The 71,535-nt window shown below is 49.5% G+C and overlaps 2 protein-coding genes across 2 annotated transcripts in view; both read right to left on the reverse strand.

Annotated features, from left to right (window-relative positions):
- The window catches only part of selenos (selenoprotein S), a 38,758-nt gene extending 30,836 nt beyond the window's left edge, over positions 1-7,922 (reverse strand). The window contains exons 1-2 of the mRNA XM_085968933.1: positions 7,820-7,922; positions 5,382-5,525 (exon numbers count right to left, since the gene is read on the reverse strand). Coding sequence (XP_085825059.1) covers positions 5,382-5,525; positions 7,820-7,847 — 172 coding nt within the window. The 5' untranslated portion in view covers positions 7,848-7,922. The remainder of the gene's footprint in view (positions 1-5,381; positions 5,526-7,819) is intronic.
- Positions 7,923-16,953: 9,031 nt separating this feature from the next.
- snrpa1 (small nuclear ribonucleoprotein polypeptide A') lies at positions 16,954-58,602 on the reverse strand. The gene is made up of 9 exons (XM_085968934.1): positions 58,443-58,602; positions 53,505-53,652; positions 51,749-51,827; positions 45,927-45,973; positions 44,664-44,766; positions 41,481-41,560; positions 41,047-41,122; positions 31,196-31,289; positions 16,954-17,390 (listed from the first exon to the last, which is right to left on the reverse strand). The coding sequence occupies exons 1-9, from the start codon at positions 58,522-58,524 to the stop codon at positions 17,329-17,331; spliced, it is 771 nt and encodes a 256-aa protein (XP_085825060.1). The 5' UTR covers positions 58,525-58,602; the 3' UTR covers positions 16,954-17,328.
- Between the last annotated feature and the right edge of the window lie 12,933 nt (positions 58,603-71,535).

A 71,535-nucleotide genomic window follows, 5' to 3' on the forward strand; every position in this document is an offset into this window, starting at 1 on the left:
CCTGGAGTTTCTCGGCATCCTCCTCACAGCACACACGCCCACCCGGCTTTGTGTCGTCTGCAAATTTGGAGATATTACATCTAGTTCCCTTGTCTAGATCATTAATATATATTGTGAAGAGCTGGGGTCCAAGGACCGATCCCTGCGGTACCCCACTAGTCACTGCCTATCACTCGGAAAAAGACCCGTTTATTCCAACTCTTTGCTTTCTGTCTGCCAACCAGTTCTCTATCCAAGTCAATACCTTGCCCCCAATCCCATGTGCATTAACTTTACACACTAATCTCTTATGCGGGACCTTATCGAAAGCCTTCTGAAAGTCCAAAAACACCACACCCACTGGTTCTCCCTAATCTATTTTACCAGTTACATCCTCAAAAAATTCCAGTAGATTAGTCAAGCACAATTTACCTTTTGTAAATCCATGTTGACTTTGTCCGATCCTGTCACTGTTTTCCAAGTGCTCTGCTATTACATCTTTTATAATGGACTCTAGCATTTTCCCCACTACCGATGTCAGGCTTGTAATTACCTGTTTTCTCTCTACCACCTTTTTTGAATAGTGGGGTAACATTAGCTACCCTCCAATCCATGGGTACTGTTCCAGATTCCATCGAATGTTGGAAGATGATCAGCAATGCATCTACTATTTCGAGGGCCACTTCCTTAAGTACCCTAGGATGTAGATTATCAGGCCCTGGGGATTTATTGGCCTTCAATCCCATCAATTTCCCTAACACCATTTCCCTACAAATACTGATTTCTTTCAGTTCCTCCCTTTCATCAGACCCTATGTTCCCCGACATCTCTGGGAGGTTATTTGTATCCTCCTTTGTGAAGACAGAACCAAAATATTTATTTAATTGGTCTGCCATTTCTTTTTTCCCCCATTATAAATTCCCCTGATTCTGACTGCAAGGGACTTACGCTTGACTTCACCAATCTTTTTCTCTTCACATATCTATAAAAGCTTTTACAGTCAGTCAGTTTTTATGTTCCCTGCAAGCTTACTCTCATATTCTATTTTCCCTTTCTTAATTAATCCCTTTGTCCTCCTTTGTTGAATCCTAAACTGCTCCCAATCCTCAGGTTTACTGCTTTTTCTGGCCAATTTATATGTCCTCTCCTTGGATCTTATGCTATCCCTAATTTCCCTTGTTAGCCACGGTTGAGTCACCTTCTTTGTTTTATTTTTATGCCAAACTGGGATGAACAAATTCTGTAGTTCATCCATGCAGTCTTTGAATGTTTGCCATTGCCTATCCACTGTCAACCCTTTGAGTGACATTCCCCAATCAATCCTACCCAACTCGCGCCTCAGACCATCATAGTTTCCTTTATTTAAATTTAGGACCCTAGTCTCATTCTCCATCTTAATGAAGAATTCAATCATATTATGATCGCTCGACCCAAAGGGCCTCGTACAACAAGATTGCTAATTAATCCTTTCTCATTACATAATACCCAGTCTGAGATGGCCTGATCTCTGGTTGGTTCCTCGACATATTGGTCCAGGAAACCATCCCATAAACACTCCAGGAATTCCTCCTCCACAGTATTGTTACTAATTTGGTTAGCCCAATCTATATGTAGATTAAAGTCAACCTTTAATGATGACGGCTGTGCCCTTATTGCACGCTTCTCTAATTTCCCTTTTAATGCCATCCCCAACCTCCGCATTACAGTTTGGAGGTCTATATACCACTCCCACTAACGTTTTCTGCCGCTTGGTATTTCTCAATTCTAACCATACAGATTCCACATCATCAGAGCTAATATCCTTCCTTACAATTGTGTTAATCCCTTCTTTAACCAGCAATGCTACCCCATCTCCCTTTCCTTTTTGCCCATCTTTCCTGAATACCCCTGGATGTTGAGTTCCCAGCCTTGGCCACCCTGGAGCCATGTTTCTGTAATCATATTTGTTTACCTCTATTTGCGCAGCTAATTCATCCACCTTATTACGAATGCTCCTCGCATTAAGACACAAAGCCTTCAGGCTTGTTTTTTTAACGCTCTTAGAATTATTATTTACTGTGGCCATGTTTGATTTAAACCATTGATTTCTCTGACTGCCAGTTTTGTTTTTCTCCTTCCTATCTTTTGCTTTTATCCTTGTTTCCCTTTCCTCTGTCCCCCTGCTCAGGTTCCCAACCCCCTGCCATTTTAGTTTAAACCCTCCCCCAGAGCACTAGCAAACACTCCCCCTAGGACATCGGTCCCGGCCCTGCCCAGGTGCAAACTGTCCAGTTTGAACTGGTCCCACCTCCCCCAGAACCGGTTCCAATGTCCCAGGAATTTGAATCCCTCCCCCTTGTACCATTCCTCTAGCCACGTATTCATCTGAAATATCCTTGCATTTCTACTCTGACTAGCACGTGGCACTGGTAGCAATCCTGAGATTGAGGTCCTATTTTTTAATTTACCTCCTAACTCCTTATATTCAGCTTTTAGGACCTCATCCGCTTTTTACCTATATATCGTTGGTACCTATATGCACCTATATCATCTTTCGATTAGGCACTTTACAGCGTTCCAGACTCAACGACCTAGACCTGGGTGTAGGGAGCAGCATTATAAAGTTGCAGATGATACGAAACTTAGCAAAGTAGTAGTGACGAGGGTAGTTGTCGACTTCAGGATGGTGAAATGGGCAGAAGTATGGCAGATGGAGTTCAATGTGGAGAAGTGTGAAGTGATGCACTTTGGAAGGACTAATATGGAAAGACAGTGGACAATAAATGGCACGATTTTGAAAAGTGCAGATGAGCAGATGGACCTTGGTGTCCAGATACACAAATTCTTAAAGATGGCAGGACAAGTTGTGGCTAAAAAAGCCTATAGGTTAGTTGGGTTTATAACTAGAGGAATAGAATATAAAAGCAAAGATCATGCTGGAACTTTATAAATCACTGGTTAGGCCTCAGCTGGAGTATTGTGGACAATTCTGGGCCCCACACTTCAGGAAAGATGTAAAGGCCTTAGAAAGGGGACAGAGGAGGTTTACCAGGATGTGACCAGGGATGAGGAGAGGTTAGAAAAGTTCAGACTGTTCCCCTTGGAACAGAGAAGGCTAAGAGGTGACCGAATGGAGGTTTTCAAGATGATGAGAGGTTTTGATAGAGTAGAGAGAGAAAAACTATTCCCTCTGGTGAGTGGGTCAATAACCAGAGGCCATCGATTCAAGATCGCGAGGGGCGATGAGGAGAATGTTTTCAGAGGGTTCTGGGGATCGGGAACGCTCGACCTGTAAAGGCGGTGGGAGCTGATCCCATCAATAATTTTAAAGGGAGTTGGACGGTTCTGGAGGGTGAGAAACTGACAGGGTCACGGACAAAAAGCGGGGGTGTGGGACTGAGCACAACTGCTCTTTCAATGGGCCAGCACAGGCACGACGGGCCGACTGGCCTCCTGCTGTGCTGTAAGTTTCTATGATTCTATGAACATTGAGTTCAATAATTTCAGATTATAACCACTGCTCCTATTTTTTCCCCAGACAGCAGGTCCTGATAATGATCCTGCTGTTGCCACTTACAGCTCCTCTAGACCCATCTTTTGTTACTTTACTTGTCCCATTACCACCCCCTTTCACCTCACACCGTCATCCTTTTTGTCATTTAATCACTCCCGCCTTCCACCCCATCACAGACCTTCCCTCCCACCTTTCTCTGGCTCTGTATTTGCTTATAAATTGTTAAATCTCTAACATCTTCCAGTTCTGCTGAAAGATCATTGACCTGAAACATTAGCTCTGTTTCTCTCCCCACAGATGCTGAGTATTTCTAACATTTACTGTTTCTTTTTCAGATTTCCAGCACCTACAGTATTTTGCTACTGTTTATTTTCCTAATCTATTTGCCCCTATACCAATTTATTATTTCTAATAATAAAAGCAATTTTACAAAGCAGGGAGTGACTTCCAGCAGGAGCACAGGTCGGAGATCTGGGCAGGGAGTCACAGGGGAGCAATTTCCTGACACGAGAGGCTACACCACCCCCAGCAGTGGATTTAGTAAAATCAGCCCGAACACGGCAATAAATACAAGCTAAAACACCAGCTCAGTCACGCTCCAAACGTTATACCACCAGTTGGGTCCTTGGTGGGTTCTGAAGGAGGTGGAGCGGTTTAGGGAGGGAATTCCAGAACACAGGGTCTCGATGGTTGCAGTCTTGGCCACCAATGGTGGGGTGAAGGGAGGGGGTAATGCACAAGAGTCACACAGACAGGGGGAGAGGGGGGTTTGTAGGGCTGGAGGAGGTTATGGAGGTAGGGAGGGGTGAGGCCATAAAGGGATTTGAACAGAAGGATGAAAAATATTAATGGGGGCATTGGGGGCTGTGAGCCAATGTAGGTCAGTAAGTAGAGGGGTGTTGGGTGAATGGGACTTGGTGTGGGATAGTTTTGGATGAGCTGAAGTTTTTGGAGGGTGGAAGATGACAGGCCAGCCTGGAGAGCGTTGGAATGATTGAGTCTAGAGATAACAAAGGCATGAATGAGGGTTTCAGCAGAAGATGAGCTGAGGCAGGGCAGAGACGGGCGATGTTATGGCATTGTAAGTAGGCGGTCTTAGTAATGGAGAGGTTATGCAGTTCAGGGTAAAACAGTCTGCGTCAGCCTGGATCTAATTTTAAGGGTATGACCCCTTTTTCTGGACTCTCCCAACAGAGGAAATAGTTTCTCTCTATCTACCATATCAAATCCTTTAATCATCTTAAACACCTCAATTAGATCACCCCATAATCTTCTATATTCAAGGGAATACAAACCTAGCCTTCTGGACTCAACATCGAGTTCAACTATTTCAGACCATAACCTCGGCCCCTATTTTTTTTCACATGGCAGCTGTTGATGATTCTGCCACTGCCGTTTACACCTCGTCTAGACTCATCTTTTGTTTCTTAACTTGTCCCACTACCATCATGCCCTTTGTCTCGTAATCTTCCATCCTATCACAGACCTTCCCTTTTGTTCTTTCTCCCCCCTCTCCCTGCCCTTACACTAGTTTAAAAACCTGTTCCATCTCCAACTTTTTCCAGTTCTGACGAAGGGTCATCGACCTGAAACGTTAACTCTGTTTCTCTCTCCACAGATGCTGCCTGACCTGCTGAGTATTTCCAGCATTTTCTGTTTTTATTTCAGATTTCCAGCATCCACAGTATTTTGCTTTGTATTAGCTTTCAAGACTCATTGGAATATTTTTTTAAATTCTACTCATTCAGATTTGAAGGTTACAAATTCATAAAATAATTCAAATGTGCCCAACCTCGAAGTTTAGAATTGGTTAGTTCACTGGATTAAAGGCAAGTTCATAAAACATTCAGAAAAACGAGCTGACGGAAGCAAAGCTCACTCGGCAATGTAAATAAGACAAAGTTTGTACCGAGCTGGGCCTCTGAAGCCTGCGTCCACTTGCGACTCCTCGCCTGCAGCATGCCACTGATTCTCTGCAGTACCAAGTAGCCGGCAATGCCGCTGAAGAGGATGTACCAGCCATATTCAGACAGAATGTGCAGCACCTGCGTCACTGAAAGGAAAACAGAAACAACCGCTGACACTATACCCACCTGTGAAAATAATAAATACAAATAGCCGAGCTTGGGCCCGGTCATTACTGGCTTCATGTCCCTGTCAGTTGGTTAAGATCTAACACCACGGGTTATTGTGCTGTGTCCCTGGGGCAGGTGGAGGAGGGGGACCAGCCGGGGTTCCTGCTTCTGATCCCAACCAGTCACCCCTGCTGCATTTAGGATGAGAACGGGCTCAGTCTCCCTTCGACGGGCAAAGTGCTAGACAACTGGCAAACCAGGAGGAGCAGAACCGGGGCCAAATCCCCAACTATACACCAGTCCAGAAACCTCAATCAATGCAGAGTCAAAGAACCCATCACCAATTAGAGTGACCCTGCTCCCACTCTCAGGTGATTCCGTGTTTGAACCCCTGGGGCTCGACTCATCCACAACCTTTCAGCATCTTTCCATCGTCTGTTCACCCCCATTCCCTTTCAATGATCCAGGTTAACCTCCATCTGCCCCCTGAACAACCCAGTAACCCCGGAGTCCCTCCCGTACCCGCCGCATCCAAAACCTCCCACACTGGCGGCATCAGCAAAACCAGCCCCTCGCCCCAGGACACGGCCCCCCCCCTCGCCCTGTCGCCCCAGGACACAACACTACGCCCCCCTCCCTCCCTCCGCCGGGACACAGCGCTCCCCCCCACTCGCCCCGGGACACAACTCCCCCCCACCCTCCCTCCGGGACACGGCCCCCTCCCTCCGGGACACGGCTCCCCCCCCACCCTCCCTCCGGGACACGGGGGGGCCCCCACCCTCCCGCCGGGACACGGGGCCCCGCCCCTCCCTCCGGGACACGGGGGCCCCCCCCTCCCTCCGGGACACGGGGGGGCCCCCTCCGGGACACGGGGGGCCCCCCTCCCTCCCTCCCTCCGGGACACGGGGGGCCCCCCCTCCCTCCCTCCCTCCGGGACACGGGGGGCCTCCCTCCCTCCCTCCGGGACACGGGGGGGCCCCCTCCCTCCCTCCGGGACACGGGGGGCCCCCCTCCCTCCCTCCGGGACACGGGGGGCCCCCCTCCCTCCCTCCGGGACACGGGGGGCCCCCCTCCCTCCCTCCGGGACACGGGGGGCCCCCCTCCCTCCCACTTCCTCCCTCCGGGACACGGCCTCCCCCCTCCCGCCCTCCGGGACACAGCCTCCCCCCTCCCTCCCTCCCTCCCTCCGGGACACGGCCTCCCCCCTCCCTCCCTCCCTCCGGGACACGGCCTCCCCCCTCCCTCCGGGACACGGCCTCCCCCCCCCCCCCTCCCTCCGGGACACGGGCCCCCCCCCTCCCCCTCCCTCCGGGACACGGGCCCCCCCCTCCCCCTCCCTCCGGGACACGGGCCCCCCCCCTCCCCCTCCCTCCGGGACACGGCCCCCCCCCCTCCCTCTCCCTCCGGGACACGGGCCCCCCCCTCCCCCCTCCCTCCGGGACACGGGCCCCCTCTCCCCCTCCCTCCGGGACACGGGCCCCCTCTCCCCCTCCCTCCGGGACACGGGCCCCTCCCCCTCTCTCTCCCTCCGGGACACGGGCCTCTCCCCCTCTCTCCCTCCGGGACACGGGCCTCTCCCCCTCTCTCCCTCCGGGACACGGGCCTCTCCCCCTCTCTCCCTCCGGGACACGGGCCCCCTCCCTCCGGGACACGGGCCTCTCCCCCTCTCTCCCTCCGGGACACGGGCCCCTCCCCCTCTCTCTCCCCCTCCGGGACACGGGCCTCTCCCCCTCTCTCTCCCCCTCTCTCCCCCTCTCTCCCTCCGGGACACGGGCCTCTCCCCCTCTCCCCCTCTCTCCCTCCGGGACACGGGCCCCTCCCCCTCTCTCCCCCTCTCTCCCTCCGGGACACGGGCCCCCTCCCTCCGGGACACGGGCCTCTCCCCCTCTCTCCCTCCGGGACACGGGCCCCTCCCCCTCTCTCTCCCCCTCCGGGACACGGGCCTCTCCCCCTCCCTCCCTCCGGGACACGGGCCCCTCCCCCTCTCTCTCCCCCTCCGGGACACGGGCCTCTCCCCCTCCCTCCCTCCGGGACACGGGCCCCTCCCCCTCTCTCTCCCCCTCCGGGACACGGGCCTCTCCCCCTCTCTCCCTCCGGGACACGGGCCCCCTCCCTCCGGGACACGGCCACCCTCGCACCGAGAGGCCCAGCGGAAGCCCCGGCCACCCCACCCCATCCAGACGGGGACCCGCTCCGGCCACAATCATAGGCCTCGGTTCCCGGGCCCTCCGGTGCCCCTCTCCCGGTCCCCGGGCCTCGGTCTCTCGCCCACCTGCCGCCGGCACCACGCGCGCCTCCATTGCGGCTCCACCAATCAGAGCCCGCGCTGACGTGGACAAACCAGGACCAAGAGTTCGCCGTTTTAAAGCGGCAACACCGCCCCAGAGTGAGGGCCCCACCGCCCCAGAGTGTGGACCCCACCGCCCCAGAGTGAGGACCCCACCGCCCCAGAGTGAGGGCCCCACCGCCCCAGAGTGAGGACCCCACCGCCCCAGAGTGTGGACCCCAATGCCCCAGAGCGAGGGCCCCACCGCCCCAGAGTGAGGACCCCACCGCCCCAGAGTGTGGACCCCAATGCCCCAGAGCGAGGGCCCCACCGCCCCAGAGTGAGGACCCCACCGCCCCAGAGTGTGGACCCCAATGCCCCAGAGCGAGGGCCCCACCGCCCCAGAGTGAGGGCCCCACCGCCCCAGAGTGAGGGCCCCACCGCCCCAGAGTGAGGGCCCCACCGCCCCAGAGTGAGAGCAACACCACCGCAGAGTGAGGGCATCACTGGAGCCCCAGAGCGAGGGCCCCACCGGAGCCTCATCGCCCCAGAGGGCCACGCTGTCCCAGAGTGAGAGCCCCACCGCCCCTCAGCCTGCCATGGCCTCTCTCTGCACCCGAGGTGGGGATAGCTCAAAAAAGACTTCCTGTGTTACAAGTAATCATAGAATGGTTACAGCTCAGAAGGAGGTCATTCGGCCCATCGAGCCCGTGCCGGCTCTCTGCAAGAGCACTTCAGCTAGTCCCACTCCCCCGCCCTTTCCCCGTAGCCCTGCAAATTTTTTTCCCTTTCGGTACTTATCCAACTCCCTTTTGAAAGCCACGATTGAATCTGCCTCCACCACCCTTTCAAGCAGTGCATTCCAGATCATAACTCACTGCGTAAAAAGTTTTTTCTTATGACGCCTTTGGCTCTTTTGCCAATCACCTTAAATCTGTGTCCTCTGCTTCTTGACAGTTCTGCCAATGGGAACAGTTTCTCTCTATCTACTCTGTTCAGATTCCTCATGATTTTGAACACCTCTATCAAATCTCCTCTCAATCTTCTCTGCTCTAAGGAGAACAACCCCAGCTTCTCCAGTCTATCAACGTAACTGAAGTCCCTCATCCCTGGAATCATTCTCGTAAATCTTTTCTGCACCCTCACTAAGGCCTTCACATCCTTCCTAAAGTGTGGTGCCCAGAATTGGACACAATACTCCAGTTGAGGCCGAACCAGTGTTTTATAAAGGTTCATCATAATTTTCACGCTTTTGTACTCTGTGCCTCTATATATGAAGCCCAGGGTCCCGTAAGCTTTTTTTAAACTGCTTTCTCAACCTGCCCTGGCACCTTCAATGATTCATGTACACATACCCCCAGGTCTCTCTGTTCATGCACCCCCTTTAGGATTCTACCCTTTAGTTTATATTGCCGCCTCCTCATTCAACCAAAATGCATCACTTCGCACTTTTCTGTGTTAAATTTCATCTGCCACGTGTCCACCCATTTCACCAGCCTGTTTATGTCCTCTTGAAGTCTATCACTATCCTCCTCACTGTTCACTATACTTCCAAGTTTTGTCTCATCTGCAAATTTTGAAATTGTGCCCTGTACACCCACATCCAAGTCATTAATATATATCAAGAAAAGCAGTGGTACTGGAGCCGACCCCTGGGGGACACCACTGTATACCTTCCTCCAGTCCGAAAAACAACCGTTCACCACTACTCTCTGTTTCCTGTCACTTAGCCAATTTCATATCCATGCTGCCACTGTCCCCTTTAATCCATGGGTTTCAGCTTTGCTGGCAAGCCTATTACATGGCACTTTGTCAAACGCCTTTTGGAAATCCATGTACACATCAACCACATTACCCTCATCAACCCTCTCTGTTACCTCATCAAAAAACTCAATCAAGTTGGTTAAACACGATTTGCCTTTAACAAATCCGTGCTGGCTTTCCTTAATTAATCCACACTTGTCCAAGTGACTTAACTTTGTCCCTGATTATCGTTTCTAAAGGCTTCCCCACTACCGAGGTTAAACTGGCTGGTCTGTAGTTGCTGGGTTTATCTTTACACCACTTTTTGAACAAGAGTGTAACATTTGCAATTCTCCAGTCCTCTGACACCACCCCCATTTCCAAGGAGGATTGGAATATTATGGCCAGTACCTCCGCAATTTCTTCCTTCACAGCCAGCCTTTATCAATTTTTATCCCATCCAGTATCTCCTCTACCTCCTCCTTCACTATGTCTATGGCAGCATCTTCTTCCTTGGTGAAGACAGATGCAAAGTACTCATTTAGTACCTCAGCCATACCCTCTACCTCCATGCGTAGGTCTCCTTTTTGGTCCCTAATCGGCCCCACCCCTCCTCTTATTACCCTTTTACTATTTATATGCCTATAGAAGACTTCTGGATTACCTTTTATGTTAGCTCCCAATCTATTCTCATACTCTCTCTTTGCCCCTCTTATTTCCTTTTTCATTTTCCCTCTGAACTTTCTATATTCAGCCTGGTTCTCAGGTGTATTCTCGACCTGACATCTGTCATACGCGCTCTTTTTCTGCTTCATCTTACTCTCTATCTCTTTCGTCATCCAGGGAGCTCTGACTTTAGTTGCCCTACCTTTCCCCCTAGTGGGAATGTACCTCAACTGTACCTGAACTATTTCCTCTTTAAATATTGTTCCATTAGTTTTGCCTGCCAATTTTTGATTCCAATTTTTCCAGGCCAGATCCATTCCAAACCCACTGAAAATTAAGTATTTTTACTCTAGATTGCTCCCTGTCCTTTTCCATAGCCAACCTAAACCTTATGATACTATGATCACTGTTCACTAAATGTTCCCCTACTGAAACTTGCTCCACTTGACCTACCTCATTCCTCAGAACCAGCAATGCCTCCTTCCTTGTTGGGCCGGAAACATACTGATCAAGAAAGTTCTCCTGAACACACTTCAGAAATTCTTCCCCCTCTCTGCCCTTTACACTATTACTATCCCAGTCTATATTAGGATAAATGTAGGAAGTCACACAACACCAACAACTCTCGCCCCGAACTAGACAATTTCATTCACTTTTCCTCCAATTTCCACCCTTCCCTCACCTTCGCATGGTCCATCTCTGACTCTTCCCTTCCCTTCCTCGACTTCTCCATCTCTGGGGATAGGTTATCGACCAATATTCACTACAAGCCCACTGACTCCCACAGCTACCTGGACTACACTTCCTCCCACCCCGCCTCCTGTAAGGACTCTATTCCATTCTCCCAGTTTCTCCGTCTCCGCCGTATCTGCTCCGACGATGCCACCTTCCACACCAGTGCTTCTGGCATGTCTTCCTTTTTCCACAACCGAGGATTCCCCTCTACCGTGGTTGACACGGCCCTCGACCGTGTCCGTTCTATCTCCCGCACTTCTGCCCTCACCCCTGCCCCTCCCTCCCGGAACCACGATAGGGTTCCCCTTGTCCTCACCTTTCACCTCACCAGCCTCCACATTCAACGGATCATCCGCTGCCATTTCCACTACCTCCAAAGTGATCCCACCACCAAACGCATCTTCCCCTCCCCTCCCCTTTCAGCATTCCGTAGGGATCGCTCCCTCCGAAACACCCTAGTCCACTCCTCTATCACCCCCAACAGGCGCAGGAGATGTAACACCTGCCCCTATACCTCCCCCCTTCCCACTGTCCAGGGCCCCAAACACCCCTTCCAGGTGAAACAGCGATTTACTTGTACTTCTCGCAATCTAGTATACTGTATTCGCTGCTCACGATGCGGTCTCCTCTACATTGGGGAGACCAAACGCAGATTGGGGGACCGCTTTGCGGAACACCTCCGTTCAGTCCGTAAGGGTGACCCCGAGCTTCCGGTCGCCTGTCATTTTAATTCACCGCTCCATTCCCACTCGGACCTCACCGTCCTTGGCCTCTTGCATTGTTCCACGGAAGCTCAGCGCAAACTCAAGGAACAGCACCTCATCTTCCAATTAGGCACTTTGCAGCCTTCCGGACTCAATATCGAGTTCACCAATTTCAGATCATAACCTCGGCCCCTATTACATTTTTACTTATATTTCTTTCCACCCCTTTGTTTTGGGTCTTCCCCTCTCTTCCTTTCCTTCCCCACCCCCCCCCTTCCTTTTTTTTCTCTCTCCCACATGGCAGCTGTTTCTCATCCTGCCAGTACACTTCACACCTAATCTCAGCCGTCTTTTGTCTCCACTTGTCCTATTACCATCTCATCTGGTTTTGAATACCTCAATGTCTCTTTCACTTCTTTTGTTCTATCGCAGCCCTGCCTTCGATCTATTTTATTTCCTTTCCAGTTTTGAAAAAAGGATTTCGACCCGAAACGTCAGCTCTGATTTCTCTCCACGGATGTTGCCTGGCCTGCTGAGTTTTTCCAGCATCTGCAGTATTTTGCTATCGACCAAGTTATAGTCAAACAGCTTTATTTGAGATCACAAGCTTTCGGAGCGCTGCTCCTTCGTCAGGTGAAGCTGTTGGACTGTAACTTGGTGTTGTGTGACTTCCTACATTTGTCCACCCCAGTCCAACACCGGCATCTCCAAATCATGTATATTAGGATAGTTGAAGTCCCCCATTATCACTACTCTATAGTTCCTGCATCTCTCTGCAAATTTGCTCCTCCATATTTTTCCCACTAGTTGGTGGCCTATAGACTACACCTAGTAGTGTAATGGCACCTATATTATTTCTTAACTCTAGCCATGTAGATTCTGTCCTTGACATCCTTGCTGTCCAGCACCGTAACATTCTCCTTAACCAATACTGCCACACCACCTCTCATCTTTCCTTCCCTATCTTTCCTGAACACTTTATAACAAGGAATATTTAATACCCAATCCTGCCCTTTTTTGAGCCAGGTCTCCGCTACTGCCACGACATCATATTCCCATGTGGCTATTTGCACCTGCAGCTCACCAACCTTATTTACTATGCTTTGTGCGTTCACATACATACACTGTAAACCTATCTTAGACCATCCTGTGTTCTCTCTTAGTCTGACCCCACTGAATACCTTACGATTACTCTAGTGTAATCCATCTCTCCCAATCCTTTGTGCCCTTTGTTTCTCCTTTCTAATGCTGCATCCTGGTGCCCAACCCCTGCCAACTTAGTTTAATCACTCCCCAATAGCACTAGCAAACCTCCCTGCAAGGATATTGGTATCAGCTCTGTTGAGGTGCAACCCATCCGGCCTGTACAGATCCCAACTCTCCCAGAATCAGCCCCAATGCCCCAGGTATCTGAAGCCCTCCCTCCTGCACCATCTCTCCAGCCAAACATTCATCTGCTCTATCCTCCTATTTCTATGCGTGGCACCAGGAGTAATCCAGATTACTACCTTTGAGTTCCGCTTTTTAATCTCTTTCCAAGCTCCCTGAAATCTGCCTGCAGGACCTCATCCCTCTATTGCTTTTCCCACTCTTCTTCCCCCCCCGCCCCCCACTGTATAACTGAGCCACCCGTGGTGCCATGGACTTGGCTCTGACTGTACTCCCCAGAGGAACCATTGCCCTCACCAGAACCGAATACTGGTTGGAGAGTGAGATGCACTCAGGGGACTCCTGCACTACCTGCCTGCTACTCCTCTTCTGTCTGGTAAACACTCATTCCCTCTCTGCCTACACACTCCTTAGCCGCAGTGACGCCAGCTGCTGCTGAAGCTCCAAAACCCGGAGCTCGAGCTCCTCCAGCTGATGACACTTCCTGCACATGTGGTTGTCCAGGACATGGGAAAAATAGAAACATAGAAGATAGGAGCAAGAGTAGGCCATTCGGCCCTTCGAGCCTGCTCCGCCATTCAATGTGATCATGGCTGATCATCCAAATTCAGTACCCTGTCCCTGCCTTTTCCCCATATCCCTTGATCCCTTTAGCCTCAAGAAATATATCCAACTCTTTCTTGAATATATTTAATGAACTAGCCGCCACCGCCCTCTGTGGCAGAGAATTCCACAGGTTCACCACTCTCTGGGTGAAGAAATTCCTCCTCATTTGAGTCCTAAATGGCTTACCCCTTATCCTTAGACTATGACCCCTGGTTCTAGACTCCCCGGCCATCAGAAACATCCTTCCTGCAACTAGTCTGTCCAGACCTGACAGAATTTTATAAGTTTCGATGAGATCCCCTCTCAATCTTCTAAACTCCAATCGACACAATCTCTCCTCATACGTCATTCCTGCCATCCCAGGTATCAGCCTGGTGAATCTTCGCTGCACTCCCTCCATGGCAAGAACGTCCTTCCTCAGGTAAGGTGACCAAAACTGCACACAATACTCAAGGTGCGGTCTCACCAAGGCCCTGTACAACTGTAGCAAGACATCCTTGTTCCTGTACTCGAACCCTCTTGCTACGAAGGCCAACATACCATTTGCCTTCTTAACCGCCTGCTGCACCTGCATGCTTACCTTCAGCGACTGGTGCACAAGGACACCCAGGTCTCTTTGCACTTCCCCTTCTCCCAATCTATTGCCATTCAAATAATAATCTGCCTTCCTGTTTTTGCCACCAAAGTGGATAACCTCACATTTATCCACATTATAGTGCATTTGCCATGTTTCTGCCCAATCACCCAACCTGTCCAAATCATACTGGAGTTTCCCGACATCCTCCTCGCAGCTTACCCTCCCGCCCAGCTTTGTGTCGTCTGCAAATTTGGAGATATTACATCCAATTCCCTCGTCCAGATCATTAATATATATTGTGAACAGCTGGGGTCCTGGGACCGATCCTTGCGGTACCCCACTAGTCACTGCCTGCCACTCGGAAAACGACCCGTTTATTCCAACTCTTTGCTTTCTGTCCACCAACCAGTTCTCTATCCAAGTCAATACCTTGCCCCCAATCCCATGTGCCTTAATTTTGCACGCTAATCTCGTGTGGGACCTTATTGAAAGCCTTCTGAAAGTCCAAATACACCACATCCACTGGTTCTCCCTTATCTAGCATCCTGGATTTCCTACATGGCACAGGATGTGCATTCCGCAGGGCTGAGCTGCCCTGCCATGCCTTTATTTATTCGACTATTAACTAACTTTACAGAAACTTAAGACTAAGATGTACCTAATTCAAGTTAATATAGTGTCAGCTGTGGCTCAGTTGCTAGCACCCTCACCTGAGTCAGAAGGTTGTGGGTTCAAGTCCCACTCCAGGCACAAAAATCTAGGCTGACACTCCAGTGCAGTGCTGAGGGAGTGCTGCACTGTTGGAGGTGCCGTCTTTCGGGTGAGATGTTAAACAGAGGTCCCGTCTGCCCTCTCAGGTGGACGTAAAAGATCCCATGGCACTATTTCAAATAGGAGTAGGGGAGTTATCCAAGGTGTCCATGCCCATATTTATCCCTCAACCAACATAACAAAAACAGATCATCTGGTCATTATCACATTGCTGTTTGTGGGAGCTTGCTGAGCGCAAATTGGCTGCTGTGTTTCTCACATTACAACAGTGACAACACTTCAAGAGTACTTCATTGGCTGTAAAGCGCTTTGAGACGTCCGGTGGTTGTGAATGGCACTATATAAATGCAAGTCTTTCTTTCTTTATAATATATTAACAGTTACTAATTTAATGTAGTATTAACAGTTACTAATCTCCAAGCTCCTGCTTTATCCCATACCAGCTATTTAACCCCGGCCCCTAACTTGAAGAGCCCTTCTCCGAGAGCAGAACTTAGCAGAAATAAACTTAAAACTTAAAAAAACTCACCAGCTACTCACCAATCAGCTCCTTCCTTTGTGCTGACGTCACTTTAGGTTTTTTACTCCGACGTCACTCTTGCAAATTCTGCCCGTGTGAGATGCTCCGCTCTCACCCCACTCAGCTCTCGATCCACTCCCGCTCAGGTCTGCTCCTTCTGTAAATCTCTCTATCTCTCACACCCGGTGTAAATCTCTCTCTAACCCACATTCCCTTTGATAATCTATTGACAACATGCCAAGAATATTTGGAGATGGCACACAGTACAAGGAAACTGACCCAAACTAAAGGGCTTAACAACCAAAGTTCTGATATTCGTTTGGGGGAGGCCACAATTGCAAACACAGAGGAAATACTTTCCTGCTTTAATGTCTGGTTCTTCACTCGCACACAGGCATACACACAACCATCACATGCAGCTAGTATTTTGTAACACGAGCTCGGTTTGAAGGTGTTTTGTAGCCAAGAGTCTAACATTTGTCCCTTTTCGGTCACTGAGAGCAGCTGGCCAGCAGTGGAAGTGACCCAGAACATGACATGATAATTCAACAGATCATCCTCTGCCATTACTGCCACCTCCAGTGTGATGCCACCACCAAACACATCTTCCCCTCCCCTTTCAGCATTCCGAAGGGGCCGTTCCCTCCACGACACCCTGGTCCACTCTTCCATCACCCCCAACATCCCCTCCCCACGGACCTTCCCATGCAAGTGCAGGAGATGTAACCCCTGTCCTTTTACCTTCTCCCTTCCCACCGTCCAGGGCCCCAAACACTCCTTCCAGGTGAAATAGCGATTTACTTGTACTTTCAATTTAGTATCTGTATTCACTGCTCTACACTGGGGAGATCAAACTCAGATTTGGTGATTGTTTTGCTGAACACCTTCGTTCAGTTCACAAGAGTAATCCTGAGCTACCGGTTGCGTGTCATTTTAATGCTCCGCTCCACTCCCACCTCCTACACTGCTCTAATGAAGCTCAACGGAAGCTTGAGGAACAGCACATCATTTTTTGATAAGGCACTTTACAGCCTTCCGGCCTCAATATTGAGTTCAACAATTTCAGACCACAACCACCGCATTTTTTCGGACAGCAGCTGGTGGTAACGATTCTGCTGTTGCCATTTACAGCTCTTCTAGACCCATCTTTTGCTTTTTTACTTGTCCTATTATCACCCCCTTTTGCCTTACACCATCATCCCTTTTGTCATTTAATCTCTCCCGCCTTCCACCCTATCACAGCCCTTCCCTTTTGTTCTTTCCTCCCCCTTTCCCTACCCCTGTACTTGCTTAAAACCGGTTTTCAATTCAGACGAAAGGTCATCAACCTGAAACGTCAACACTCTCTCTCCACAGATGCTGACTGACCTGCTGAGTATTTCCAGCATTTTCTGTTTTTATTTTAAATACAGTCAGACTGACAATAGACTATCGGAATTTTAAAAATGTTTATTATCAAAACTCTCTGGCAAACAAACATTTACACTTTACAGTCTGAACATGATAATGAAGACAGTTGCTGAAGTGAAGTTACCGCTTGGTTAGGGTGTAAATGCAAACACAAACCAATATTTACTGCAGTGAATACTGACTGGTGCGGGCAGTGGGCACAGGAGTCTGTACCGTTACCAGCCGGACAGGAACCAGATGCAGAAACTCAAACAGGCTCCAGTTGAGACCAGAGTGCACCCACTGACCAATCACCACAGACAACAAAGCTCAATACTCAGCACTTCACTAAAACTCTGAGGTGTTCTCTCCAAACTGGAGCCCGTGAAACAAGGAACTTTAACAGAGGGAAACGTTAGTTGCCATTGGTAACCGGATCCTCCTCCATTTCTTCCTCCTCAACATCATCTGTAGGACCTGGAAAATCACAATGGAACAAACCATTTATCTAAAGTATTTCACTTGCTGCTGTTTATATTCATTCAAAGATTAAAACTACTCAATTCAAACATTTATCCATTTTTATTAATCACTTTTGTTTGGACAAGTTTCTTAAATCAGACTTAACATTTGCACCAGAACAATGAGTTGACGTGGGCCAGTCAGAGCAGGATGCAAATTCCACCTCAAAGAGCAGAGAAAAGAACCCGGCGAATGGAAGTTAAAAGTTGATTTAATATAGTCAAAGTTCCTGACTCGGGGGCAGCTTGACCCAGCTCGGTTTAGATCAATCCTTCAAAGACAGAGCCCAATCGGGACAACCTTAGTTCAATTAATCAGGCAAAACTTGCTGGTTGCCATGGTGAGGAAAAGGCAGACACATCATCGGTATTGGCTGCCCGATCGGCGGGACAGGGTGCTGCTCATCCTCCGTTCACTTGGAAATCACATGTTGGGAGTGACTGCGGCGGGAGGCAAGGGACGCCGTGGGGCCTCCAGCTCTTGCTTTGCTTCAACAGAAAACCTGGGAACACGAAAATTGGCGGAGTGGTAAATAGCGAGGAGGAAAGCCTCAGGCTACAGGACGATATAAACAGGTTGGTCAGATGGGCGGAAAAGTGGCAAATGGAATTTAACCCTGAAAAGTGCGAGGTGATGCATTTTGGACGGACAAATAAGGCAAGGGAATACACAATGAGTGGTAGGACCCTAGGAAGTACAGAGGGTCAGAGGGACCTTGGTGTACATGTACATAGATCCCTGAAGGCAGCGGATCAGGTAGATAAGGTGGTTAAAAAGGCATATGGGATACTTGCCTTCATTAGCCGAGGCATAGAATATAAGAGCAGGGAGGTTATGATGGAGCTGTACAAAACGCTGGTGAGGCCACAGCTGGAGTACTGTGTGCAGTTCTGGTCGCCACACTATAGGAAGGATGTGATTGCTTTGGAGAGGGTGCAGAGAAGATTCACCAGGATGTTACCTGGGATGGAGCGCCTCAGCTATGAAGAAAGACTAAACAGGCTGGGGTTGTTTTCCTTGGAGCAAAGAAGGCTGAGGGGGGACCTGATTGAGGTGTACAAAATGATGAGGGGCATAGATAGGGTAGATAAAGAGGAACTTTTCCCCTTAGTAGGGGGGTCAATAACAAGGGGGCATAGATTCAGGGTAAGTGGCAGGAGATTTAGAGGGGATTTGAGGAGGAACTTTTTCCACCCAGAGGGTGGTTGGAATCTGGAACTCACTGCCAGAAAGGGTGGTAGAGGCAGGAACCCTCACAGCATTCAAGAAGCATTTGGATGAGCACTTGAAATGCCACTGCATACAAGGCTATGGACCAAATGCTGGAAAATGGGATTAGACTGGACAGGGATGGATGGGCGGCGCAGACACGATGGGCCGAAGGGCCTCTTTCTGTGCTGTAAAACTCTATGACTATCATGACTCCCCAAGATCATAGAAATACAGCACAGGAGGCCATTCAGTCCATCGTGCCTGTGCCAGCTCTTTGAAAGACCTATCCAATTAGTCCCACTCCCCTGCTCTTTTCAATAGCCCTGCAAATTTTTCCCCTTGAAGTATTTATCCAATCCCCCTTTGAAAGTTACTATTGAATCTGCTTCCACCACCCTGTCAGGCAGCGCATTCCAGATGATAACAACTGTTTCATAGAATGACAGAATGGTTACAGCACGGAAAAAGGCATTTCGGCCCGTCCCGACTCTCAGCTAGTCCCACTCCCCGGCCCTTTCCCCGTAGCCCTGCAAATTTCTTTCCATCAGATACTTATCCAACTCCCTTTTGAAAGATAAGATTGAGTCTGCCTCTACCACCCTTTCAGGAAGTGCATTCCAGATTTTTTCCACTCACTGCGACAGGCCAGTGTTGAGAGCGGTGAGAGCAGAGGTTCAGTGAGTATTTAAACTCACTTTCGCGGGCTTTTTTACACAGGCTTACCAATCTTCCAGACTGGCGGCGGTGTTCCAGAGCCACGTCATGATTCAAAAACGTGACGCGGGCAGGAGGAAGCAGCTGATTAGTATAAGTACTCACCCACTCTATAGATGACAGTTAAGGTTCATAGTTTATAAAGTTTAGAAGGTCTTAATTTTGTGGTTATAGTTTCTATGGTCTCTGTTGTGTAGCGCTAGGAAACAAGGGCCCTTGAGTATATCATTTAATTGTAGTATAATTGGTGGTATTGATTTAATTTAATTAAAGGGTAAGTCATGGCAACAAAGCTCAGCCCTGTGGCATGCTCCTCCTGCACTATGTGGGAAATCAGGGACACTTCCTGTGTCCCTGACGACCATGTGTGCAGGAAGTGTATCCAGCTGCAGCTACTGGCAGACCGCATTGCGGCGCCGGAGCTGCGAATGGATAAATACTGGAGCATTCGCGATGCTGAGGACGTCGTGGATATCACGTTTAATCAGTTGGTCACACCGCAGGTAAAGGCTGCACAGGCAGGAAGGGAATGGGTGACCGCCAGGCAGAGTAGTAGGCGCAGGCAGGTAGTGCAGGGGTGCCCTGTGGCCATCCCCCTCTCAAACAGATATACCGCTTTGGATATTGTTGGGGAGGATGGCTTATCGGGGGAAGGCAGCAGCAACCAACTTCCTGGCACCATGGGTGGTTCTGCTGCACGGGACGGGAGGAAAAAGAGCGGGAGCGCTATAGTGATAGGGGATTCTATTGTAAGGGGAATAGATAGGCATTTCTGCGGCTGCAAACGAGACTCCAGGATGGGGTGTTGCCTCCCTGGTGCTAGGGTGAAGGATGTCTCGGAGTGGCTGCAGGGCATTCTGGAGGGGGAGGGTGAACAGCCAGTTGTCGTGGTGCATATAGGTACCAACGATATAGGTAAAAAACAGGATGAGGTCCTAAAAGCTGAATATAGGGAGTTAGGAGGTAAATTAAAAAATAGGACCTCAAAGGTAGTAATCTCAGGATTGCTACCAGTGCCACGTGCTAGTCAGAGTAGAAATAGAAGGATATTTCAGATGAATATGTGGCTAGAGGAATGGTGCAAGGGGGAGGGATTCAAATTCCTGGGACATTGGAAGCGGTTCTGGGGGAGGTGGGACCAGTACAAACTGGATGGTTTGCACCTGGGCATGACCGGGACTGATGTCCTAGGGGGAGTGTTTGCTAGTGCTGTTGGGGAGGGTTTAAACTAAAATGGCAGGGGGTTGGGAACCTGTGCAGGGAGACAGAGGAAAGGGAAGCAAGGATAGAAGCAAAAGACAGGAAGGAGAAAAGCAAAAGTGGAAGTCAGAGAAATCAAGGGTGTAAATCAAACACGGCCGCAGTAAACAGTAATTCCAAAAGGTCTAAGTGTTAAAAAAACAAGCCTGAAGGCTTTGTGTCTTAATGCGAGGAGCATTCGTAATAAGGTGGATGAATTAGCTGCGCAAATAGATGTAAACGGATATGATATAATTGGGATTACAGAGACATGGCTCCAGGGTGACCAAGGTTGGGAATTCAACATCCAGGGGTATTCAATATTCAGGAAGGACAAGTAAAAAGGAAAAGGCGGTGGGGGTAGCATTGCTGGTTAAAGAGGAGATTAACACAATAGTAAGGAAGGATATTGGCTCTGATGATGTGGAATCTGTATGGGTAGAGCTGAGAAATACCATGAGGCAGACCCCCAAACAGAAATGCTGAGGTTGGGGATGATTAAACGGGAAATTAGAGATGCGTGCAATAAGGGCACAGCAGTTATCATGGGTGACTTTAATCTACATATAGATTGGGCTAACCAAATTAGTAACAATGCTGTGGAAGAAGAATTCCTAGAGTGTATACGGGATGGTTTCCTGGACCAATATGTCGAGGAACCAACTAGAGACCAGGCCATCTTAGACGGGTATTATGTAATGAGAAAGGGTTAATTAGCAATCTTGTTGTGTGAGGCCCCTTGGGGAGGAGCGATCACAATTTGATAGAATTCTTCATTAAGATGGAGAGTGAAGTAGCTGATTCAGAGACTTGGGTACCGAATTTAAATAAAGGAAACTACGATGGTATGAGGCGCGAGTTGGCTAGGATGGATTGGGGAATGTTGCTTAAAGGGTTGACGGCGAATAGGCAATGGCAAACATTTAAAGATCACATGGATGAACTACAGAATTTGTTCATCCCTGTTTGGCATAAAAATAAAACAAAAAGGGTGACTCAACATTGGCTAACAAGGGAAATTAGGGATAGTAGAAGATCCAAGGAGAGGACATATAAATTGGCCAGAAAAAGCAGCACACCTGAGGATTGGGAGCAGTTTAGGATTCAGCAAAGGAGGACAAAGGGATTAATTAAGAGGGGGAAAATAGAGTATGAGAGTAAGCTTGCAGTGAACATAAAAACTGACTGCAAAAGCTTCTATAGATCTGTGAAGAGAAAAAGATTGGTAAAGTCAAGCGTAGGTCCCTTGCAGTCAGAATCAGGGGAATTTATAATGGGGAACAAAGACATGGCAGACCAATTAAATACATAGTTTGGTCCTGTCTTCACAAAGGAGGACACAAATAAACTCCGAGATGTTGGGGAATATAGGGTCTAATGAGAGGGAGGAACTGAATGAAATCAGTATTTGTAAGGAAATGGTGTTAGGGAAATTGACGGGATTGAAGGCCGATAAATCCCGAGGGCCTGATAATCTACATCCTAGGATACTTAAGGAAGTGGCCCTAGAAATAGTAGATACATTGCTGGTCATCTTCCAAAATTCGATAGACTCTGGAACAGTTCCCATGGATTGGAGGGTAGCTAATGTGACCCCACTATTTAAAAAAGGTGGTAGAGAAAAAACAGGGAATTATAGACCAGTAAGCCGGACATCGGTAGTGGGGAAAATGCTAGAGTCCATTATAAAAGATGTAATAGCAGAGCACTTGGAAAACAGTGACAGGATCGGATAAAGTCAACCTGGACTTACAAAAGGTAAATCATGCTTGACTAATCTACTGGAATTTTTTGATAAGGGAGAACCAGTGGATGTGGTGTATTTGGACTTTCAGAAGGCTTTCGTTAAGGCCCCACATAAGAGACTAGCGTGCAAAGTTAAAGCACATGGGATTGGGGGTAAGGTACTGACTTGGATAGAAAACTGGTTGGCAGACAGGAAGCAAAGAGTTGGGATAAATGGGTCTTTTTCCGAGTGGAAGGCAGTGACTAGTGGGGTACCGCAGGGATCGGTGCTAGGACCCCAGTTATTCACAATATATATTAATGATCTAGACGAGGGAACTAGATGTAATATCTCCAATTTTGCAGACGACACAAAGCTGGGTGGGCGTGTGTACTGTGAGGAGGATGCCGAGAAACTCCAGTACGATTTGGACAGGTTGGGCGATTATACTGCAGCTGCCATGCATCTGCCCAATGTGGAGAAATGCGAGGTTATCCACTTTGGTGGCAAAAACAGGAAGGCAGGTTATTATCTGAACAGCAATAGATTGGGAAAAGGGGAAGTGCCACGAGACCTGGGTGTCCTTGTGCAGCAGTCGCTGAAGGTAAGCATGCAGGTGCAGTAGGCGGTTAAGGCGGCAAATGGTATGCTGGCCTTCATAGCGAGAGGATTCGAGTACAGGAACAAGGATGTCTTGCTGCAGTTGTACAGGGCCTTGGTGAGACCACACCTCAAGTATTGTGTGCAGTTTTGGTCGTTTTATCTGAGGAAGGATGTTCTTACCATGGAGGGAGTGCAGCGAAGATTCACCAGACTGATACCTGGGATGGCAGGTATGACGTATGGAGAGAGATTGGGTCGATTGGTCTTATATTCGCTGGAGTTTAGAAGAATGATAGGGGATCTCATTGAAACTTTTAAAATTCTAACAGAACTAGACAGACTAGATGCAGGAAGGCTGCTCCCGATGGCAGGGGAGTCCAGAACCAGGGGTCACAATCTAAGGATAAGGGGTAAGCCATTTAGGACTGAGATGAGGAGGAATTTCTTCACCCAGAGAGTGGTGAACCTGTGGAATTCTCTACCACAGAAGACAGTTGAGGCCAATTCATTAAATATGTTCAAGAAGGAGTTAGATATATTTCTTAAGGCTAAAGGGATCAAGGGATATGGGGAGAAGGCAGGGACCGGGTACTGAGTTTGGATGATCAGCCATGATCTCATTGAATGGCAGAGCAGGCTCGAGGGGCCGAATGGCCTACTCCTATCCTCTATGTTTCTGTGGGGGAAAAAAGTTTTTTTTTTTTTTTTTTTTTTTTTTTTAACACGTCGCCTTTGGTTCTTTTGCGAATCACCTTAAATCTGTGTCCTCTGATTCTCGACCCTTCTGCCAATGGGAACAGTTTCCCTCTATCTATCTGTCCAGACCCCTCATGATTTTAAACACCTCTATCAAATCTCCTCCCAATCTTCTCTGCTCTAAGGAGAACAACCCCAGCTTCTCCAGTCTATCAACATAACTGAAGTCCCTCATCCCTGGAATCATTCTCATAAATCTTTTCTGCACTCTCTCTAAGGCCTTTACATCCTTCCTAAAGTGTGGTGCCCAGAATTGGACACAATACTCCAGTTGGGGCTGAACCAGTGTTTTATACAGGTTCATCATAATTTCCACACTTTTGTACTCTATACCTCTATTTATGAAGCCCAGGATCCCGTATGCCTTTTAACTGCTTTCTCAACCTGCCCTGCCACCTTCAACGATTTGCGCACACGTACCCCCAGGTCTCTCGGTTTGTGCACCCCCTTTAGGATTGTACCATTTAGTTTATATGTCCTCGCCTCATTTTGTCTACCAAAACGTATCACTTCACACTTTTCTGCATTAAATTTCATCTGCCACATTATCGCCCATTTCACCAGCCTGTCTATGTCGTCCTGAAGTCCTATCACTCTCCTCCTCACTGTTCACTATACTTCCAAGTTTAGTGTCATCTGCAAATTGTGTCCCATACACCCACGTCCAAGTCATTAATATATATCAAGAAAAGCAGTGGTCCTAGAACTGACCCCTGGGGAACACCACTGTATACTTTCCTCCAGTCTGAAAAACAGCCGTTCACCACTACTCTCTCTTTCCTGTCACCTAGCCAATTTCGTATCCATGCTGCCACGGTCCCTTTTATTCCATGGGTTTCAACTTTGCTGGCACTTTATCAAATGCCTTTTGGAAATCCATGTACACTACATCAAACACATTACCCTCATCAACCCTCTCTGTTACCTCATCAAAAAACTCGATCGAGTTGGTTAAACACGATTTGCCTTTAACAAATCCGTGCTGGCTTTCCTTAATTATTCCACACTTGTCCAAGTGACCATTAATTTTGTCCCTGATTCTAGTTTCTAAAAGCTTCCCCACTACCGACATTAAACTGACTGGCCTGTAGTTGCTGGGTTTATCTTTACACCCTTTTTTGAACAAGGGTGTAACATTTGCAATTCTCCAGTCCTCTGGCACCACCCCCGTATCTATGGAGGATTGGAAGATTATGGCCAGTACCTCCGCGATTTCCACCCTCAATTCCCTCAGCATCCGCTCCTGGTAATTTATCTACTTTAAGTACAGCCAGTGTTTCTAATACCTCTATCAATTTTTATCCCATCAAGTGTCTCCACTACCTCCTCCTTCACTATGTCTATGGCAGCATCCTCTTCCTTGGTGAAGACAGATGCAAAGTGCTCATTTAGTACCTCAGCCATACCCTCTGCCTCCATGCATAAGTCTCCTTTTTGGTCCCTCCTCCTCTTACTACCCTTTTGCTATTTATATGCCTGTAGAAGACTTTTGGATTACCTTTTATGTTGGCTGCCATTCTATTCTCATACACTCTCTTTGCCCCTTTTATTTTATTTTTCACTTCTCTGACCTTTCTATATATAGCCGGATTCTCAGATGTATTTGAACCTGACATCTGTCATACACACTCTTTTTCTGCTTCATCATATTCTCTGTTTCGTCATCCAGGGAGCCCTGACTTTAGTTGTCCTGCCTTTCCCCCTAGTGGGAACGTAGCTGAACTGTACCTGAACTATTGCCTCTTTAAAGACAGCTCATTGTTCCATTACAGTTCTGCCTGCCAATCTTTCATTCCAATTTACTCGGGCCAGATCCGTTCTCATCCCACTGAAATTGGCTTTCCTCCAGTTAAGCATTTTTACTCTAGATTGCTCCCTGTCCTTTTCCATAGCTAATCTAAACCTTATGATACTATGATCACTGTTCCCTAGATGTTCACCTACTGACACTTGACCTAACTCATTCCTCATGTCGCCTCTGGTTCTTTTGGCAACGACCTTCACTCTGTGTCCTCTGGTTACCAACCCTTCTGCCACTGGAAACAGTTTCTCCTTATTTACTCGAACAACACCATTCATGATTTTGAACGCTTCTATTAAATCTCTTAACCGTCTCTGCTCCAAGGAGAACAACCCCAACTTCTCCAGTCTCTTCACATAACTGAAGTCCCTCATCCCTGGCACCATTCTGGTCAATCTCCTCTGCACCCTCTCCAAGGTATTGACATCCTTCCTAAAGTGTGGTACCCAGAATTCAACACAATACTCCAGCTGAGGCCTAACCAATGTTTTATAAAGGTTTAATGTAACTTCCTTGCTTTTGTACTCTGCCTCTACTTATAAAGCCCAGGATCCCGTGTGCCTTTTTAACAGCCTTCTCATCTTGTCCTGCCACCTTCAGAGACTTGTGTACGTCCACCCACCCCGTCTCACTGTTCCTGCACCCCCTTTAAAATTTAGTTTAGTATATATTGCCTTATTCTTCCTATCAAATTGAATCACTTCACACTTCTCTGCATTAAATCTCATCTGCCATGTATCAGCCCATTTCACCAGTCTATGTCCTCCTCAAGTCTGTTACTATCCTCCTCACTGTTTATGACCTTCCAAGCTTAATTTCATCTGCAAATTTTGAAATTATGCCCTGTATACCCAAGTCCAGGTCATTAATATGCAGCAAAAAGAGCACCGACCCCTGGGGTACACCACTGTTTACTTCCCTCCAGTCTGAAAAACAACCATTCATCACTATTCTCTGCTTTCTGTCCGTTAGTCAATTTCGTATCCACTCTGCCATGGGTTTCAATTTTGCCAAAAAGTCTATTACGTGGTAATTTATCAAATGACTTTTGAAAGTCCATATACACATCATCAAATGCACTACCCTCATCAATCCTCTCCGTTACCTCAAAGAATTTGATCAAGTTAGTGAAACACTATTTGCCTTTAACAAATCCATGCTGGCTTTCATTTAATAACCCATAATTTTCCAAGTGCAAATCAATTTAGTCCTGGATTAACATCTCAAAGTTTCTGGTTGACTGGCCTATAGTTGCCAGGTTTATCCCCCTCTCCTTTTTTGAACAGGGGTGTAACATTTTCAATCCTCCAGTCCTCTGGCACAACTCCCATAGCCAAGGAGGATTGGAAGATTGTGACCAGAGCCTCCGCAATTCCCACCCTTACTTCCCTCAGCAACCAAGGATGCATCTCATCCGGACCAGGTGACTTATCCACTTTCAGTTCTGCCAACGTTTTAAGTAACTACTCTTTATTTTTATCCTATCCAATTTCTCTCCTACCTCCTCCTTTACTGTGACATTGGCAACATCCTCTTCTTTAATGAAGACAGACACAAAGTACGTTTTCATCATTAGCAGGTAACATAAAAGGAAACCCAAAAATCTTTCATAAACATATAAATAGCAAAAGGGTAGTCAAGGGAAGGGTGGGGCCGATCAGGGACCAAAATGGAGATCTTAGAAGGCAGATCTTTTTGGTCCCTATTTGGCCCCACCCTTCCCTTGACTACCCTTCTACAATTTATATGTTTATGAAAGACTTGTGTTCCCTTTTGTTACCAGCTAATCTATTCTCATACTCTCTCTTTGCCGCTGTTATTTCCTTTTTTAGTTCTCCTCTGTACTTCCTGTATTCTGCCTGATTCTCCACTGTATTATAAAACCAACACTTATCATAAGCCTCCTTTTTCTGTTTCATTCTAATCTCTATATCTTTAGTCACCCAGGGAGCTCTAGCTTTGGATGCCCTTCCTTGCCCCCTCGTGGGAATGTGTCTACTCTGTACCCGGACTATCTCCTCCTTGAAGGCCTCCCATTTGCTTTACCTGCTAATCTTTGATTCCAATCCACCTGGGCCAGATCCCCTTTCAACTCACTGTAATTAGCCCTCCTCCAGTTAAGTATTTTTACACTTGATAATTCCTTGTCCCTTTCCATAACTACTCTAAACCTAATGATATTGTGATCACTGTTCCCCAAATGCTCTCCCACTGAAACATGCTCAACTTGCCCCACTTCATTCCCCAGAACTGGATCCAACACTGCTTCCTTCCTATGTTGCTATGGGAACCCGGATGGGCCCTAGCTATGCCTGCCTGTTCATGGGACATGTGGAACATTCTTTGTTCCAGTCCTACTCAGGTCCCCTCCCTCACCTCTTTTTCCAGTACATCGATGACTGTATTGGTGCCGTTTCCTGCTCTCGCCCTGAACTGGATAAGTTCATTCACTTTACTTCCAATTTCCACCCTGCCCTCACCTTCACATGGTCCATCTCCGACTCTTCCCTTCCCTGACTTCTCCGTCTCCATTTCTGGCGATCGGCTTTCAACAAACATCCACTACAAGCCCACCGACTCCCACAGCTACCTGGACTACACTTCCTCCCACCCCGCTTCCTGTAAGGACTCTATTCCTTTCTCCCAGTTTCTCCATCTCCACCGCGTCTGTTCTGACGATGCCACCTTCCATACTAGTGCTTCTGACATGTCTTCCTTTTTCCTCAACCGAGGATTCCCCTCTACCGTGGTTGACACGGCCCTTGACCGTGTCCGTTCTATTTCCCGCACTTCTGCTCTCACCCCTGCCCCTCCCTCCCAGAACCACGATAGGGTTCCCCTTGTCCTCACCTTTCACCCCACCAGCCTCCACATTCAACGGATCATCCTCCGCCATTTCCGCCACCTCCAGCGTGATCCCACCACCAAACACATCTTCCCCTCACCTCCCCTTTCAGCATTCCGAAGGGACCGCTACCTCCGCGACACCCTGGTCCACTCCTCAATCACCCCCAACAGCCCTGCTCCTTCACCTGGCACCTTCCCGTGCAAGCGCAGGAGATGCAACACATGCCCTTTTACCTCCTCCCTTCCCACTGTCCAGGGCCCCAAACACCCCTTCCAGGTGAAACAGCGATTTACTTGTACTTCTTGCAATTTAATATACTGTATTCGCTGCTCACGATGCGGTCTCCTCCTACATTGGGGAGGCCAAACGCAGATTGGGCGACCGCTTTGCGGAACACCTCCGTTCAGTCCGTACGGGTGACCCTGAGCTTCCGGTCGCCTGTCACTTTAATTCTCCGCTTCACTCCCACTCTGATCTCTCTGTCCTCGGCCTATTGCATTGTTCCAATGAAGCTCAACGTAAGCTCAAGGAACAGCACCTCATCTTTCGATTGGGCACTTTACAGCCTGCCGGACTCAACATTGAGTTCAACAATTTCAGATAATTATCCCTGCCCCCATTTTTCATGCAGTATGATTTTTGCCATTCCCATTTGCAACATTTTATCTTTCCTGCCTCTTACAAAAGTACAGGATGTTCTTTCTATTCCTTCCTCCCCTCCTAACACCCCCCCCCCCCCCTGTCTCTGCACCTGCTTAATATCTGTTACATCTCCAGCTTCTCCCAGTTCTGATGAAGGGTCCCAGACCTGAAACGTTAACTCTGTTTCTCTCTCCACGGATGCTGCCTGGCCTGCTGAGTGTTTCCAGCATTTTCTGTTATTACTGCTTCCTTCCTCGTTGGGCTGGAAATACACTGATCTAGAAAGTTCTATTGTACACATTTCAGAAATTCCTCCCCCTCTTTGCCCTTTACACTGTTATTTTCCTCAGTCTATATTTGGATAATTTGAAGTCCCCCGTTATCACTACTCTAAAGTTCTTGCATCTTTCTGCAATTTGCCTGCAAATTGTCTCCTCTATCTCCTTCCCACTATTTGGTGGCCTGTAGTATACACCCAGCAATGTAACAGCTCCACTATTGTTCCTTAATTCTAACCAAATAGATTCTGTCTTTGAACCCTCAGGTACATCATCCCTTTCTAGTAGCTTTGACCAATACTGCCAACCCTCTTCCTTTCTTTCCTTTCCTACCTTTTCCTGAATACATTGTAGCCAGGAATATTAATTGCTGATTGCTCTGCCATGTTTGAGCCAGGTCTCCGTTATTGTCACTATATCAAACTCTCATGTGGCTACTTGTGCCTGCAGCTCACCGACCTTACTTACCATGCTCTGGGCATTTACGCACATGCACTCCTAACCCATCCTAGTCTGCCTCGCATTTCCCCCAGTCTGATCTCTCCTATTTATTAACTACTCTTTATTCTAATGCTGTTTGTCTCCCCCAGGCCCCTGTGCACCTTGTATCTCCTCTCTAATGCTTCACCTTGGCGTCCCTCCCCCTGCCAAATTAGTTTAAACCCTCCCCAACAGCACTAGTTAACCTCCTGCGAGGACATTGGTCCCAGCTCTGTTCAGATGCAACTCATCCATCTTCAACAGATCTCTCCTGCCCCAAAACTGGTCTCAATGCCACAGGAATCTGAAGTCCTCCCTCCTGCCACGCGTTAACCTATCTTATCTTACTGCTCTTATACTCACTAGCAGGTGGGAGTAATCCAGAGATCACTACCTCTGATGTCCTGCTCTTGCTCCCTAGCTCCTGTAACTGTGTGTAGAACCTCAACCCTTTCCCTACCTACATCACTGGTTCCAACATGGACCATGACTTCTGGCTGTTTCCCTTCCCCTGCAAAATGTCTGCACCCATTCAGACTCAGTTGGGAGTCAAACGAGAGAACAAGACAGCATCAACATTTCTAACTGCTGAATTATGTGTATATTTCTTTCACCGAATAAACCATTATTAGTTTAACCGGAGCTACACACTGCATCAGCATGGTGTTTGCTGCCAGTCAGAAGGTACTGTGCGGATCCCACGCTGTCTAACCCAGCAGTACAAGGGGTACTGTCCGCTCTGACACACTAACCCATGTACTGACAGAAAAGGCCAGGCTTCAGTTAGTAGGAAGCACAGACCTGTGGAAAGACTGGAGTGAGCGCAAGCATCACAAAGTTCAGAGAGTAGATGGAATTAAATAAGTACAGAACGCAAGGCTCGAGCTCGAATAGAGATTAGAAACCCCGCAAGCACAGCCTAGTGGGCACACGGGACAGACTTTAACAGGAGTGTGATCAATGTATGTTGCATGGGGAGTCGGGGGTCTCCAGATGTTGGTTTTTTTGTAAGGAATTTAGTGTCCCATAAACATAGAAACATAGAAGATAGGAGCAGGAGTAGGCCATTCGGCCCCTCGAGCCTGCTCTGCTATTCAATGATTGTCCAAATTCAGTACCCTGTTCCTGCCTTCTCTCCATATCCCTTGATCCCTTTAGCCTTAAGAAATATATCTAACTCCTTCTTGAATATATTTAATGAATTAGCCTCTACTGCCTTCTGTGGTAGAGAATTCCACAGGTTCACCACTCTCTGGGTGAAGAAATTCCTCATCTCTGTCCTAAATGGCTTACCCCTTATCCTTAGCTTGTGACTGTGATTGTGTAAAGTACGAGAACAATGGGTAGCCCACGATAGAACCATCCCACATGGATCATGGAAGGAGTGGGGTTGGTGGTGAAATGGCCTTTCCTTGCTCTAAACTCTATGGTCTTCTGTCTCTACATTTGCCAGCCACTTACCAGCCTTCCTGTCCCGGCCTGGGATTTGTCCAGCCTGCAGCATGCCCTTCAGCTTCTCCACCTCAGCCAGCGTCGAGGCATTTGCAATAGCATTCTGCAAATCAAACAAAGACATTGCAACTGCTGGGACCACTGTTATTCACAATTTATATTAACAAGTTAAGACTTTTGAATCAAAAACACAATTTCTAAATTTGTGGATGATACTGTACCAAATTTTTTTGGGGGGTGGTAGTCAATACTGAGGAGGACTGCAACAAATTACAGGAGGACATGAATAAACTTGCAGAATGGGCATATAATTGGCAAATGAAGTTCAACACAGATAAATATGAGGTATTACATTTTGGTAGGAAGAATAGGGAGGTCACATTACTTGGAGGGTGTGAGTCTAGGTGGGGTAGAGGAACAAAGGAATCTCGGAGTACAAATACATAAATTACTATGTTACGCCACAGGTTAGCAAGGCCATAAAAAAAGCAAACCAAGCACTAGGGTTTATTTCTAGAGGGATAGATTTGAAAAATAGTGAAGTTATGCTAAACCTGTATCGAACCTTGGTTAGACCACACTTGGAGTACTGTGTACAGTTCTGGTCGCCATATTATAAAAAGGATATAGAGGCACTGGAGAGGGTGCAGAGAAGATTTACAAGGATGATACCAGAAATGTGAGGGTATACATAAGAAATAGGAGGAGTAGGCCAATCAGCCCCTCGAGCCTGCCCCGCCATTTAATAAGATCATGGCTGATCTGATCCTAACCGCCAATCTACTATCACAGAACCATCTCCTGAATCTAACAGAATTAGACACACAAAATAGGAGCAGGATCAGGCTACATGGCCCCTGGGCCCATTCTGCTACCCACAGGGCCATGTCCGATCCGAACCTAGACTCGTGTCCAAATTCCTGCCCACTCCCCGTAACCCTTAATTCCCTTTACTTCTAGGAAACTGTCTATTTCGGTTTTAAATTTATGTAATGATGTAGCTTCTACAGCTTTTTGGGGCAGCATATTCCATGGACCTACCACCCTCTGAGTGAAGTAGTTCCTCCTCATCTCAGTTTTGAAAGAGCAGCCCCTTATTCTAAGACTATGCCCCCTAGTTCTAGTTTCACCCATCGGGAACATCCTCCCCGCATCCACCCGATCCAACCCCTTCACAATCTTATATGTTTCAATAAGATCGCCTCTCATTCTTCTGTACTCCAATGAGTAGAGTCCCAATCTACTCAACCTCTCCTCATATGTCCATCCCCGGGATTAACCGAGTGAACCTTCTTTGTACTGGCTCGAGAGCAAGTATGTCTTTTCTTAAGTATGGACACCAAAACTGTACGCAGTATTCCAGGTGCGGTCTCACCAATACCTTGTACAACTGAAGCAATACCTCCCTATTTTTATATTCTATCCCCCTAGCAATGAAAGCCAACATTCCATTGGCCTTCTTAATCACTTGCTGCACCTGCATACTAACCTTTTGAGTTTCGTGCACCAGGACCCCCAGATCCCTTTGTACTTCAGTGCTTTCCAGTTTCTTGCCATTAAGATAATAACTTGCTCTACGATTTTTCCTGCCAAAGTGCATAACCTCACACTTTCCAGTATTGTATTCCATCTGCCAAATCTCTGCCCACTTACTTAGCCTGGCTATGTCCCCTTGCAGGTTTTTTATGTCCTCCTCACTCACTACTTTCCCTCCCATCTTAGTATCATCTGCAAACTTTGAATGTTACACTCGGTCCCCTCCTCCAAATCGTTAATATAGATTGTAAAGAGTTGGGGACCCAACACTGACCCCTGTGGAACACCACTAGTTACTGATTGCCAGTCTGAGAATGAACCATTCATCCCAACTCTCTGCCTTCTGTTAGATAGCCAATCCTCTATCCATGCCAGAATATTACCCCCAATCCCGTGATTTTTTATCTTAAGCAATAATCTTAAACATATCAGGAAAGGATCAACAGGCTGGGTCTCTTTTCTCTTGAAAAAAGGCTGAGGGGTGACCTAATAGAGGTCTTTAAAATTATGAAATGTTTTGATAAGAGTGGATAGACAGAGAATGTTTCCACTTGCGGGGAAGAGCATAACTAGAGGCCATCAATAAGATAATCACCAAGAAATCCAACAGGGAATTCAGAAGAAACTTCTTTACCCAGAGAGTGGCGAGAATGTGGAACTCGCGACCACAGGGAGTGGTTGAGGCGAATAGTATCGATACATTTAAGGGGAGGCTGGACAAGCACACGAGGGAGAAGGGAAGAGAGGGTTACGCCGATAGATTTAGATGAGGAAGGACGGGAGGAGGCTCGAGTGGAGCATAAACACCGGCATGGACTGGTTGGGCCAAATGGCCTGTTTCTGTGCCGTATATCCGATGTGTAACTCTACAGGCATAAAAAGTTCAGATTATTACAGGTTTGAGGGTGCTTCGATATTCTCCAGTAATCAGATTACCGAACCTTTTCACAGGTATAGGAGTACCAGATAGAATAGCTATAGTAAGTGTATATATAGACAGACAGACAAGGCCAGAACCGATACCCACTGTTTATCATTAGTGAGTCCGCGCTCTCCCCATAGCCCTGTATCAATCCCCAAATAATCCCACAGCCCTGCATCAATCCCAAACTAATCCCACTGCCCGCTCTCCCCCATAACCCTGTATCAATCCCCAAACGAATCCCTCTGCCCCACTCTCTCCCAATAGCCCTGTATCAATCCCAAACTAACCCCACTGCCCCGCTCTCCCCTGCGGCAGCATGTGACTGCAGGTTGTATCTTCATCGGGCAGTCTGCGCAGTAATTGCTGCAAGTTCAGCAATTTGACCGGATGCCATTTCCTGTTTGTGTGAACAGTTTTAAACCCAGAGTCGGGCTTTGGGCAAACATTGAACAGTCTGTTACAGTTTCAATTTTGTGCATTATTCAGACTCCAATTTCACCTTTTTCTTTATAATCCTTAGCTATACAAGGTACGTTTGGTTTTTACAGGATATCGTTGTATATCCTTTAGTCCCCAATACAAGTTCGAGGATGAGGAAGCATCGAGGTGTCTGGTTAATACTCTTTAGTTATAGAATCAATTACACAATAAAACACCAGCCCTTACATGCAGTGCCCATGAGACTGGAACCGATTGCAATTCACATGGAGAGGACTCACCAGGAAAATCGTCGCCCGTTATCCTAACTGCTCACACCAGCCTCAGCAAAACTAATCCCAAGTCCCCAAGTGTGTTGCATCTCTCTTGGGTTATTCACACGCTCCCAACGCGATGCCATTAGGTCACCGTGTCCTCTCTACGTCTGGTTAATCTGCCTTCAACACGTCTGTATTAATCCCTAAACTAATCCCACTGCCCCGCTCTCTCCCCATAGCCCTGTATTAATCCCTAAACTAATCCCACTGCCCCGCTCTCTCCCCATAGCCCTGGATCAATCCCCAAACTAACCCCACTGCCCCGCTCTCTCCCTATAGCCCTGTATCAATCCCCAAACTAACCCCACTGCCCCGCTCTCTCCCTATAGCCCTGTATCAATCCCCAAACTAACCCCACTGCCCCGCTCTCTCCCTATAGCCCTGTATCAATCCCTAAACTAATCCCACTGCCCCGTTCTCCCCCCATAGTCCTGTATCAATCCCCAAACTAATCCCACTGCCCCGCTCTCTCCCTATAGCCCTGTATCAATCCCTAAACTAATCCCACTGCCCCGCTCTCTCCCCATAGCGCTGGATCAATCCCCAAACTAACCCCACTGCCCCGCTCTCTCCCTATAGCCCTGTATCAATCCCTAAACTAATCCCACTGCCCCGCTCTCTCCCCATAGCCCTGGATTAATCCCCAAACTAACCCCACTGCCCCACTCTCTCCCTGTAGCCCTGTAACAATCCCCAAACTAACCCCACTCTCTCCCTATAGCCCTGTATCAATCCCCAAACTAACCCCACTGCCCCGCTCTCTCCCCATAGCCCTGGATCAATCCCCAAACTAACCCCACTGCCCCGCTCTCTCCCTATAGCCCTGTAACAATCCCCAAACTAACCCCACTGCCCCGCTCTCTCCCTATAGCCCTGTATCAATCCCTAAACTAATCCCACTGCCCCATTCTCCCCCCATAGTCCTGTATCAATCTCCAAACTAATCCCACTGCCCTGTTCTCCCCCCATAGCCCTGTATCAATCCCAAACTAATCCCACTGCCCCGCTCTCTCCCCATAGCCCTGTATCAATCCCCAAACTAATCCCACTGTCCCGCTCTCTCCTCATAAAAGGTTACTGCACAAGATAACAGCTCACGGGGTTGGGGGTAATATATTAGCATGGATAGAGGATTGGCTAACTAACAGAAAACAGAGGGTCGGGATAAATGCGTCATTTTCAGGTCGGCAAGCTGTAACTAGTGGGGTGCCACAGAAATCGGTGCTAGGGCCTCAACTATTTACAAACTATATTAATGACTTGGATGAAGGGACTGAGTGTGCTGTAGCCAAATTTGCTAATGATAGAAAGATAGGTGGGTTAGCAAGTTGTGAGGAGGACACAGAGTCTGCAAAGGGCTATAGATAGGTTCAGTGAGTGGGCAAAAATTTGGCAGATGGAATATAATGTGGGAAAATGTGAGGTTATCCACTTTGGTAGGAAGAATAAAAAAGCAAATTTTTATTTAAATGGAGAGAGACTACAAAATGCTGCGGTAGAGGGATCTGGGGTCCTTGTACATGAAACACAAAGTTAACATGCAGGTACAGCAAGTAATTAGGAAGGCAAATGGAATGTTGGCCTTTATTTCAAGGGGGATGGAGTATAAAAGTAGGGAAGTCTTGCTACAACTGTACAGGGCCTTGGTGAGACTGCACCTGGAGTACTGTGTACAGTTTTGGTCTCCTTATTTAAGGAGGGATATACTTGCATTGGCGGCAGTTCAGAGAAAGTTCACTAGGTTGATTCCTGAGATGAAGGGGTTGTCTTCTGAAGAAAGGTTGAGCCTATACTCGTTGGAGTTTAAAAGAATGACAAGGGATCTGATTGAAACATATAAGATTCTGAAGGGGCTTGACGGGGTAGACGCAGAGAGGATGTTTCCTCTCATGGGTGAATCTAGAACTAGGGGTCGCCCATTTAAAATGGAGATACATAGAAGATAGGAGCAGGAGTAGGCCATTCGGCCCTTCGAGCCTGCTCCGCCATTCAATGAAATCATGGCTGATCATCCAAATTCAGTACCCGGTCCCTGCCTTCTCCCCATATCCCTTGATCCCTTTAGCCTTAAGAAATATATCCAACTCTTTCTTGAATATACTTAATGAACTGGCCTCCACCGCCCTCTGTGGCAGAGAATTCCACAGGTTCACCACTCTCTGGGTGAAGAAATTCCTCCTCATTTCAGTCCTAAATGGCTTACCCCTTATCCTTAGACTATGACCCCTGGTTCTGGACTCCCCGGCCATCAGAAACATCCTTCCTGCATCTAGTCTGTCCAGGCCTGACAGAATTTTATAGGTTTCGATGAGATCCCCTCTCAATCTTCTAAACTCCAGTGAGTATAAGCCCAATCGACCCAATCTCTCCTCATACGTCATTCCTGCCATCCCAGGTATCAGCCTGTTGAATCTTCGCTGCACTCCTTCCATGGCAAGAACGTCCTTCCTCAGGTAAGGCGACCAAAACTGCACACAATACTCAAGGTGTGGTCTCACCAAGGCTCTGTACAACTGTAGCAAGACATCCTTGTTCTTGTACTCGAACCCTCTTGCTACGAAGGCCAACATACCATTTGCCTTCTTAACCGCCTGCTGCACCTGCATGCTTACCTTCAGCGACTGGTGTACAAGAACACCCAGGTCTCTTTGCACTTCCCCTTCTCCCAATCTATTACCATTCAAATAATAATCTGCCTTCCTGTTTTTGCCACCAAAGTGGATAACCTCACATTTATCCACATTATAGTGCATTTGCCATGTTTCTGCCCAATCACCCAACCTGTCCAAATCGTGCTGGAGTTTCACGACATCCTCCTCACAGCATACCCTCCCCCCCAGCTTTGTGTCGTCTGCAAATTGAGATATTACATCCAATTCCCTCGTCCAGATCATTAATATATATTGTGAACAGCTGGGGTCCTAGGACCGATCCTTGCGGTACCCCACTAGTCACTGCCTGCCACTCGGAAAACGACCCGTTTATTCCAACTCTTTGCTTTCTGTCCGCCAACCAGTTCTCTATCCAAGTCAATACCTTGCCCCCAATCCCATGTGCCTTAATTTTGCACGCTAATCTCTTATGCGGGACCTTATCGAAAGCCTTCTGAAAGTCCAAATACACCACATCCACTGGTTCTCCCTTATCTATTTTACCAGTTACATCCTCAAAAAATTCCAGTAGATTAGTCAAGCATGATTTACCTTTTGTAAATCCATGTTGACTTTGTCCGATCCAGTCACTGCTTTCCAAGTGCTCTATTACATCTTTTATAATAATGGACTCTAGCATTTTCCCCACTGTCAAGCTTACCGGTCTATAATTCCCCGCCTTTTCTCTACCACCTTTTTTGAATAGTGGGGTAACATTAGCTACCCGCCAATCCATGGGTACCGTTCCAGAGTCTATCGAGTTCTGGAAGATGACCAGCAATGCATCTACTATTTCTAGGGCCACTTCCTTAAGTACCCTGGGATGTAGATTATCAGGCCCTGGGGATTTATCGGCCTTCAGTCCCATCAATTTTCCTAACACCATTTCCCTACAAATACTGGTTTCTTTCAGTTCCACCCTTTCATCAGACCCTATGTTCCCAGCATCTCTGGGAGGTTATTTGTGTCCTCTTTTGTGAAGACAGAACCAAAATATGTATTTAGTTGGTCTGCCATTTCTTTGTTCCCCATTAAAATTCCCCCGATTCTGACTGCAAGGGACCTACGCTTGACTTCACCAATCTTTTTCTCTTCACATATCTATAAAAGCTTTTACAGTCAGTTTTTATGTTCTCTGCAAGCTTCCTCTCATATTCGATTTTCCCTTTCTTAATTAATCCCTTTGTCCTCCTTTGTTGAATCCTAAACTGCTCCCAATCCTCAGGATTATTGCTTTTTCTGGCCAATTGATATGCCCTCTCCTTGGACCTTATGCTATCCCTAATTTCCCTTGTTAGCCACGGTTGGGTCACCTTTTTTGTTTTATTTTTATGCCAAACTGGGATGAACAAATTCTGTAGTTCATCCATTCGGTCTTTGAATGTTTGCCATTGCCTATCCACCGTCAACCCTTGGAGTGCCATTCCCCAATCAATCCTACCCAACTCGCTCCTCAGACCATCATAGTTTCCTTTATTTAAATTGAGGACCCTAGTCTCCGAGTCAACTACTTCATTCTCCATCTTAATGAAGAATTCGATCATATTATGATCGCTCCGACCCAAGGGGCCTCACACAACAAGATTGCTAATTAATCCTTTCTCATTACATAATACCCAGTCTAAGATGGCCTGATCTCTGGTTGGTTCCTCGACATATTGGTCCAGGAAACCATCCCGTAAACACTCCAGGAATTCCTCCTCCACAGTATTGTTACTCATTTGGTTGGCCCAATCTATATGTAGATTAAAGTCACCCATGATGACTGCTGTGCCCTTATTCCACGCTTCTTTAATTTCTCTTCGAATGCCATCCCCAATCTCCGCCTTACTGTTTGGAGGTCTATAAACCACTCCCACTAACGTTTTTTCCCTAGTATTTCTCAATTCTACCCATATAGATTCCACCTCATCAGAGCTAATATCCTTCATTACAATTGTGTTAATCCCTTCTTTAACCAGTAATGCTACCCCACCTCCCTTTCCTTTTTGCCTATCTTTCCTGAATATCGAATACCCCTGGATGTTGAGTTCCCAGTCCTGGCCTTCCTTGAGCCACGTTTCCGTAATCCCAACCAAATCGTATTTGTTTACTTCTATTTGCGCAGCCAATTCATCCACCTTATTACAAATGCTCCTTGCATTAAGACACAAAGCCTTCAGGCTTGTTTTTTTAACGCTCTTAGACCTATTAGAATTATTATTTACTGTGGCCATGTTTGATTTAAACCGTTGATTTCTCTGACTGCCACTTTTGTTTTTCTCCTTCCTATCTTTTGCTTTTATCCTTGTTTCCCTTTCCTGTCTCCCTGCTCAGGTTCCCAACCCCCTGCCATTTTAGTTTAAACCCTCCCCCACAGCACTAGCAAACACTCCCCCTAGGACATTGGTTCCAGTCCTGCCCAGGTGCAAACCGTCCGGTTTGAACTGGTCCCACCTCCCCCAGAACCGGTTCCAATGTCCCAGGAACTTGAATCCCTCCCCCTGGCACCATTCCTCTAGCCACGTATTCATCTGAAGTATCCTTCTATTTCTACTCTGACTAGCACGTGGCACTGGTAGCAATCCTGAGATTACTACCTTTGAGGTCCTGTTTTTTAATTTATCTCCTAACTCCCTATACTCCGCTTTTAGGACCTCATCCCGCTTTTTACCTATATCGTTGGTGCCTATATGCACCACGACAACTGGCTCTTCACCCTCCCCTTCCAAGGATGAGGAGAAATTTCTTCTCAGAGGGTCGTGACTCTTTGGAATTCTCTACCCCAGAGAGCTGTGGAGGCGGAGTCATTGAATATATTCAAGGCGGAGATTGAGATATTTGAGCTACTGGGGAGTCGAGGGTTACGGGGAGCGGGCGGGAAAGTGGAGTTGAGGCCAAGATCAGATCAGCCATGATCTCATTGAATGGCGGAGCAGGCTCGAGGGGCCAATGGCCGACTCCTGCTCCTATTTATGTTCTTACAGCGCTGCATCTTCCCCTGCTTCAAATATCTTTTGAGGGGAACATGGTTAATGCTCTCCGCCTCAAGCACTCGCTGTGGCAAAGCATTCTGTGCTCCAACGCTCCCCGTGTAAGACTTTTCCCCTGACCTCTCTCCTCACTCTCAGTCAGATATAACAGTGAAGCATTACAATTCAAATTCACTGTCACCCAAGACAAGCATTGCTGTAAACAAGTTCCCACTGAACTGGCCACCACACACCTTCACCTGGCCTGATCCACTGTTCATGCACACCCACTCACCCACCCACTCACTACAGAACGTACTGGCCCCAGTACTGGCTGTGCAGTCAGTCATTTACCCCAGTGCTTCCCCGACCGTGAATCGAGACTGTATCCGACTACCTAACACGGTGGGAGAAGGAAGTGAGGGAGGTGTCTTGCTGGATTCATCCTATACCATTCTGCCCTTTTCATGTGTCGCCAAGTTCCTTTCGATGATTTTTGTTGGGCGAGGGTAGTAAAGGATATGGAGCAAATGGAGTCAGCCATGATCTGACTGAATGGCAGAACAGGCCCAGGGGTCCAAATGGCCTCCTCCCGTTCCTATGCTCCATCACCTCACTGCTCATTTCACCCAAGAGCTTTCTATTAAACTCTGCCAAGCCATGCATTACTCCATCTCTCCGTCATTGGTGGCATCTCCACTTTTATCCCCTCTATTTATTTCCGACTGTACTAAAACACCTGTTCATGTTTTAGTCTTCAACACTGTCAAAAGGCAGCTCCCCACGGCCACCCAACCCCCCCGCGCCCCACGACCCCTCCCCCATTCCTCCCCTCCCCGCGCGCCCCCACCCCTCCCCGCCCCTTCACCCTCCGGGCCCCAGCCCCTCCACTCCCCCTCCGCACCCCCCCCTCCCCTCTCCCTCCGCGCGCGCCCCTCCCCTCCGCGCCCCCACCCCTCCCCTTCCCCCACCTCGCCCCTCCCCCTCCTCTTTCTGATTTCCAGCATTTTCCCCTTCACACGTAGTGCTGCTGTGTGCTTACCTTAATTGCTTCTACTTCGGGTGCAGAAGGACCAGCTTTTTTCTTCTCCCCCGACAACCCTGCACCTGGTGTGAAACTTCAGAACAAAATACACAGGAATTTATCATTTATGGTTCCCACAGAAAAACTTCTCTGGACCTTTAAGGCCTTAAAGTTTAAAAACCAGTGCAGTATCTGATCTTTTCATAAACTGATACATTTTACAATGCTCCCCTGAATGGTGCATTACTTGAAATAGCTTCCCTCAGAAACACCAAGGCGCTGGAAAGGCAGCATTTTACACAATCGTTGGTCAAGGAACCAGCAATTTGGAAGCACTGACCCGCCCGCACAAAGACAGCAGCCTCGAACAGGCTAATTCTCACCTAACAATAACCCCAATTGCAGTGTTTCTGAGGCAAGATGCCAAGTCAAATTTAGTATCTGTATCTTACGTCTTTGTTTTCTTGGTAATATCCTTTGCAAGCTGTGCCCCACGTTTGCCTTTGAACATTCGATCCGCTTCCTGACGTTCCTGTGGCAATACATCACATCCAGTTACAGTCAAACGGACTTCCCCAGTACAGTAACATCCTGCCCATACCCGCACCTCTAGGAACACGATAACACCATTTACACAATACCTCACTCCAAGAAACCAGCCACAGGGTCAGACTGGAATCCCAGGAATGCCCACCATTCCCTGCTATTTACCAGGGTGGGAATAGTTTCAATGGCCTTTGCTCTGCTGTCAGCACACTGCAGCCCACATCGGGGGAGATACCGACCACGCATCTCCCCCATGGGAGCCTGACTGCTTGTCCCAGGAGCGGCAATGGTTGCAGCCACTGCTGGAACTTAGGACAACTCAACGGTTGCATGAGATTTTCCCAAAAATCAGATGTGCAACACATTAGTGATTCACCTCTGCCCGATTAGTACAATGTGTGCACTAATATTGCACCGTTAACAGGGTCAGGCATAGCAAAGATCATTTTCAGTCAAGATTTTAAGTTAGCATCATTGTATCTGCCATAAACATGTGGGTAAAATCTAACTACAGTCAATCTTCACAGGAAACAATCATGTCAGAACATCAGACTCTGCCTCACCCTAACCCATTTCATTCAAGGCATCGAACAAAGATTTTAAAGTCAGCACATTATATAAAAAATATTTTTTTTTGTATTACGCTGCTCTAAAGCACCTTGGGATGCTTTACTAGGTTACAGGCGCTACATAAATGCAGGTTGCTGTTATCAATCTCCAAAATATTCAGTATTCACTTTATTCCAAAGACTATTAATCAAGAAACAGAAAATGCTGGAAATACTCAGGTCAGGCAGCAACGTTTCAGGTCGATGGCCCTTCGTCAGACGGTAACTCTGTTTCTCGCTCCGCAGATGCTGCCTGACCTGCTGAGCATTTCCAGCATTTTCTGCTTTTATTTCAGATTTCCAGCACCCACAGTATTTTGCTTTTGTTCTATTAATCAAGATATTGATCTGTATACATTTATCTAACAGGATGTCTTTAGAAGTTTCCAGGGGTGATGTGTTAGTGCCGAGGTGGGAGCTACAACACTCCAGTATCAGGCTGCACGATGGAAGAAATCTCTCAACCCAGTTAAACTCAGTCAACACCGCACTAAACCCAATCGGCTGCAGTGGGTTTTTAAAATCTAAACAATTGGAAACAGCAAAAAAAAAATTCTATACGGTCGAAATCCTGAAATTAGTGTCTGAATGTAATTTTATGGTGAAATTGAACCCTATCTTGAGTCAGGTCCAAAGCAGACAGGAATCATTGAGCAATTTCAAACCAAAATATCCTGTATCATTGTCTCCAGGGTGCGACTGAGCCTGGCACACAACCTGCAGCAAGAGCTTCCAGATTTAATGGGACTGCTTCCCGCGTTCCAGCTCCCCCATCCCAACAGCAGAATCGGACACTCGGGTTTCCATGCGTTAAAGGTTCTGCCACGAGGATAACTGAGGGTTTCAGCGCTGTAACTGTGGGGAAACGGTGCATCAACAGCTCGCCCACAATCTGAATGATAGCAACAATCGGTGAAAGCACCCCAGGGCCACAGAGAGCAGCACACATGGTGCAGTTTCATTTCATCAACGTTTGGAGTTTGGGACAAAATTCAGCCTCTCTCTCTCTCATCAGACAGATAACATTATCTGGAGTCTCCCAGCACAGACTGAACGTGAACTGTCGGAAAGGCAGGCCCTTGATGGGTTAAATGGCCGGTCAAAGTTTAACATTGGCTGCTAGCCCACGTACAAAAGAACATCGCTCCTGCACTTCATTTACAATGACTGGGCTGTGAACATTGAGGAAGCGGTTAAATGTAACTGCTGTACAAAGCAGCATGGGACAGAATGCCTATTGTGTGATCGCACCATTTTTAACAGGAGTTAGGCACGGTTCTTCAGTCTGATCTTATAAAATGCACGGTGACCAAAATTGAAAATACTGAATCTGATACAAAAGGCCAGAACCTGTAAAAGGTTGAAAATCATTGCCCTATGAATGGGACAGACAGCTCATTTTACCTCAAGTTAAGTCAGGCTCGTAGGACAGGAGAACATAAATTTATATTTACAATAATAAAGAGGGAGCTTGGTGTGCAGATACACAGGTCACTAAATATGGCAGTGCCAGTAGAGAAAGCCACAAAAGGCCCCAGAGACAGAGAATACAAAAGGGGAAATTGTTGAATTTGAATGAGGTTAGAGTTGAAGTAGTTACAATTTTTGGTACCCCATTATAGGAAGGATATGGAAGTTACTCGGGTTGAGGGCAGACTGTAGCCAAGGTGGTTAAGGGTACTCAAGGTTATGGACAGTTCTGATAAAGTAAACAGCAATAGATAGTTTCCACTGGTCACTGAGGTTAGAGAAGAATTCAGTCACGGCGGGTGATCAGAACTTGGAATTCACGGCCACAAACTCTTGTTGAAGCAGATACTTTACAATAGGAATTAGAAAGCTACTTCAAAAGGGAGAAATACTAAAGGGTTCGGGGAGTGAGGGGGAGAGTGGGATTAGACTGGGTGGGATATTAATGGCTCGGAGTGAGCAGGAGAGTGGGATTAGACTGGGTGGGGTATTAAAGGGTAAGGGGGGAGTGAGGGGGGAGAGTGGGATTAGACTGGGTGGGATATTAAAGGGTAAGGGGGGAGAGTGGGATTAGACTGGGTGGGATATTAAAGGGTGAGGGGAGAGTGGGATTAGACTGGGTGGGATATTAAAGGGTACGGGGTGTGAAGGGGAGAGTGGGATTAGACTGGGTGGAGAGAAACACTGGTATAGACCTGTTTTGTTCTAGAATTCTAATCTACCAGGTAAGGGAGTATCTAATAAAGGAATTCTATATTCAGTCGGTGCTGGGGTAGGGAACCAGGAGTACTACAGATTGTCTTTTTCCTTATGTCCTTGAAGACACCATCATAAGATAATGACCAATGCACTCTGGTTCATTTAAACGGGCTCCAGAGGCCCAACACCAACTACAAACAAACCAAACCCTTTTCCGTGAAAAAGAGATCGGATACGGTACTCCAGGGAAACAAAGACTTGCCGATCTGAAGCTGCACCAATGTGACCAAATGCAGTCGGTCTAAATCATACCTTTAGCTTCACTTTCTGGAAATCCAGGACTCTGACCTGAGGAGCTTTGTGAATCACGTACAGACGATAATGCTTCTTGCTCGTTACTGGGTTCCTCAGGATGCTGTAAATCAACCGTATTCATCATTTAACTCATCAGCCTCAAATTGGTCCCATCATTAGAGTCAAATTCACGGAGTGGAAGGGGAGAGCAGGGAAATGTAGGACAGTTTGAAACAGAACAAGTTAATAGCTTGACATAGGTAATGGGTATCACGGGATGTTTGGCCGAGAGTGTTCCAGTACAGAAACCACAGATGTACAATGAGCTTGATTCAGTAGAAAGCCTAGAACATCTGGTGAGAAATAATGGTCAATATGTAAGTCAGTATTATTGTCTATTATTAGAGGGTATTCTGTGTGACAGAGGTTAACACATGGTTTAGATCAGAGTCGGATTCTACAGGCCAAACATACCAAGCAGGATGTGTTCAGTTTAAGGCAATTTAAGCAGCAAAGGGTGTGTGTGAAGAATTGTCGTGTGAAGTGTATGTGGTGTAACATTGCCATCTAATGGTGTAGTCACATATACAAGCATCATATGACAATCTCAGAATTTCAGGTCGAATCTGCACCCTCCAGGGTTAAATCAGGGAGTCAGCACAACTCCAGGTTCTCTCGCTCCAACAAGGGGCCCACGTTACTTCTTTTATAATTCCCAACGTCAGGAATTTCTTCCTTATACTCAAAGGCCATTACACGCAGTAGTGACGGGTTTGACACAATTCCAACCGCGGGAAGTTTGACAATATTTTTTTACTTTTAAGGCATTTCTTCTCCAGTCACCTCAATCTCTATAAATGATACACTGAATATACCATTCCTACTAAACAACACGACTGAACAAGATACTATATTTAAGGAGCTAAATGGATATTTAACAAGGGAAGAGATTGCGATAGAGAGAGGGAGACACCGAGCGAAGGGCCCGATGTGGTATTTTTCAGACCTGTACACTCCCATCAAAAGCCGATACCCACCAGGCATCAGAGAAGTATAGTCACAAATAGCAAGTACATTCACAAACACAGAGACATACAGCCTCACGCCGCTAGCTTAAATATTAGCAGTCACCACCAGCAAGACCAGATGAGCGAAAGCCGGTGACAGAATGCTGCTTAGCACTGTCCCAATACTATTGAGCCCCCAGCACATTCTGGTAAAAATGGCACCCCTCAAAATAGCCACACATCATTTCTGTAATCAAGAGCAGCTCACACTCACCTCAGGAACGTGAGGGACTTGATGGTTGAAAGTGGATCTAGATCCCCCTGTGGAGACAGATGGAAGTCAAGGATGAACAGGTTAATAACGGATTATGAATAACATTCCATTAGCCTTTTCACTAATTTTTTTGTACCTGTCCATGAGCTTTGTGATTTCTGTATATGGACCCCTAAATCTCTGCTCCTCCAGTTCCCAGCTTCTCTCAAGTTACTGACAGGGTAGAGAGGATTAAAGCAGCACTGGGTGAATCTCAGTGTCCAAACACCAGATGCCACAGGTGGAATTCACCTGGTGCCTCCCCGCTGCTGCGGCCCTCCCGCTCCCTGCTGCCGCAGGCCAGGCGCTGGGACATTCAGCAAATGGCACATGCCCAGATACCAGGTAAAAATACCAGGTTTGGGCTTTTAAGACAGGCTGAAACCTCAAAATAAAAGCTTTAAATTAAGACATTAAAAGACAGATGGACAGTTCAGTGGGTAAATGTAATGATGTCATTGTGAAAAATCATGTGTTTTTATTTTAAACTTTGTTTATAATCTTAGTCACAGATTGTTTTTCAAAATCGATGGAATGATTCGAAGGTTACACAGCTTTCTCATTATAAAATGTTTACATAGCACGCTTCCATTCTAAATATTGACCAGTGTTGCCGGAATGAACAGCGGTGAGCAGGAAGCGCCTACCAGACATTTTTAACAGTTAGATATTTGTTGTGAGTTATTTCCAGCTGTATACACGGACACGCGGAGGGCAAGGGCACCTCAGTGAAAGGAAATATTCCAGCCATTTGCGGCACTTTGGATCGGGAGTGGCAAGTTACATTACTGGTCTCTGATGATTTTTGATTTGTTCACATTTAGTCAATCGGCTAGTTGATTGGTATCTTAACAGAAAAATGGTTGTTTGAGCCAATCATGTGATTTTTCCCTCCCGACATCGGAGGCAATACTACAAAAACACATGAATCCCAGTGAGTTTAAACAAAAATGAAAAGGACTTGCATTTCTATTGCACCTTTCACCACCTCAGGATGTCCCAAAGCGCTTTACAGCCAATTAAGTATTTTGGGAGTGTAGTCATTGCTGTAATGTAGGAAACACGGCAGCCAATTTGCGCACAGCAAGCTCCCACAAACAGCAATGTGATAATGGCCAGATAATCTGTTTTAGGTGCTGGCTGAGGGATAAGTATTGGCCCCAGGACACCAAGGAGAACTCCCCTGCTCTTCTTCGAAATGGTGCCATGGGATCTATAACATCCACCCGAGAGAGCAGACGGGGCCTCGGTTTAACGTCTCATCCAAACAACGGCACCTCCAACAGTGCAGCACTCCCTCAGCACTACACTGAGTGTCAGCCTAGATTATGTGTCATAGAGTCATACAGCACAGAAAGAGGCCCTTCGGCCCATCGTGTCTGCACCGCCCATCCCTCCCTGTCCAGTCTAATCCCATTTTCCAGCATTTGGTCCATAGCCTTGTATGCAATGGCATTTCAAGTGCTCATCCAAATGCTTCTTGAATGTTGAGGGTTCCTGCCTCTACCACCCTTTCAGGCAGTGAGTTCCAGCTTCCAACCACCCTCTGGGTGAAAAAGTTCCTCCTCAAATCCCCCCTAAATCTCCTGCCCCTTACCCTGAATCTGTGCCCCCTTGTTATTGACCCCCCTACTAAGGGGAAAAGTTCCTCTTTATCTACCCTATCTATGCCCCTCATCATTTTGTACACCTCAATCAGGTCCCCCCTCAGCCTTCTTTGCTCCAAGGAAAACAACCCCAGCCTGTCCAGTCTCTCTTCATAGCTGAGGCGCTCCATCCCAGGTAACATCCTGGTGAATCTTCTCTGCACCCTCTCCAAAGCAATCACATCCTTCCTATAGTGAGGCGACCAGAACTGTACACAGTACTCCAGCTGTGGCCTCACCAGCGTTTTGTACAGCTCCATCATAACCTCCCTGCTCTTATATTCTATGCCTCGGCTAATGAAGGCAAGTATCCCATAAGCCTTTTTAACCACCTTATCTACCTGTTCCGCTGCCTTCAGGGATCTATGTACATGTACACCAAGGTCCCTCTGACCCTCTGTACTTCCTAGGGTCCTACCACTCATTGTGTATTCCCTTGCCTTATTTGTCTGTCCAAAATGCATCACCTCGCACTTTTCCGGGTTAAATTCCATTTGCCACTTTTCCGCCCATCTGACCAACCCGTTAATATTGTCCTGTAGCCGGAGGCTTTCCTCCTCGCAATTTACCACCCCACCAATTTTCGTGTCATCCGCGAACTTACTGATCATACCCTTTACATTCTCATCCAAATCATTAATGTAGATCACAAACAGCAAGGGACCCAGCACCGATCCCTGAGGTACCCCACTGGACACAGGCTTCCAGTCACAAAAGCAACCTTCGGCCATCACCCTCTGCCTCCTGCCACTCAGCCAGTTTAGGATCCAACTCGCCAAGGCTCCCTGGATCCCATGGGCTCTTACCTTCTTGACCAGTCTCCTATGCGGGACCTTGTCAAAAGCTTTACTGAAGTCCATGTAAACCACATCCACAGCATTTCCCTCATCCACACACCTAGTCACCCCCTCGAAAAATTCAATCAGATTGGTCAGACATGATTTACCCTTGACAAAGCCATGCTGACTATCCCCGATTAATCCTTGCCTCTCCAAGTGGAGACTAATTTTGTCCCTCAGAATTTTTTCCAATAATTTCCCTACCACAGATGTTAGGCTCACTGGCCTGTAATTCCCTGGTTTATCCCTGCTACCCTTCTTGAATAATGGTACTACATTAGCTGTTCTCCAGTCCTCTGGTACATCCCCTGTGGCCAGAGAGGTTCTGAAAATTTGTGTCAGAGCCCCTGCAATCTCCTTTGCCTCACACAACAGCCTGGGATACATCTCGTCCGGGCCTGGGGATTTATCCACTTTTTGGCCTGCTAAAACCGCTAGTACCTCCTCCCTCTCGATGCTAATATGTTCAAGTATGTCACAGTCCCCTTGCCCGACTTCTATGTCTACATCGTCTTTCTCCATAGTGAACACTGAGGCAAAAAATTCATTTAAAACCCCACCTACTTCATCTGGCTCTACACACAGCTTGCCACTTTGGTCCCTAATGGGCCCTACCCTTTCCCTGGTTATCCTCTTGCCCTTAATATACTTATAAAACATCTTAGGATTTTCCTTTATTTTGCTCGCCAGTGTTATTTCATGGCCCCTCCTCGCCCTCCTAATTTCCTTTTTAAGTATGCCCCTGCACCTCTTATACTCCTCTAGGGCTTCCCCCGTCTTTTGTAACTGCCAAAAGCCCCCCTTTTTTTCCCTAATGCATTTTTGGATATCCCTTGTCATCCAAGGTTCCCTTTGCTTGTTGGTCCCACCCTTGACCTTTACAGGAACATGTTGGTGTTGTACTCTCTCTATTTCCCTTCTGAAAGCCTCCCACTGTTTTGATGTGGATTTTCCTATAAGTAGCTGCTCCCAGTCCACTTTTGCCAGATCCTGTCTTATCTTATTAAAATCGGCCTTCCCCCAATTTAGAACCCTGATTTCCGGGCCGTCTTTGTCTTTTTCCATGACCACCTTAAATCTCGGCCTTTGTCTTTTTCCATGACCACCATCAAATATACGGCACAGAAACAGGCCATTCGGCCCAACCAGTCCATGCCGGCGTTTATGCTCCACTCGAGCCTCCTCCCGTCTTTCCTCATCTAACTCTATCAGCGTAACCCTCTATTCCCTTTTCCCTCATATGCTTGTCCAGCCTCCCCTTAAATGTATCGATACTATTCGCTTCAACCCCTCCCTGTGGTAGCGAGTTCCACATTCTCACCACTCTCTGGGTAAAGAAGTTTCCTCTGAATTCCCTATTGGATTTCTTGGTGACTATCTTATATTGATGGCCTCGAGTTTTGCTCTTCCCCACAAGTGGAAACACTGAGTCTACTCTATCAAAACCTTTCATCATTTGAAAGACCTCGATTAGGTCACCCCTCAGCGACAAGAGACCCAGCCTGCTCATCCTTTCCTGATAGGTATAGCATCGTAGTTCTGGTATCATCCTTGTAAATCTTCTCTGCACCCTCTCCAGTGCCTCTATATCCTTTTTATAATATGTCGACCAGAACTGTACGCACTACTCCAAGTGTGGTCTAACCAATGTTCGATACAGGTTTAGCATAACTTCACTAATTTTCAATTCTATCCCTCTAGAAATAAACCCCAGTGCCTGGTTTGCTTTTTTATGACCTTGTTAACCTGTGTCAATACTTTTAGCGATTTGTACTCACCCTTTGCTCCTCTACCCCATTTAGATTCTTATTTTTCCCCAAGTAATATATGACCACCTTATTTTTCTTACCAAAATGTAATACCTCACATTTATCTATGTTGAAATTAATTTGCCAATTCATTAATGTGTTCTCGTAGTTTGTTGCAGTCTTCCTCAGTATTGACTATCGCTCTCAATTTGGTGTCATCCGCAAATTTAGAAATTGCGTTTTTGATTCCAGAGTATAAATCGTTAACATAAATCGTGAACTACAATGGTCCCAGCACTGATCCTTGTAGAACACCACTTCCCACCTTCTGCCACTGTGAATCACTACCCTTTACCCCTACTCTCTGCTTTCTGTCTTGCAGCCAGCTAGCTATCCATTCTGCAACTTGTCCCGACTCCGCATGCTCTGACCTTATTCATTATGCAGTACCTAGATATATTACAAAATCTAGATATATTACATCTACTGCATTACCCTTGTCTACCCTCTCTTCAAAGAATTCAATGAGGTTGGTCAAGCATTTCTGAAATCCACGCTGACTATTCATTATTATATTTTTGTTTTCTAGGTGTATTTCAATTTTCTATTCATTATTATATTTTTGTTTTCTAGGTGTATTTCAATTTTCTCCTTTAGTAGGGATTTCATTATTTTTCCTACCACCGATGTTAAGCTGACTGGTCTATAATACCCCAGACATGTTCAATCTCCCTTCTTAAATATAGGTATAACGTTAGTTATCTGCCAGTCCTCTGGCACTACACCTTTTTCTAACAAATGATTAAATATGTGTAATAGTGCCTCTGCTGTCTCTTCCCTAGATTCTTTTAAAATGTGGATGTAATGCATCCAGACCAGGGGTTTTATTCCCTTGAATTTGATTAGTTTATTTAATATTCTTTTTATTTTAAATGCAGTTATATCATTTGTAATCTCATCTTTCGATGTCATGTCCACCTGATCCGTCTCCTTGGCAAATACTGAAGCAAAATCATTTACAATTTTTGCCATCTCTATCGTTCCCTGTGATTTTATCTTGGCCGTCCCTTCGTGGCCCTATTCCCATCCCGACTTTCCTTTTTTTAAATTTATGTACTTCTAGAATATTTTACTATTTTGTTTTATGTCCCTTGATAATTTAATTTCATAGTTCCTCTTTGCCTTCCCAATTGTTTTATTGACTTCTCTCCTAGTCTCTTCATATTCTCCCTCGTCATGCTCATCCCCTGCTGTCCATGTACTTAGTGTATGTCTCTTTCCTTACCCCAATTTTTCTCCGATGCCTTTATTCACCCATGGTGTCTCACTAGTGTTTAGTTTGTTCTTGAACCCATAACCTTGACTCAGAGCTGCGGCTGAAAGACCAGCAGTAGAAACCCCTACAATCAGATTCAACTAGTTTTCAAGTGCCGCACGGAACAGCGATTGTGAAGGATGAGGCAGACACTGAGCACAGGAGAGGTTGAGTTTTGCTGCCAATTGCTGACGGTGCTAATATTATCCACATTTCAGAAATAAGTGCAACTTACCAGCTCCTGCAGGTTGTTGTTGGTGAGCACTAACTCCCGCAGGTTGGGCAACGCCTGCTCAAGACCCTCACCGATCCGACTGAAACAGAGATTGATTTTACATATGGTTCAACTTCGCAAAAATGAGATAGCCACACCTTCTTAAAAAAAACCTCTCTGCCAACACTTGGTATAGTTTACATATCCTAAAGCAGTGCTGGATTTTTAAAGTCACTTCTCCTTTTCCTATAACTAGTTCCAGCCAGCAGACACATCAAATATTATACTGCGATGTATCATACGCACTGCTTACTTGGGTATCACTGGTGTATGACTTTCTTACTGCAGCTACACACTTCTAGCACTAGATAGAACTTGCCCAGCTCCACTCCTCAAGCCCTGTACGCACTGTTCACACACCCCAGCGAGCCACTGACATTCCACCCCAGTAACAAGAGGTTTGGAGAAACAGGGGACGAACATCCCATGTTCGGGTCACTCAGTTTAACACAATGCCTTGTCGGAACTTTTTGTTGAATCAAAAATGCAACAGCCATGTCCTGGGGAGGGGCGAAGAGAAGAGAGCTTCACACTAACCATCCATAATCATTCTTTTTCTGATTAAAGGAAGCTGCCAGTTTAAAAAGTAAATAAGACCTAGGAATTGTGCATATTACAGCTCCGAGTGAGGGGAAACCCGGGCCCGCCGCGGCGAGCGGGACGCCGGGCCCCGCGCGGCGCCGGGCGAGCGGGACGCCGGGCGAGCGGGACGCCGGGCCCACCGCGACGCCGGGCGAACAACATAATTTCCCATGGGGAAATACCCAGTACAAATCTTCATTCAACACTGGCCAAAAATCAGATAAAGTGCCTGTAAATCACCACGTGTCGCAGGTGGGTTCAGTCTAATAACATGAAAATATAAACTTCTAACCAAATCAGTCAGTGAATCAGAAATAAAAACAGAAACTGCTGGAAACACGGACACTGCTCGACCTGCTGAGCGCTTCGAATCACAGCACAGGAGGTGGCCGTCGAGCCCATCGTGCCTGTGCCGGCTCTTTGAAAGAGCTCTCCAATTAGTCTCACTCCCCCCGCTCTTTCCCCAGAGCCCTGCAGATTTTTCCCTTCAAGTATTTATCCAATTCCCTTTTGAAAGTTTCCATTGAATCTGCTTTCAGGCAGCACATTCCAGAAAACAACTTGTAAAAAGTTCTCATCTCCCCTCTGGTTGTTTTGCCAATCACTTTAAATCTGTGTCCTCTGGTTTCCGACCCTCCAGCTAATGGAAACAGTTTCTCCCTCTTTACTCTCTAAAAAACCTTTCATAATGAACACCTCTTAAATTTCTCCTTCGCCTTCTCTGCTCCAAAGAGAACTCGCACTCTCTGCCGTTCTTCTTCCGTTGATTCGATTGCTCGCTGCTCTTTTTGTATTCAGCTTGGTTCGCTACTGAATTAAGAATCTGACATTTATCATAAAGCTGCTTTTTGTTTCATTTTAATCTCTATGCCTTTAGTAACCTAGGGAGCTCCAGCTTTAGATGCTCTTCCCCCTTCATTTGTACCCGAACTATCTCCTCTGAAGGCCTCCCATTGTTCATTTACTGCTTTACCTGCTAATCTTTGATTCCAATCCACCTGGGCCAGATCCCCTTTCAACTCACTGAAATTAGCCCTCCTCCAGTTGAGTGTTTTATTTTTATTTCCAATGTCCAGCAGCAGGTTGCTGTACATGTTGTGCCAGTGGGTGAGGGACTCGCGGCCCCGGGACTCACCAGATGCGGTTGTTGTTCAGCAGGAGGCTCTTCAGTCTCCGCAGCAGCGGGAAGCCGTCCAACTTCCGGATCTCATTGTCCGAGAAATCAATGGAGTCAAACTGATCCAGAGTGGCCCCCAGATTCTCCAGCACCGGGATCTTGTACCCTGCAAAATAAGACAGACTTATATTTGTATAGCACCTTTCACAACCACCGGACGTCTCAAAGCGTTTTACAGGCGCTGAAATATTTTTGAAGTGCAGTCACTGTTGTAATGTGGGAAACGAGGCAGCCAACTTGTGCACAGCAAGCTCCCACAAACAGCAATGTGATAATGACCAGCTAATCTGTTTTAGTGATGTTGGTTGAGGGATAAATATTGGCCCCAGGACACGGGAGAATTCCCCTGCTCTTCTTTGAAACAGTGCCATGGGATCTATTACATCCACCCGAGGGGGCAGATGGGGCCTCGGTTTAATGTATCATCTGAAAGACGGCACCTCTGACAGTGCAGCATTCCCTCAGGGCTGGAGTGTCAGCCTAGCCGGGGGGGGGGGGGGGAAGGCAGAGAGCGGGGGGGGGGGGGGGGGGGGGAAGGCAGAGAGCGGGGGGGGGGGGGAAGGCAGAGAGCGGGGGGGGGGGGGGGAGGCAGAGAGCGGGGGGGGGGGGGGGGAAGGCAGAGAGCGGGGGGGGGGGGGGGGAGGGGAAGCAGAGAGCGGGGGGGGGAGGGGAAGGCAGAGAGCGGGGGGGGGGAGGGGAAGGCAGAGAGCGGGGGGGGGGAGGGGAAGGCAGAGAGCGGGGGGGGGAGGGGAAGGCAGAGAGCGGGGGGGGGGAGGGGAAGCAGAGAGCGGGGGGGGGGGAGGGGAAGGCAGAGAGCGGGGGGGGGAGGGGAAGGCAGAGAGCGGGGGGGGAGGGGAAGCAGAGAGCGGGGGGGAGGGGAAGGCAGAGAGCGGGGGGGGGGAGGGGAAGGCAGAGAGCGGGGGGGGGGGAGGGGAAGGCAGAGAGCGGGGGGGGGGGAGCGGAAGGCAGAGAGCGGGGGGGGGAGGGGAAGGCAGAGAGCGGGGGGGGGAGGGAAGGCAGAGAGCGGGGGGCGGGGAGGGGAAGGCAGAGAGCGGGGGGCGGGAGGGAAGGCAGAGAGCGGGGGGGGGAGGGGAAGGCAGGGGGGGAGGGGAAGGCAGAGAGCGGGGGGGGGGGGGAGGGGAAGGCAGAGAGCGGGGGGGGGGGGGAGGGGAAGGCAGAGAGCGGGGGGAGGGAAGGCAGAGAGCGGGGGGAGGGGAAGGCAGAGAGCGGGGGGAGGGGAAGGCAGAGAGCGGGGGAGGGGAGGCAGAGAGCGGGGGGAGGGGAAGGCAGAGAGCGGGGGGAGGGGAAGGCAGAGAGCGGGGGGAGGGAAGGCAGAGAGCGGGGGGGGAGGGGAAGGAGGGGAAGGCAGAGAGCGGGGGGGGGAGGGGAAGCAGAGAGCGGGGGGGGAGGGAAGGCAGAGAGCGGGGGGGGGGAGGGGAAGGCAGAGAGCGGGGGGGGAGGGAAAGCAGAGAGCGGGGGGGGGAGGGGAAGGCAGAGAGGGGGGGAGGGGAAGGCAGAGAGGGGGGGAGGGGAAGGCAGAGAGGGGGGGAGGGGAAGGCAGAGAGGGGGGGAGGGGAAGGCAGAGAGGGGGGGGAGGGGAAGGCAGAGAGGGGGGAGGGGAAGGCAGAGAGGGGGGGAGGGGAAGGCAGAGAGGGGGGAGGGGAAGGCAGAGAGCGGGGGGGGGGAAGGCAGAGAGCGGGGGGGGGGAGGGGAAGGCAGAGAGCGGGGGGGGGGAGGGGAAGGCAGAGAGCGGGGGGGGGGAGGGGAAGGCAGAGAGCGGGGGGGGGGAAGGGGAAGGCAGAGAGCGGTGGGGGGGGGAGGGGAAGGCAGAGAGCGGGGGGGGGGAGGGGAAGGCAGAGAGCGGGGGGGGGGAGGGGAAGGCAGAGAGCGGGGGGGGGAGGGGAAGGCAGAGAGCGGGGGGGGGAGGGGAAGGCAGAGAGCGGGGGGGGGGGGAGGGGAAGGCAGAGAGCGGGGGGGGGGAGGGGAAGGCAGAGAGAGCGGGGGGGGAGGGGAAGGCAGAGAGCGGGGGGGGGAGGGGAAGGCAGAGAGCGGGGGGGGGGGGAGGGGAAGGCAGAGAGCGGGGGGGGGGGAGGGGAAGGCAGAGAGCGGGGGGGGGGAGGGGAAGGCAGAGAGCGGGGGGGGGGAGGGGAAGGCAGAGAGCGGGGGGGGGGGAGGGGAAGGCAGGAGAGCGGGGGGGAGGGGAGGGGGAGGGGAAGGCAGAGAGCGGGGGGGGAGGGGAGGGGAAGGCAGAGAGCGGGGAGGGGAGGGGAAGGCAGAGAGCGGGGGGGGGAAGGCAGAGAGCGGGGGGGGGAAGGCAGAGAGCGGGGGGGGGGAAGGCAGAGAGCGGGGGGGGGGAAGGCAGAGAGCGGGGGGGGGGGGGGAGCAGAGAGGCGGTGGGGGGGGATGGCAGAGAGCGGGGGGGGGGGGAAGGCAGAGAGCGGGGGGGGGGGGGAAGGCAGAGAGCGGGGGGGGGGGGGGGAAGGCAGAGAGCGGGGGGAGGGGAGGAAGAGAGCGGGGGGGAGGGGAAGGCAGAGAGCGGGGGGAGGGGAAGGGCAGAGAGCGGGGGGGGGGGGGGGGGAAGGCAGAGAGCGGGGGGGGGGGGGGGGGGAGGCAGAGAGCGGGGGGGGGGGGGGGGAAGGCAGAGAGCGGGGGGGGGGGGGGGGGGAAGGCAGAGAGCGGGGGGGGGGGGGGGAAGGCAGAGAGCGGGGGGGGGGGGGGGGGAAGGCAGAGAGCGGGGGGGGGGGGGGAAGGCAGAGAGCGGGGGGGGGGGGGGAAGGCAGAGAGCGGGGGGGGGGGGAAGGCAGAGAGCGGGGGGGGGGGGGAAGGCAGAGAGCGGGGGGGGGGGAAGGCAGGAGCGGGGGGGGGGGGAAGGCAGAGAGCGGGGGGGGGGGGAAGTCGGCAGAGTGCGGGGGGGGGTGGGGGGGGAAGGCAGAGAGCGGGGGGGGGGGGAAGCAGAGAGCGGGGGGGGGGGGAAGGCAGAGAGCGGGGGGGGGGAAGGCAGAGAGCGGGGGGGGGGGGAAGGCAAGAGAGGGGGGGGGGGGAAGGCAGAGAGCGGGGGGGGGGGGAAGGCAGAGAGCGGGGGGGGGGAAGGCAGAGAGCGGGGGGGGGGGAAGGCAGAGAGCGGGGGGGGGGGGAAGGCAGAGAGCGGGGGGGGGGGGAAGGCAGAGAGCGGGGGGGGGGGAAGGCAGAGAGCGGGGGGGGGGGAAGGCAGAGAGCGGGGGGGGGGGAAGGCAGAGAGCGGGGGGGGGGGAAGGCAGAGAGCGGGGGGGGGGGGGGGAAGGCAGAGAGCGGGGGGGGGGGGAAGGCAGAGAGCGGGGGGGGGGAAGGCAGAGAGCGGGGGGGGGGAAGGCAGAGAGCGGGGGGGGGGGGGGAAGGCAGAGAGCGGGGGGGGGGGGGGGGAGGCAGAGAGCGGGGGGGGGGGGGGGAAGCAGAGAGCGGGGGGGGGGGGGGGGAAGGCAGAGAGCGGGGGGGGGGGGGGGGCAGAGAGCGGGGGGGGGGGGAGGCAGAGATCGGGGGGGGGGGGAGGCAGAGAGCGGGGGGGGGGGTGGGGAGGAGAGGCGGGGGGGGGGGGGGGAGGCAGAGAGCGGGGGGGGGGGGGGGGAAGGCAGAGAGCGGGGGGGGGGGGGGGGAAGGCAGAGAGCGGGGGGGGGGGGGGAAGGCAGTGAGAGGGGGGGGGGGGGAAGGCAGAGAGCGGGGGGGGGGGGGGGAGGCCAGAGAGCGGGGGGGGGGGGGGAAGGCAGAGAGCGGGGGGGGGGGGGGGGAGGCAGAGAGCGGGGGGGGGGGGGGGAAGGCAGAGAGCGGGCCGGGGGGGGAAGGCAGAGAGCGGGGCCGGGGGGGGAAGGAAGAGAGCGGGGGGGGGGGGGGACGGCAGAGAGCGGGGGGGGGGGGGGAAGCAGAGAGCGGGGGGGGGGGGGGGAAGGCAGAGAGCGGGGGGGGGGGGGGAAGGCAGAGAGCGGGGGGGGGGGGGGAAGGCAGAGAGCGGGGGGGGGGGGGGGAGGCAGAGAGCGGGGGGGGGGGGAAGGCAGAGAGCGGGGCGGGGGTGGGGAAGGCAGAGAGCGGGGGGGGGGGGGGGGGAAGGCAGAGAGCGGGGGGGGGAGGGGGGGGGGGAAGGCAGAGAGCGGGGGGGGGGGGGAAGGCAGAGAGCGGGGCCGGGGGGGGAAGGCAGAGAGCGGGGCCGGGGGGGGAAGGCAGAGAGCGGGGCGGGGGGGAAGGCAGAGAGCGGGGCCGGGGGGGGAAGGCAGAGAGCGGGGCCGGGGGGGGAAGGCAGAGAGCGGGGGGGGGGGGGGGGGGGAAGCAGAGAGCGGGGCCCCGGGGGGGGGGGAGAGGCAGAGAGCGGGGCCGGGGGGGGGGGGGGGGGGGGGGGAAGGCAGAGAGCGGGGGGGGGGGGGGTGAAGGCAGAGAGCGGGGCCCCGGGGGGGCAGAGAGCGGGGCCGGGGGGGGGAGGCAGAGAGCGGGGCCCCGGGGGGGGGGGGGCAGAGAGCGGGGCCCCGGGGGGGGGGGGGGGCAGAGAGCGGGGCCCCGGGGGGGGGGCAGAGAGAGCGGGCCCCGGGGGGGGGGGGGCAGAGAGCAGGGCCCCGGGGGGGGGGGCAGAGAGCGGGGCCCCGGGGGGGGGGGGGGCAGAGAGCAGGCCCCGGGGGGGGGGGGGCAGAGACCGGGGCCGGGGGGGGGGGGGGGCAGAGACCGGGGCCGGGTGGGGGGGGCAGAGAGCGGGGCCCCCGGGGGGCAGACAGCGGGGGTGGGGGGGGGGGCAGACAGCGGGGCCGGGGGGAAGTTTACCGGGTTTCCCCCGGGGCCTGTCCACGGCCTGCGCACTATTATTTGACGGGCGACTCCTCCCGAGGAGGAGCCCAGGCCGGTGATCGGGCCGGATCCCGCCGTTCGCCGGCTCTCACTCACCACGCAAGTCGAGCTCCCGGTCGCGCACCGCGTTAGTGTATTGAGCCGCCAACTCGACCAACTCCGCCGTCAGCTTCACCATGATGGCCCTGACTCCCAGGCCGCACCGCCCTCACTCCCACACTGCAACGCGCCGCCCTCACTCCCACACTGCAACGCGCCGCCCTCACTCCCACACTGCACTAGGTGTGACTCAAGGTTTTATCAATGTCCCCCTCCCCTGGGAATCCTCAACATTGACTCTGGTCAAACATGGGCAAGGAAACCTCCTGCTCATTACCACCTACTGCCCTCTCTCAGCTGATGAATCAGTACTCCTCCATGTTGAACACCACTTGGAAGAAGCACTGAGAGTAGCAAGGGCACAGAATGTACTCTGGGTGGGGGACTTCAATGTCCATCACCAAGAGTGGCTCGGTAGCACCAATACTGTCCAAGCTGGCCAAGTCTTGAAGGACATAACTGCCAGTCTGGGCCTGCGACAGGTGATGAGGGAACCAACACGAGGGAAAAACCTACTTGACCTCGTCCTCACCAACCTACCTGTCGCAGATGCATCTGTCCATGACAGCATTGGTAGCAGTGACCACCGCACAGTCATTGTGGAGACGAAATCCCGTCTTCACATAGAGGACGCGCTCCCTCAGCTGTTGTAGAATCGTAGAAAGTTACAGCACGGAAGGAGGCCATTTCGGCCCATCATGTCCGCGCCGGCCAACAAAGAGCTATCCAGCCTAATCCCACTTCCCAGCTCTTGGTCTGTAGCCCTGCAGGTTACAGCATCCCAAGTGCACATCCAAGTACTTTTTAAATGTGGTTAGGGTTCCTGCCTCTACCACCCTTTCAGGCAGTGAGTTCCAGACCCCCACAACCCTCTGGGTGAAGAAATTTTCCCTCAAATCCCCTCTAAACCTTCCAACAATTACTTTAAATCTGTGCCTCCTGGTTTTTGACTCCTCTGCTAAGGGAAATAGGTCCTTTCGATCCACTTTATGCCCCTCATAATTCTTTACACCTCAATAAGGTCTCCCCTCAGCCTCCTCTGTTCCAAGGAAAACAGACCCAGCCTATCCAGTCTTCCCTCATAGCTAAGATTCTCTACTCCCAGCAACATCCTTGTAAATCTCCTCTGTACCCTCTCTAGTGCAATCACATCTTTCCTGTAATGTGGTGACCAGAACTGCACGCAGTACTCTAGCTGAGGCCTAACTAGTGTTTTATACAATTGAAGCATAACCCCCCCTGCTCTTGTATTCTATGCCACGGCTAATAAAGGCAAGCATTCCGTATACCTTCTTAACCACCTTATCTACTTGGCCTACTACCTTCAGGGATCTGTGGACATGCATTCCAAGGTCCCTTTGTTCCTCTACACTACTCAGTGTCCTACCATTTAATGTGTATTCCCTTTCCTTGTTAGCCCTCCCCAAATGCATTACCTCACACTTCTTGCGTGGCACTATCACCGTGCTAAATGGGATAGATTCAGAACAGATCTAGCAGCTCAAAACTGGGCATCCATGAGGCGCTGTGGGCCATCAGCAGCAGCAGAATTGTATTCCACCACAATCTGTAACCTCATGGCCCGACATATCCCTCACTCTACCATTACCATCAAGCCTGAGCGGGCAGGTCGGGGGACCTCCTCGTAGGACTGCTCCTGGGCCTGGCCAAAGTGGCCATCAACTGGTCCAGGCAGCGGGCAGTCGAGGGGGTCGTTCAGCCCGAATGCCTGCCTCTCTTCCGCAGCCATGTTCGCGCCTGGGTGGCCCTGGCGATGGAGCACGCGGTATCCGCCAGCACGCTCAAGGCCTTCCGCGACCGGTGGGCACCGCAGAGACTGGAGTGTATCATCACCCCCAGAAACCAAATTTTAATTAAATTTGTTAAGTTACAGTTTTTTGGTTTCGTGATTGCACCAAAAGAGCAGCCAGGGGACCAACCCTGGCTCAATAAGGAGTGTAGAAGAGCATGCCAGGAGCAGCACCAGGCATACCTAAAAATGAGGTGCCGACCTGGGGAAGCTGCAACACAGGACTGCACACATAAACAATGGATGTAGCATGCTATAGACAGAGCTAAGCGATCCCACAATCAACGGATCAGATCAAAGCTCTGCAGTCCTGCCACATCCGGGCGTGAATGCTGGTGGACCATTAAACTACTAACGGGAGGAGGAGGCTCCATGAATATCCCCATCCTCAATGATGGTGGAGCCCAGCACGTGAGTGCAAAAGACAAGGCTGAAGTGTTTGCAAACATCTTCAGCCAGAATTGCCAAGTGGATGATCCATACTGGCCTCCTCCTGAGGTCCCCACCATCACAGAAGCCAGTCTTCAGCCAATTCAATTCACTCCCATGATATCAAGAAACGACTGAGCACACTGGATACAGCAAAGGCTATGGGCCCCGGCAACATCCCGGCTATCGTGCTGAAGACTTATGGTCCAGAACTAGCCAAGCTGTTCCAGTACAGCTACAACACTGGCATCTGTCCGACAATGTGGAAAACTGCCCAGGTGTGTCCTGTCCACAAAAAGCAGGACAAATCCAATCCGGCTAATTACTGCCCCATCAGTCTACTCTCAATCAGCAAAGTGATGGAAGGTGTCATCGACAGTACTATCAAGTGGTACTTACTCACCAATAACCTGCTCACTGATGCCCAGTTTGGGTTTCGCCAAGACCACTGTCCTGACCACATTACAGCCTTGGTCCAAACATGGACAAAGGAGCTGAATCCCAGAGGTGAGGTGGGAGTGACTGCCCTTGACATCAAGGCAGCATTTGACCGAGTCTGGCATCAAGGAGCCCTAGTAAAACTGAAGTCAATGGGAATCGGGGGGGAAAACTCTCCACTGGCTGGAGTCATACCTAGCACAAAGGAAGATGGTTGTGGTGGTTGGATGTCAATTATCACAGCCCCAGGACATCGCTGCAGGAGTTCCTCAAAGCAATGTCCTAAGCCCAACCATCTTCAGCTGCTTCACCAATGACCTTCCTGTAGTGTATGTAACCGTTCCACCTTTAAGAGAACTATTTTAAGGGTTGCACTACTTTATCTTGGCTGCTGTATACTGTAATACCGGTGGTGACCACACCGGTATATAAGTGCTGTGTAATGATTTATTGGGCAGTTCCGCCCTGACCTTCAACTAGTAAAGACCTGTTAAAGTTTACTCTTGTGGTCTGTGTAGTAATTCGCAATATAACACACAGACTTAACAGTGGCGACGAGTACGATCTTACCCTGCGGCAGAGATACATCCAAGGCAGTTTAACGGGTGTCGAGAGGAGGCATCCGCCCTCATCATTCTGCTGAGAAAAGACTCAGGTCTGCAGAGCAAAGGAAGAATTCTGACACGAAGCCTTCCATCAGCAACAGGCAGTGATCATCCCTTCTATCACGGTGGTGGGTAAGCCGATCATCGACAAGCAGCAAGTCGGCCACGTTGACTGTGAGTAGGGGAGAAAATAAAAAATAAAACGGAGGATATAAGGGCGGAGAACTCGACCACGGCCGGGGAAAGGAGCCGGACAGAAGTCGGGGCCAGAGGCGCTGAGACTGGGGCAGCGTAAGGCACGGAAGCCGCGGTGAATGCAAACGCAGCCGGTGCGAAAGACCGGGCTGCAAGCGGGCTGGGAGACGCAACAGCGTCGAGAGAGAGCTCGACCGCGACCGGTGAAAAAGGCCGGGCAGCTACCGAGGCCGTGAGGCGCAGCGACCGGGTCAGCGTAAGGCGCGGGAGAAAATTTTTAAAAACCGCGGAGAACTCAGCCGCAGCCGGGGGGGGAAAGGACCGGACTGCAAGAGGGGCTGGGAGGCACGATTTGAAAACCGCTGGGGGAGGGCGAACGCAGCAAATCGGCAATCGCCATTACAGCCAGCGGGGGAGAAAGGCAAACGCGGGAAGCCGCCATTTTCGGAGGCGGGGGAAGAAGACAAGCGTGGGAAACCGCCATTTTGTAAAAGGAAAAAAAAAATAATTCTTTTGTTTCTCAAGAAGACCGCGAGGATGCCTAAGCGTGGTAACATCAACGATTTCGATCCCGATGTTGAAGATTGGGCCACGTATGTAGAACGCATAGAGATATATTGTAAGGCAAATAAAATATCAGATGACGATAAAGCACTAACCTTACTAAACTCAATGGGTGCGAAGACATACGGGCTATTGAAGCATCTTCTATCACCAGCTAAACCGGCGGATCAGACTTTCACTAATATTGTTGCTGTCCTGAAGAATCATTTGAACCCCACACCGCTGATGTTAGCGGAACGATTTAAATTTTATGTGAGAACGCAACTGAAAGAGGAAAGCAACGCGGAGTATTTAATTGAACTGCGCAAACTAGCGAAATACTGTCAGTTTGGGGAAAGCCTGACAGAGGCACTGAGAGACAAATTCGTGTGTGGATTGTCGAAAGAAGGAACACAAAAGCGGTTGCTTGAAGAGAATGATCTTACACTTGATAAGGCTGTCACTATTGCAGCATCGCACGAAGCCACAGCGAGAGGCGCCGCGGAAATGCAGCTGAAGGCAGCGGTACTCAGCGTAGATCAAATGGCTTCGGGTACAACGAAATGTTATCGTTGTGGGAAGACAACACACGATCAGAACCAATGCTGGTTTAAAAACCAGGAATGTAGAAAATGTGGCAAGCTTGGTCACATAGCTAAAGTATGCCGGTCAGGAAAGAAGACCAGCAACAAAAAGTCACCACAGGAAAAGTGCAGAAAGGTACATAAGGTGGCTGAGAAGAGTTCGGATGAACAGAATTCGGATTCAGACTCCAACAGCAAGGAACTGGGTAGTCTGAGAATTCACAACGTGAGTAAGGAAGCTGACCGACAAACTATCTGGGTCACACTGCAGATAGCAGGAGTCCAAGTGAAGATGGAATTGGACACCGGATCGGCGTTGACGGTCATGAATAAGCAAGATTACAAAAAGTTATTCAAACATATTCCCCTACGGGATACGGAGATAGTATTGCAGACATACACGGGGCAAAAAGTATACCCCATCGGAAAGATAAAAGTCAAGGTGATACACAAGGGCAAAGAACACCAAGGAATGGACTTATATGTACTACCTGAGGGAGGTCCACCACTTCTGGGACGGGAGTGGATCAGGAAAATAAATATGGACTGGCACTCCCTAAACGCAATAACGGTAGATTCCGGAAAAAAAGATGTCAAACCTGAACGATTGTCCAGAATATTGGATGAGGCTAAAGAGGTGTTCCAACAGGGACTGGGAACACTGAGAGGAATTAAGGCAAAAATCAAGATTGCAGAACATGCAAACCCAAAATTTTTCAAAGCCAGACCGGTACCGTATGCGATACGACCTGCTGTGGAAGCTGAGCTGGAAGGGCTGGAACGTTCAGGAGTACTGTCTAAGGTGGACTGGAGTGAGTGGGCCACGCCCATTGTTCCCGTCATGAAGCGTTCATCGAGTAACAAGCCAGGGGAACCGGGGAAGGTCCGCATCTGTGGAGACTTCAAGATCACAGTTAATCCGGTGCTTCACACGGTGCAATATCCGCTTCCACGGATTGAGGATATCTTTGCTTCATTGTCTGGCGGGAAACGCTTCACCAAGATAGACCTGGCGCAAGCGTACTTACAGATGGAAGTTGAGGAAGAGTCGCGCCAGTATCTCACAATCAGCACGCACAGAGGCTTGTATCGATATAATAGACTGGTTTTTGGAGTGGCTTCGGCTCCGGCAATTTGGCAGAGGGCCATGGAGCAGGTATTACAGGGAATTCCAAGCACTCAATGTTACTTGGACGATATCCTGATTACAGGAGATGACGATGAGGAACACCTTGCAAATTTGAAACTGGTGCTCACCAGGTTGAAGGAATATGGCCTTCGAGTTAATCGCCAGAAATGTGAGTTCTTTCAGGAACGGATCTCGTACTGTGGTCATGTCATTGACCAGGAGGGGCTGCACAAGTCACCTGACAAGATCGAAGCTGTTGTGAAGGCTCCCGCTCCGGAAAATGTATCCCAGTTGAGATCGTTCCTAGGGTTGATTAACTATTACCATAAGTTTCTGCCAAATCTATCCACGGTGCTGCACCCGCTGAATGCTCTTTTGCAGAAAGAAGTACCATGGAAGTGGAGCGAGGACTGTAAGAAGGCCTTTCGCAAAAGCAAGACATTGATCACCTCAGAGGAAGTGTTGGCTCACTTCAACCCAACGCTACCTATTCGTTTAGCTTGTGATGCTTCTCCTTATGGTATTGGAGCAGTACTCTCACACAAGTTGCCAAATGGCTCGGAAAGGCCAGTCGCATTTGCATCCAGATCATTGACCTCCGCTGAGCGCAACTATGCTCAGATAGATAGGGAGGCTCTCAGCATGGTGTGGGGAGTAAAGAAGTTTCATCATTACCTGCAGGGCCAGAAGTTTACACTGCTGACAGACCACCAGCCGTTGGTATCCATATTCAACCCTAAAAAGGGCGTTTCCATTATGACAGCGCAAAGGCTACAGAGGTGGTCCCTTTTCCTAGGGGCACACCAATATGACATAGAATACAAAGGATCAAAACAGCATGGGAATGCTGATGGTTTATCACACCTACCGTTGCCAACGGTAGAAGAGGCACCTACAGTGGACCCAGTGGAGATGTTCCACTCAACCATAGTGGAATGTCTACCAGTAACAAATTCTACGATCGAAAAGGAAACAAGAAATGACCCGACTCTCTCATGAGTCTACGATTTAACGGTGAAGGGATGGCCAGCACATGGCGAACCACTGTTGCCAGCATTTTCGCAAAGAAGAGAACAGCTGTCAGTGTGCCGAGGAACTTTGATGTGTGGATCCAGAGTGGTGATTCCACCCAAACTCCAGCAAAAAGTGCTAAAGGAGCTTCACGAGGGGCATCTGGGTGGAGTGAAAATGAAGAACCTAGCCAGAGCGTTCGTGTGGTGGCCAGGTATCGATGGAGACATCGAAGAAATGACCAAGAGCTGTTTAGGATGCCAGAAGGTCCAAAGCGCCCCACCACAAGCTCCTCTGCATCCATGGGAGTGGCCCTCATCTCCATGGCAAAGGGTACATATCGACTTTGCTGGTCCATTTATGGACTCAATGTTCTTAATCGCGGTGGATGCACACTCCAAGTGGCCGGAGGTAATAAAGATGTCCTCCACCACCACAGAAAAAACCATCACAGTATTAAGGACCATACTTGCCAGGAATGGGCTGCCTTAACAGATCTGTTCTGATAATGGACCGCAATTTGTGTCCGAAGAATTCAGGAAGTTCTTAAAAAACAATGGGGTTAAGCACTACACGTCCGCCCCATACCATCCCGCCACCAATGGATTAGCTGAAAGGTTTGTCCAGACCTTCAAGAAGGCCATAAAGGCCATGGGTAATGAAGACATAAATCTACAACATAAGGTAGATAACTTCTTGTTGGCGTACAGGAATGCAACACATGCTGTCACAAACCAAACTCCCGCCATGATGTTTTTCAATAGAAGACTAAGATGCCGGCTGGATTTGACCAAGCCAAACATCAGAAGGGACGTAGAGAACCGGCAATTTCAAGGCATGAATGAAAGGCCAACTAGAACCTTCCAGATAGGTCAACAAGTTTTGGCCCGGGACTACCGTACCGAGAAATGGCAGCCTGGAACTATTTGCACACGACTAGGACCGCTGATGTATACCGTGGACATTGGTGAAAGCATAATAAGGCGCCATGCTGACCAGATCATAGCGTCATCCGAAAAGGGACAACCTACACCACAACTCTATACGCCTAATGATGAAGCAGAGATACCCATAGTATCTACCTCCGATCCGGTGATACTGGAACCAGATGAACCCGACACTGACATTCAAGCTGAATCGACCTTGCCAAAAGAACCTACTACACCACCGAAAACTACTACACCACCGAGGCGTTATCCGGACCGAGTCAGGAAGCCTCCAGAGAGACTGAATCTGTGAACTGTTTTTACATTAAGTTGTGTATATATGTTATGATGTTATGTTTAATGGGAAGATATACTGTTAACCTAAAAAGGGAGGATTGTAGTGTATGTAACCGTTCCACCTTTAAGAGAACTATTTTAAGGGTTGCACTACTTTATCTTGGCTGCTGTATACTGTAATACCGGTGGTGACCACACCGGTATATAAGTGCTGTGTAATGATTTATTGGGCAGTTCCGCCCTGACCTTCAACGAGTAAAGACCTGTTAAAGTTTACTCTTGTGGTCTGTGTAGTAATTCGCAATATAACACACAGACTTAACACTTCCCTCCAACATAAGGTCATAAATGGGGCTGTTCGCTGATGACTGCACAGTGTTCAGTGCCATTCGCAACTCCTCAGATAATGAAGCAGTCCATGCCCACATGCAACAAGACCTGGACGACGTTCAGGTAACATTCACGCCACAGAAGTGCCAGGCAATGACTACCTCCAACAAGCGAGAGTCTAACCACCTCCCCTTGACATTCAACAGCATTAACATCGCCGAATCCCCCACCATCAACTTCCTGGGGGGTCACCATTGACCAGAAACTTTACTGGACCAGCCACATAAATACTGTGGCAACAAGAGCAGGTCAGAGGCTGGGTATTCTGTGGCGAGTGTCTCACCTCCTGTCTCCCCAAAGCCTTTCCACCATCTACAAGGCACAAGTAAGGAGTGTGATGGAATACGCTCCACTTGCCTGGATGGGTGCAGCTCCAACAACACTCAAGAAGCTCGACACCATCCAGGAAAAAGGAGCCCGCTTGATTGGCACCCCATCCACCACCTTAAACATTCACTCCCTCCACCACCGGCGTACCGTGGCTGCAGTGTGTACCATCTACAAGATGCACTGCAGCAACTCGCCAAGGCTTCTTCGGCAGCAGCTCCCAAAACTGCAATGTCTACCACCTAGGACAAGGGCAGCAGGCGCATGGGAACACCACCACCTCCAAGTTCCCCTCCAAGACACACACCATCCTGACTTGGAAGTATATTGCCGATCCTTCATCGTTGCCGGGTCAAAATCCTGGAATTCCCTCCTTAACAGCACTGTGGGGGTACCTTCACCACACGGACAGCAGCGGTTCAAGAAGGCGGCTCACCACCACCTTCTCAAGGGCAATTAGGGATGGGCAATAAATGCTGGCCTTACCAGCAATGCCCACATCCCATAAACGAATAAAAAAACAAAACTGGTCTATAGTTTCCTGCTTTCTGTCTCCCTCCTTTCTTGAATAGGGGCGTTACATTAGTGGTTTTCCAATCCACTGGGACAGTGTGAGATTGGGACTGTGTGAGATTGGGACAGTGAGAGATTGGGGCAGTGAGAGATTGGGACAGTGAGAGATTGGGGCAGTGTGAGATTGGGACAGTGAGAGATTGGGACAGTGTGAGATTGGGACAGTGTGAGATTGGGACAGTGAGAGATTGGGACAGTGTGAGATTGGGCCAGTGTGAGATTGGGACAGTGTGAAATTGGGACAGTGTGAGATTGGGACAGTGTGAGATTGGGATAGTGTGAGATTGTGACAGTGTGAGATTGGGACAGTGTGAGATTGGGACAGTGAGAGATTGGGACAGTGAGAGATTGGGACAGTGTGAGATTGGGACAGTGAGAGATTGGGACAGTCAGAGATTGGGGCAGTGTGAGATTGGGACAGTGTGAGAGTGGGACAGTGTGAGATTGGGACAGAGTGAGATTGGGTCAGTGAGAGATTGGGACAGTGTGAGATTGGGACAGTGTGAGATTGGGTCAGTGAGAGATTGGGACAGTGAGAGATTGGGACAGTGTGAGATTGGGACAGTGAGAGATTGGGACAGTGTGAGATTGGGTCAGTGAGAGATTGGGACAGTGAGAGATTGGGACAGTGTGAGATTGGGACAGTGTGAGATTGGGACAGTGTGAGATTGGGACAGTGAGAGATTGGGACAGTGAGAGATTGGGACAGTGTGAGATTGGGTCAGTGAGAGATTGGGACAGAGTGAGATTGGGACAGTGTGAGATTGGGACAGTGTGAGATTGGGACAGTGTGAGATTGGGACAGAGTGAGATTGGGTCAGTGAGAGATTGGGACAGTGTGAGATTGGGACAGTGAGAGATCGGGACAGTGAGAGATTGGGACTGTGTGAGATTGGGACAGTGAGAGATTGGGACTGTGTGAGATTGGGACTGTGTGAGATTGGGACAGTGAGAGATTGGGACAGTGAGAGATTGGGGCAGTGTTAGTTTGGGACAGTGTGAGATTGGGGCAGTGTGAGATTGGGACAGTGTGAGATTGGGACAGTGTGAGATTGGGGCAGTTTGAGATTGGGACAGTGAGAGATTGGGACAGTGTGAGATTGGGCCAGTGTGAGATTGGGACAGTGTGAGATTGGGACAGTGTGAGATTGGGACAGTGTGAGATTGGGACAATGAGAGATTGGACAGTGTGAGATTGGGTCAGTGTGAGATTGGGACAGTGTGAGATTGGGACAGTGTGAGATTGGGACAGTGTGAGATTGGGACAGTGAGAGATTGGGACAGTGTGAGATTGGGACAGTGTGACATTGGGTCAGTGAGAGATTGGGACAGTGAGAGATTGGGACAGTGTGAGATTGGGACAGTGAGAGATTGGGACAGTGTGAGATTGGGACAGTGAGAGATTGGGACAGTGAGAGATTGGGACAGTGTGAGATTGGGTCAGTGAGAGATTGGGACAGAGTGAGATTGGGACAGTGTGAGATTGGGACAGTGTGAGATTGGGACAGTGTGAGATTGGGACAGAGTGAGATTGGGTCAGTGAGAGATTGGGACAGTGTGAGATTGGGACAGTGAGAGATCGGGACAGTGAGAGATTGGGACTGTGTGAGATTGGGACAGTGAGAGATTGGGACTGTGTGAGATTGGGACTGTGTGCGATTGGGACAGTGAGAGATTGGGACAGTGAGAGATTGGGGCAGTGTGAGTTTGGGACAGTGTGAGATTGGGGCAGTGTGAGATTGGGACAGTGTGAGATTGGGACAGTGTGAGATTGGGGCAGTGTGAGATTGGGACAGTGTGAGATTGGGACAGAGTGAGATTGGGACAGTGTGAGATTGGGACAGTGAGAGATTGGGACAGTGTGAGATTGGGGCAGTGTGAGATTGGGACAGAGTGAGATTGGGACAGAGTGAGATTGGGACAGTGTGAGATTGGGACAGTGTGAGATTGGGACAGTAAGAGATTGGGACAGTGAGAGATTGGGACAGTGAGAGATTGGGACAGGGTGAGATTGGGACAGTGTGAGATTGGGACAGTGAGAGATTGGGACAGTGTGAGATTGGGACAGTGTGAGATTGGGACAGTGAGAGATTGGGACAGTGAGAGATTGGGACAGTGTGAGATTGGGACAGTGAGAGATTGGGACAGTGAGAGATTGGGACAGTGTGAGATTGGGGCAGTGTGAGATTGGGACAGTGTGAGATTGGGACAGTGTGATATTGGGACAGTGTGAGATTGGGACAGTGAGAGATTGGGACAGTGAGAGATTGGGCCAGTGTGAGATTGTGGCAGTGTGAGATTGGGACAGTGTGAGATTGGGACAGGGTGAGATTGGGACAGTGTGAGATTGGGACAGTGAGAGATTGGGCCAGTGTGAGATTGTGACAGTGTGAGATTGGGACAGTGTGAGATTGGGACAGGGTGAGATTGGGACAGTGTGAGATTGGGACAGTGAGAGATTGGGACAGTGAGAGATTGGGACAGTGAGAGATTGGGACAGGGTGAGATTGGGACAGTGTGAGATTGGGACAGTGAGAGATTGGGACAGTGTGAGATTGGGACAGTGTGAGATTGGGACAGTGAGAGATTGGGACAGTGAGAGATTGGGACAGTGTGAGATTGGGACAGTGAGAGATTGGGACAGTGAGAGATTGGGACAGTGTGAGATTGGGGCAGTGTGAGATTGGGACAGTGTGAGATTGAGACAGTGTGAGATTGGGACAGGGTGAGATTGGGACAGTGAGAGATTGGGATAGTGTGAGATTGGGACAGTGAGAGATTGGGGCAGTGAGAGATTGGGACAGTGAGAGATTGGGACAGTGTGAGATTGGGACAGTGTGAGATTGGGACAGAGTGAGATTGGGACAGTGTGAGATTGGGACAGTGTGAGATTGGGACAGTGTGAGATTGGGACAGCGTGAGATTGGGACAGTGAGAGATTAGGACAGTGTGAGATTGGGACAGTGTGAGATTGGGACAGTGTGAGATTGGGACAGTGGGTGTCCCACTGGTGAGCACTTTGGTGACAGTGACCATAATATGGTGAGATTTAAGGTGGTCATGGAAAAGGACAGGGATGGGCCGGAAATAAAGGTTCTAAATTGGGGGAAGGCCGATTTTAATAGGATAAGGCAGGATCTGGCCAAAATGGACTGGGATCAGCTACCTGTTGGAAAATCCACATCGGAGCAATGGGAGGCTTTCAGAAGGGAGATTGAGATCATACAATGGCAACATGTTCCCGTAAAGGTCAAGGGTGGTTCCAAAAACCACAGGGAACCTTGGATGTCAGGGGATATACGAGAATGGATTAGGAAAAAAAGGAGGGCTTTTGGCAGATACAAAAGGCTAAAGACGGAGGAAGCCCTAGAGGAGTACAAAAAGTGCAGGGGGATACTTAAAAAAGAAATTAGGAGATCAAGGAGGGGCCATGAAATAACACTGGCGAGCAAAATAAAGGAAAATCCTAAGATGTTTTATAAGTATATTAAGGGTAAGAGGATAACTAGGGAAAAAATAGGGCCCATTAGGGACAAAAGTGGCAATCTGTGTGTGGAGCCGGAAGATGTAGGAGGGGTTCTAAATGAATTTTTTGCATCTGTTTTCACTATGGAGGAGGACGATGTAGTCATAGAAATAGGGCGGGGGGACTGTGATATGCTCGAACATATTAACATCGAGAGGGAGGAGGTATTGGCGGTTTTAGCAGGCCTAAAAATGGATAAATCCCCAGGCTCGGATGAAATGTATCCCAGGCTGCTGTGTGAGGCAAAGGAAGAGATTGCAGGGGCTCTAACACATATATTCAGGACCTCTCTGGCCACAGGGGATGT

This window comes from Somniosus microcephalus, chromosome 27, assembly GCF_052327205.1.
Source record: "Somniosus microcephalus isolate GS21.2 chromosome 27, FLI_Smic_1.0, whole genome shotgun sequence".
In the NCBI taxonomy this organism is placed as follows: Eukaryota; Metazoa; Chordata; class Chondrichthyes; order Squaliformes; family Somniosidae; genus Somniosus; species Somniosus microcephalus.

What these genes read in the sequence shown, in the direction of transcription:
- snrpa1 (XM_085968934.1), bottom strand. Translation starts at nt 58,524, where the DNA reads ATGGTGAAGCTGACGGCGGAGTTGGTCGAGTTGGCGGCTCAATACACT. An exon ending in TCCAGAAAGTGAAGCTAAAG is followed by an intron (nt 41,561 to 44,663) that starts GTATGATTTAGA and finishes GTATTGCCACAG; the next exon opens with GAACGTCAGGAAGCGGATCG. An exon ending in CCGAAGTAGAAGCAATTAAG is followed by an intron (nt 31,290 to 41,046) that starts GTAAGCACACAG and finishes TTTGATTTGCAG; the next exon opens with AATGCTATTGCAAATGCCTC.